The 72,089-nt window shown below is 46.6% G+C and overlaps 3 protein-coding genes across 4 annotated transcripts in view; 1 reads left to right on the forward strand and 2 right to left on the reverse strand.

Annotated features, from left to right (window-relative positions):
- The window catches only part of wdr97 (WD repeat domain 97), a 79,793-nt gene extending 73,514 nt beyond the window's left edge, over positions 1-6,279 (reverse strand). Inside the window, exon 1 of the mRNA XM_078423921.1 lies at positions 5,391-6,279. The gene's annotated coding sequence lies outside the window, so the exon portion shown is untranslated. The remainder of the gene's footprint in view (positions 1-5,390) is intronic.
- Positions 6,280-11,403: 5,124 nt separating this feature from the next.
- Positions 11,404-43,824, reverse strand: LOC144608181 (repressor of RNA polymerase III transcription MAF1 homolog). Of its 2 annotated transcripts, XR_013549179.1 has the most exons (9): positions 43,499-43,824; positions 37,486-37,627; positions 23,913-24,041; positions 23,223-23,391; positions 22,359-22,480; positions 20,364-20,483; positions 17,467-17,595; positions 16,175-16,287; positions 15,604-15,734 (listed from the first exon to the last, which is right to left on the reverse strand). XR_013549179.1 is itself a non-coding variant. In XM_078425699.1 (8 exons), exons 2-8 carry the CDS (start codon positions 37,566-37,568, stop codon positions 15,713-15,715), a joined length of 774 nt encoding a protein of 257 aa, XP_078281825.1. In that variant the 5' UTR covers positions 37,569-37,627; positions 43,499-43,824; the 3' UTR covers positions 11,404-15,712. The 2 variants fall into 2 exon arrangements, 1 of the variants encoding a protein (XP_078281825.1); XM_078425699.1 differs by lacking the exon at positions 16,175-16,287 and having other exon boundaries at positions 11,404-15,734.
- A 6,740-nt stretch (positions 43,825-50,564) lies between these two features.
- The window catches only part of shrprbck1r (sharpin and rbck1 related), a 44,493-nt gene continuing 22,968 nt past the window's right edge, over positions 50,565-72,089 (forward strand). The window contains exons 1-8 of the mRNA XM_078423934.1: positions 50,565-50,831; positions 51,809-51,983; positions 52,695-52,829; positions 55,532-55,673; positions 61,546-61,636; positions 63,087-63,372; positions 66,785-66,939; positions 68,797-68,970. Of these exons, the coding sequence (XP_078280060.1) occupies positions 50,622-50,831; positions 51,809-51,983; positions 52,695-52,829; positions 55,532-55,673; positions 61,546-61,636; positions 63,087-63,372; positions 66,785-66,939; positions 68,797-68,970 (1,368 nt within the window). The 5' untranslated portion in view covers positions 50,565-50,621. The remainder of the gene's footprint in view (positions 50,832-51,808; positions 51,984-52,694; positions 52,830-55,531; positions 55,674-61,545; positions 61,637-63,086; positions 63,373-66,784; positions 66,940-68,796; positions 68,971-72,089) is intronic.

The following is a 72,089-nucleotide window of genomic DNA, read 5'->3' on the forward strand; positions in this document are numbered from 1 at the left end:
TGGGACTGGGGAGGGGGACAGCAAGGGTGGGGGTTGGGGGGGAAGAGAGAGTGGGGAAATGGGAGTGCTGGGGAAAGGGGGGTGGCGGAGAGTAACAGTTGGTCTGGGGGAGAGAGAATGGGGGGGTCTGAGAATGGGCACTGGGGAGGGGGACAACAGGGGTCGTGAAATTGTGTTTAGGATTATTCTTCAGAGCCCCACTCACGCACTCCATTCCCCCCTTAACCCCCCTTAAAACTCCCCCAGACCTGTGCTGCATTAACTTAAATTGGTTTCAGGTTGTTTTTTTAGGAGCCCCACTCACCCACTCCATCCACACCCCCTCAACTCCACTTATCATCCCACCCCCCTCAACCCACCTCATCCCCCCTTATCCTCTTCTCACCCACTCCATCCCCCCAGCCCCCTTATCCCCCCCTCTCTTCCACCCTCCATTCACCCAATTCATCCTCCCTCAACCCCCTTTGAAATTCCCCCAAACCTCTACTGCATTGGTCTAACACTCAGCCACTCCATCCCCCTGCGTCCCGGGTGGGGGCAGGGGAGGGGCAAGTGGGGGTGGCTAGGGGGGGTGGAGTGGGTCTGTAGGGGGAGGGGGGGGATAAGGTGGGTTGGGGGTGCTACAATACACGAGAGGCTTTGGGTCCAGGCCTCACTCAATCATACCCTCTCCCCTTCCCTGTTCCCCCTCTACGAGGAATGGGCCCAACAGGTCCACTTGGTCTAGTACTAAACTATAAATATTTGCTGCAATGTTATTGTGTTACAAATGGACATTGTGATTTGTCTCTGATTTAGTATCCCCGGGTTAGTATCGCAGTCACCTCTGCCACCTCACTTGCATGTAGGCCTATGTGTATGGATCTCATGCTGTATAACGTCATTTAGCGTATATGTTACGTCACTTCAACTCAGTTGACATTACTCACATTAGACCTACTGTAGTACTATTAATAGCAATGACATGATTATTGGTTATATTTATACATTGTATATGAACACAGGTATAGGGCTATGCATAGATTATTAGTGATTAAATCTGAGGTTCATTCACAACATTGAACACTAGTACAATAAGCATGTAGTAGTTATTTAAGATTATGAATTTATGATGCAGTACTCTTTGGGTATTAATAGTTTGTGAATATATGAATGGATAAGCTTTTTATCTGTGCAAGTTGAGAAAATGTTGAATGTAGTCTTGTAGACCTATACACAGATGAGGCTAGATCAGTGCCAGACACCCTAGCTACGCCACTGGGCTATTCAAGGCCTTGCCCGGCAGTGTTGTGAATCAGCACACAGTAGAGAGTTTGTATTAAGAATAAATACTGTTCGTACAATTTAAGGAGGGACGTGTTCATTATGGAAGCAGAATGTTTAAATATTTAGGTCTTGTCGCAAACACACTTATATTATATAACCCTACATCCTGGCGTGGGACTAAATACTAAACATTTATAATATATATTTCCAGGTGAATAACCCTTAGCAGAAATGAAACGTAATGTTTTGAGTGGAGCACAGAAGAGGAAGAGAGCTGCAGAGGAGGAAAAAATTGGAAAAATTCCACAATTAACATCGTGGTTCAACACAGGTGCAACGTCAGCCACTCATACCATTCCTTCAGATATAGCATTCACATCTACATCCACTCCTGCAATGTCAGCCACTAGTACCATTCCTTCAGATATAGCATCCACATCTACATCCACTCCTGCAATGTCAGACACTAGTACTGTTCTTTCAGATATAGCATCCACATCCAAATCCATTCCTGCTACCAATTTCAGCAGACATACCAATAGTATCATTACCTGTTGCTGCTGCTGGTGACATTTCACAAGAGGAAATACCCAAATCTGTAACAGTAAAGGAGTTTCCAATCCAAGAGACAGATCCGGGGCTATGGAACATTAATGATACTAACACAGTAGATTACTGGATTCGTAGTGGGCCCTCATCATGTCAGAATCATGATAGCAACCTTTCAAACTCACGCAAAGTGTATAAAACAGCTGGAGTAGAGAGTATGAAGACAAGGTATTTATCAAATAATGTGTTCAAACGTGAACTGCGGAATGGCGAGTGTGTAATACGTGAATGGCTACTCTATTCACCATCCCAAGGTCGTTTGTACTGCTTAGTATGTCGCCTATTGTCCAAGAAAGAATCTCCCTTTGCTACATCGGGGTTCAATGACTGGAAGCACAGCAATGTTATTGTAGAACATGAAAATGGAGAAGAACATCGAAAGTGCATGACGGCATATTTGATTAGGCATAAAGAAACTGGAAGTGTAGATTCTTTATTACTTAAACAACATCGCTCAGAGCAGGAATATTGGCATAAAGTGTTGACACGTGTGGTTTCTGTAATTCGCTTTCTTGCCTCCAGAGGTTTGCCATTTCGTGGAGAAAATCAGATTATTGGGTCAGTAAAAAATGGCAACTTTTTAGGCATCCTAGAGCTGTTGAGTGAATTTGACCCTTTCTTGGAAGAACATCTCAAACTGTATGGAAATCCTGGAAAAGGGAACCCGTCATATTTATCTGCAAACATTTGTGAGGAATTTATTGAATTAATGGGACAACAGGTTCTTTGTACTATTCTTGAAGAAGTAAAAGAGTCAAAGTATTATTCAATAAGTGTAGATTCCACTCCAGACATCTCACACACAGATCAACTGACATTTACTGTCCGATACATTAAAGGCTGTGAGCCTGTGGAACGTTTCTTGATGTTCATCCCCATCTTTTCTCATGGAGACACTGTTCTCTAACAGACACTGTTGTGGATTTTCTTAATGAGAACAAAATTCCACTATCAAACTGCCGTGGTCAGTCATATGACAATGACTCAAATATGTCTGGACGATATACTGGATTGCAAGCACGGATTCATCAACTCAATGAGTTCGCCATCTATTTCCCCTGTGCTGGACACCACCTGAACTTGGTTGGAGTAAAAGCAGCAGAGTGTTGTCTACAAACTGTAAAATTCTTTGACTTTGTTCAACATCTGTATTCCTTTTTTGCTGCTTCTACTCATCGATGGAATGTATTGACATCATCTTTAGGAAAAGATTTTGTGGTCAAGCGTCTATCTGACACACGATGGTCAGCACATTTTGATGCTGTTCATGCTCTGTATGGGGGTTTCGAGAAAATAAAACATGCGCTGGATTCTGTATCAGCTGACAATGAACAGGAAGTGAATACAAGGCGAGAGGCAGAAGGATTGAGCAAGAAAATGGAAAACCTGGAAACAATCTTTCTCATAATTCTTTGGAATGACATGCTAGAAAGAATGAACAAAACAAGCAAGGTCCTGCAGTCAAAGGATGTGAACATCCTTGTTGCCACAAATCTTCTTGAGTCTATGAAAACCTATCTTCAGGAAACTAGAGATAAATTTAGTGAATATGAATTCAAAGCCAGGAGTATGTGCCCAGATACAGATTACAGTGATGAGAAAAAACGGGAACGAAAACGAAGTGTGCGTCTTACTAGATATGATAGATCATCATCAGCAGAGGTACTTCTCAGTAAAAGCGGAAAGTTCAAGGTAGAAACTTTCCTCCCTATTCTGGACACTCTAATCTTTGAACTGACAAAACGGGCAGAAGCTTATTCACAGATTGGAAATCTGTTTTCTTTCTTCAGTGAATTGAAAACTATTGCTTCTGATGCACTAAAGAAAAAGTGTGAACATCTGGCTAATATGTATCACAAAGACCTTAATTATGATGACCTTTTAAATGAATGTGAGCATCTCAAGCACTACATGGCTCTTGATGAAAATTGTGAGACTCTCCCTGCATTGTACAGAAAAATAATTTCCGACAATTTGAAATCTGTATTCCCGAATGTTGAAATTGCACTCAGAGTGTTCATGTGCATGATGGTGACCAACTGTACAGGAGAACGTTCTTTTTCAAGACTGAAACTTATAAAAAATCAGCTTCGTAACACAATGGGGCAGCATCGTTTGAACTGGCTTTCACTCATGTGCATGGAAAATGACATCCTAAAGACCATTGACTTCAAGCCAATAATAAAGCAATTCTCTGCAAAGAAATGCCGCAAATGCTTGTTATAATAAGAAATTCGTAGTAATTTCATACTGTGACATCTAATCTGTATGGCTTACTGAGTATTATTGTGTTTTTCAAGCCTCGTGTATTGTTCAAATGTTTATCATGTTGATTAGTTGTTGCTGTACAGCATGTTTTTAATGTTTCAACACCGATTTTGTTGGAAGTGCCAATAAAATAAATATATGTTTAATTTTATCGACCATTTACATTTTTATTCCTGTGAGTAGTTGCCCGGGGCCCATAATGCTGTAAAGACGGCCCTGGGCTGAAGGGCCTGTTTCCGGGCCGTCTAACTCCATGAATTATTGATCACAAACTTAATCTGCTTCACCAGGTTACCGCTGATTTAATTAGTTACAAATGACTTAATTACTAAAAGCTTGTAATCTCTGTTGTGATGAGGAACTTTGGAACTTGAGAATATTCAGCCCTTCCAAGCTGCTCTGCCTTGGCGCCATATAAAAAGTATAGAAGTGTGAACAGGGACAGTTTCTTCCCAGCTGTTATCAGGCAACTGAATCATCCTACCACAACCAGAGAGCAGTGCTCAGCTACTATCTACCTCTTTGGAGACCCTTGGACTATCCTTGATCGGACTTTGTTGGCTTTTCCTTGCACTGATTGTTATTCCCTTATCATGTATCTATCCATACACTGTAAATGGCTCAATTGTATTCATGTATTGTCTTTCTGCCGACCATACAACAAAAGCTTTTCACTGTGGCGCAGCGGTAGAGTTGCTGCCTTACAGCGAATGCAGCGCCGGAGACTCAGGTTCGATCATAACTACGGGCGCCGTCTGCACGGTGTTTGTACATTCTCCCCATGACCTGCGTGAGTTTTCTCCGAGATCTTCGGTTTCCTCCCACACTCCAAAGACGTACAGGTATGTAGGTTATATTGGCCGGGCAAATGTAAAAAATTGTCCCTAGTGTGTGTAGGATAGTGTTAATGTGCGGGGATCGCTGGGCGGCGTGGACCCGGTTGGCCGAAGGGCCTGTTTCCGCGCTGTATCTCTAAATCTAAAATCTACCTCGGTACACATGACAATAAACTAAACTGAACATATCACACGTCCTAGATTTAAAACTATTGACTAATTGTGTCTGGAATTGTGTTTAGCCAGATTCTGTACTGGCCTGCTGTTTGGAAACGTGGAAAATTGGAAAATTAACCAATCTCGCTGGAGAAACGTGACCGCCCGGATAGTCCCAGCCACTCCTCGCACTCAGCAGCAAGTTAACCCATCACCAGATTAGCTTCAATCATCATTAATCAATCTCAAACCTACCTTTCCAGTAGCTTCTCACAAACGTGTCGTGGCACGGCACTTAGTCTTTAATAGGTTATTAACGCATTAGATGATCCCGGCCTCTCAAAACTAGCCAATAATGTTAACTAATTTCCCAGTTAACATTAAACAGTATCAGATTCTCAATAATTTATCCCTAATCATCTATCTTACCCTCTAACCAACCACATCTCTCTTGACAAAGCGTCTTCAGCAAACTATTAATTTTTCCTTAAATCTCTCTATTTAATGTTATATTTCTAATTTCTCACAATGTAGTCTGTCATCTAAATTACCACAATTTTATATATCGATATATCAGTGTTAGTAACCAATGTCCCACTTGTTTTCTTAATAAATGTTTACTAACTTCTTAATATCTTGTTAATTTTCTTAATATCTTTCCTTTGATTGGTTTGTAATCTTTGAGTAGAAACTGTGATCTTTCAATAGATTTCATTTAATGAGTAGGCAACAAATCCCTGATATTTCCTGATTGTTAAATAAAGTTTACTCTGTTAGTCATTGTACCAACATTGTATTAACCTGCACCTAATATTGCAATAGCTACTGATTGATTAAATAATTGTGAATTTGAATGCTTAACCTGTTTGTTACTCCAATATAAATAATTAGCAGGATAACCAATCCTTAGCTCCTTTAAACTATGCTGAGCCTCAGTAGTTAACTGGCCAAATATTGCTTATGCTCCCCAGAGTTGGTGCCAGGCAGCTTACTAGGGGTGCCCGATCTTTAACTAGCTGGTTGCCAAAGTTATCGACAGCTAATCCTGAATCGTTGACTAAATCTCGTTAACCACTATCTGATCTTTAACTAGCTGGTTGCCAAAGCTATCAATAACTAGTCAGTCTCTAACACAATAAACACTATCTGATTTTAACTAGCTAGTTGCCAAAGCTATCAATAACTAGTCAGCCTCTAACACAATAAACACTATCTGATCTTTAACTAGCTGGTTGCCAAAGCTATCAATAGCTAGACCTCCGTTTCTGACTAACTCTCACTAATCAGTGCCTGATCATTAACTACCTGGTTACCAAAGTTCAAATTAGGTTGTGCCCAACCTCCAACTAACTAGTGCCTAACTAGTTCGAGACCCGACTAGCCAGTGCCCAGTCAGTGCCCAACACCAGCCACTGGCGGTCTCAGTAACTAGTGCCTAACTATTACTAACCAGCTGCCCCCCTCCCCCACCTCCCGTCCCGCCGCCGCCGCCGCCGCCGGCTCTGTGACCGGTAACCAGCGCCGAGCCCGCCGGCTGACCAGCGGCAACGGTTGCCAGGGAGACGCCAGGCCGCGCCTCCCCCGACACGTGACGCGCAGGGCCACACAACCCCCGTCACGTGACTGCGCCCTGGGACATCGACCACAACTCCCCCGCCCGCCCCCGTCACGTGACTGCGTCCTGGGACATCGACCACAACCACAACCCCCCCCCCCCCCCCCCCCCCAACCCCACCCATCCATCAACCAACTGCAGATGCTGCAGTCCTGAGCCAAAACACAAAATGCTGTAGGAACTCAGCAGGTCAGGAAGCATCTGTGGAGGGAATGGTATGGCATGGCACTTTGTTTGCCCATCCCGAATCCACACCAACCATCGATCACCCATTCACATTAGTGCTATTCACAAAATGCTGGAGTAACTCAGCAGGTCAGGCAGCATCTCAGGAGAGAAGGAATGGACGACGTTTCGGGTCGAGACCCTTCTTCAGACTGAAGGTCTCGACCCGAAACGTCACCCATTCCTTCTCTCCTGAGATGCTGCCTGACCTGCTGAGTTACTCCAGCATTTTGTGAATACCTTCGATTTGTACCAGCATCTGCAGTTATTTTCTTATATTATCTCACATTAGTTCTATGTTATTCCTAGGGTTGCCAACTTTCTCACTCCCAAATACGGGACAAGGTGACGTCACCGCCACGCGCCCCATGTGACCTCACCCAGCCAGCCTCCCTGAACATACTCCGTTAGCCTACACTGTCCGGGCCTACAGTGGTCCCCGGACCTACACTGTCCGGGCCTACAGCGGTCCCTGGGCCTACACTGTCCGGGCCTACAGCGGTCCCCGGGCCTACACTGTCTGGGCCTACAGTGCCTCCTGGGCCTATTACGGGGCAATGGCTCAATTGTAATCATGTATTGTCTTTCTGCCGACCATACAACAAAAGCTTTTCACTCTGGTGCAGCGGTAGAGTTGCTGCCTTACAGCGAATGCAGCGCCGGAGACTCAGGTTCGATCCTGACTACGGGTGCCGTCTGTATGGAGTTTGTACGTTCTCCCCATGACCTGCGTGCGTTTTCTCCGAGATCTTCGGTTTCCTCCCACAGTCCAAAGACGTACAGGTATGTGGGTTAATTGGCCGGGCAAATGTAAAAAATTGTCCCTCGTGTGTGTAGGATTAGTGTTAATGTGCGGGGATTGCTGGGCGGCATGGACCCGGTTGGCCGAAGGGCCTGTTTCCGCGCTGTATCTCTAAATCTAAAATCTACCTCGGTACACATGACAATAAACTAAACTGAACATATCACACGTCCTAGATTCAATACTATTGACTAATTGTGTCTGGAATTGTGTTTAGCCAGATTCTGTACCATGCCTGCTGTTTGGAAACGTGGAAAATTGGAAAACTAACCAATCTCGCTGGAGAAACGTGACCGCCCGGATAGTCCCAGCCACTCCTCGCACTCAGCAGCAAGTTAACCCATCACCAGATTAGCTTCAATCAAGGGGACAAAGCAATTTAGCCCAAAATACGGGATGTCCCGGCCAATATGGGACAGTTGCCTAGTTATTCCCACATTAGCTTTCACTCCCTACACACGAGGTGCAATTTACAGAGGGTTAATTGACCTACAATGAATCCCACATCTTTGGGGTGTGGGTGGAAACCGGAGCACCTGTAGGCAATCCACACGGTCACAGGGAGAACGTGCAAACTCCACGCAAACAGCACCCAAGGTCAGGGTCGATAGGGGGCCTCTGGTGCTGAGAGGCAGCAAAGGGCTCTACCAGCTGTGTGTGACACCCAGGCCTAGCTTAAATACAAATAATACGAATAATACTCCTAAACCTAGCTCTAACCTTAAACCTAACCTAGCCTGACCCAGAGTTCCTCCAGAATTTTGGTTCTTTGCTGCATTCAGTCCCGTCTTGTGGGAGAGCTGTTTTGTGGGAGGGGGCATCTTAACCACACTCTCAGATGGACACAAAATGCTGGAGTAACTCAGGCAGCATCTCTGGAGAAGGAATGATTGACGTTTCAGGTCTGAAGAAGGGTGTCGACCCGAGACGTCACTCATTCCTTCTCGCCAGAGATGCTGCCTGTCCCGCTGAGTTACTCCAGCATTTTGTGTCTATCTTTGGTTTAAACCAGCAGCTGCAGTTTCTTCCTACTTAACGACAGTTGTAACTGGAGTAGAGTTTCTGCACGGCTCCCAGCCAGTCTTTACCTCATGACTCGCACGAAAATCACGTCTGCTCATGTTTCAATTGTTATTTATAGGAGGCAGAAGGTACTGCGGATGCTGGAGTCTCATGTACTCCAAAGTGCTGGAGTAACTCAGCAGGTCAGGCTACATCAGTGTACGATATGGATAGGCCACACCCTGCCACCCCCTAGTACAATCAATGACGGGTCCCGACTCTAAATATCACCTATCCTTGTTCGCCTGAGATTCTACCTGACCGGTTGAGTTACCCTAGCACATTGTGTTCTATGCTATTTATAGGAGTTTGTTTTGCAACTCGTTCAACCAACATTAAAGACGAGTACATTTCAGAAACAGTTCATTGGTTGTAAAATGCTTCCGGCATTTCACATGAGCCCGCTTGGCAACTCTCCCACCGCTGGTTCAAGTTTCACTGCAGACACTTGATAGAGTTCCAAACCAACGGAGCATCGCATTGTGTGGTAAGTGCAGTCAATCCAAGTCCTGTGCTCTGAAACAGGGGGGAACATTGCACTGTCTGAAAGAGGAGGGGAACTATCACCAATTCCATCAGGCATTTTGATCATGGCAATTTGTAATGAGTTTCTGCATGGAATAAAGTTCAGCAGAGTATATTACCAGCTCTTAAAAATATCCTGGGACATTCCCAAAAAGGGATACGAAAAGCCCCAAGGGAATGCAAATGAAATCTGCTTCTCAGTCTGATGAATTTGTATCTGAAAGCAACACAACTAGAAAAGAGAGGTAAAAATGCATGGTATGCTTGCCTTCATTGTTTGGGTAATTGAGTCAAGATGTCACGATGCAACTCTATAGGTCAGGCAGCATTTAGAGTATTGAATGCATTTCTGGTCACCCCACTACAGGAAGGATGTGAAGGCATTGAAGAGGGTACAGAGGAGGTTTATCAGCATGATGGTTGGATTAGAAGACACTAGCTCTATGGAGGGGTTCACAGCTTGGTTTGAGAACAGAGCCATCCAAGACTGCAAGAAATTGAAACGAATTGTGGACGCAGCTCAGACCATTGCACAAGCCAATCTCCCTTCCATTGACTCCATTTTACCTTACGCAGCCTCGGCAAGGCCAGCAGCATAATCAAGGACCAGTCGCACCATGGCCATTCCCTCTTCTCCCATCAGGCAAAAGGGACAGAAGTATGAAAACACACACCTCCATACTCGGCGGCAGTTTCTTCCCAGCTGTTATCACACAACTGAATCATCCTACCACAACCAGAGAGCAGTGTTGAACTATCTACCTCATTGGTGACCCTTGGACTATCCTTGATTGGACTTTGCTGGTTTTACCTTGCACTAAACGTTATTCCCTTATGTATCGATATACTGTAAATAGCTCAATTATAATCATGCATTGCCTTTCCACTGACAATAGGTGCAGGAGGAGGCCATTCGAGCCAGCACCACCATTCAATGTGATCATGGCTGATCATTCTCAATCAGTACCCCGTTCTTGCCTTCTCCCCATTCCACCTGACTCAGCTATCCTCAAGAGCTCTATCTAGCTCTCTCTTGAATGCATTCAGAACTGGCCTCCACTGCCTTCTGGGGCAGAGAATTCCACAGATTTACAACTATCATGGAGAGCGGACTGACTGGTTAGCACACAACAAAAGCTTTTCACTGTACCATGTAACAATAAACTGAACTGAAGTTAGACAAACTTGGAATGTTTTCTCTAAGCCTCATAGGATGCAGGAGATCTGATAGTACATTAAAATTATGAGGGGAATAATTTCTCACAAATGAAAATGTCAATATGTGGGAAGCAGAGCTTTAAAGTGAGAAAGCTTAAAGGAGGTGTGCAGGGCAAGTTTTTTTTTTTTTAAACAGGGCAGTGGGTGCCTGGAACACACTGCCAGTGTGGTGGTGGAGGAAGACACAAAAGCAGCCTTTATTTTAGATAAACACGTGGAGATGCAGGGAGTGGATCACATGGAGGCAGTGATTTGTTTATCTTGACATCATGTTCAGCACAGACATTGTGGACTGAAGGGTCTGTCGCTGTGCTATTCTGTGTTAAATATGATTAATGTAGATAGGTAAAGTGTACAGTAGAGACGTGGTGAGCTGAAAGGCCTATTTCTGTGCTGTACCCCAGATCAGTGCTGCATCTGGCACCCAGCCTCTTACCACAGCTGCAATGCACCACAATGCTCTTTAGCTGTCCACGCCATATACCAATTAACTCCACGTCTAAAACTGAAAGCAACATAATCAAAGACGTCCCAACCCGGCCATTCCTTCTTCTCCTTACTCCCGTCAGGCAGAAGGTACTGAAGCTTGAAAGTGTGCACCACCAGACTCACGAACAGCTTCTCCCACTCCATTATCAGGCTTCTGAACGGTCCTTCAATAAGCTCTGGTACTATCTGATTCACCTCTACCCACTTTGCAGACATTGGACTTTGTCAGTGGAACTGATTTTCAATCTACCTTGCTCCACATGACAATAATAAACCTAAAATGAAGGCCATGGAGTCGTACAGTTTAAAAATACACAGGGGACATGCATTTTGAAATTTTAATCCAACGACAAAAAAAACAATCATCCTTCTTTAGGCAAGCAAACCAAGTTTTATTGGTATGGTGAGAGAGAGGTTGTTGCAAAGACCAGACACAGCCCTTAGTTAATCAGTCAGTCATGGTGGACAGACGAGGAGCTGCTGCATTGTTTACTGAGTGTCACAGGTCCCATGACATCTGGTCCACTCAGTTTACAGAACCAGTAGTCATCCCTTGGAGTGAAGCTGCAGCAACATGGTGGACACTCAAGCTGTTGCAGAATGGTGGCTGATAGTTTACTGGGACTTGTGGCCTAGTTTAGCTATCTCAGCTGCCTTATTCTACAAGATGTCAGATAGAAGTACTACAACAGGAAAAAAGACAAATCCTCCTGTCAAGGACATTGATGCAGTAAGAGTTGTGAGCCCATCATTGTTCAAAATGGTTAAAGAATGAATATAATATTTTAATAGTTTAGAGATACAGCATAGAACAGACCCTTTGGCCCACTGAGTCGACGCCGACCATCCATCCGGGTCACACTAGTTCTATGTTATCTCACATTCTTATCCATCCCCGACACACCAGGGGCAATTTACAGAGGCCAATTAACCTACAAATGGGAATAGCTCAGATGGGACATCTTAGTCAGCATGGACAGTTGTGCCAAATAGCTTGTTTCCATGCCATGTAGCTCAGACTAATCGTTCGGATTAGTTGACAACTCTTGTTACCACTGAATCGTGCGAATGTCAGCATAGTTCAATGGACACCAGCCCAGAATGGTACAGGAATTAGAACACCCCAAAATGCAGGAGAAATTTGGTGGGTCAGGAAGCATCCGTGGAGGGAAAGAACAGATGACGCTTAAGGTTGGGACCCTCCGTCACTACACTCTTTGACCATGCTTTGAGCTGAAATTCTGTCCCCCAAAGCAAATTAGACAAACTGTGGCTTCATTTCACCCAATAACTCTTGTTTACTCAATGCAATCCTGTGAATGACATCCCAATATACAAATAGAAAATCAAAACAAAAAAAGCACAGTAAGCAAATATAATTTTGGTTTACAACAGTTGGCTTGCATCAGTCAGAGAGGTCTGTGCAATACATAAAAGACAGCTCCCCCTTATCAATGGAGCAACAAGGAACTGCAGATGCTGGTTTACAAAGAGACTCTAGATGCTGGAGTAACTCAGCAGATCAGGCACCATCTCCGAAGAACGATGCAGTGGCACAGTGGTAGATGCTGCCTCGCTGCGCCAGAGACCCGGGTTCCACCCTAACTGCAGGTGTTGCCTGTGCAGAGTTTGTACTCCCCCCTTGTTACCATGCAAGTTCCCTCCAGGTGCTCTGGTTTCCTCCCACATTCCAAAGATGTACAAGTTTGTAGGTTCATTGGCTTCAGTAAAATTGTAAATTGTCCCTAGTGTACAGGATAGTGCTAGTGTATGGGGGGGGGGGGGGTTGAGGGTGGGAGAAGCTGGTCAGCGCAGATTCAAGTGGGCTGTTTCTGCACTGTGTCTCTAAAATCTAAAACATGGTTAGGTGACATTTCTAAAGGGTCTGAAGAAGGGTTTTGACCTGAAATGTCATCTAACCATGCTTTCCGGAGATGGTGCCTGACCCACCAAGTTACTTCAGCACTTTGTGTCCCTATTACTAATGTGGTTCTTCACCACAACACATACACTCACAAAAGCAAGCCTGAAACACCAAGATCACCAAACTCGAGGCATGAGCTTCTGGTCTTAATTCCAATTGAAAGGTGCAATTGTGGGGAAACATGATGCTGGTGATATATATATTTTTTAAACAAATGTTAAGACCAACTTTGCTCAAAGAAATCTGCCTCTGGTTTCAACTACTCAGTAAGAAAACACAAAATCCCCAAAAATATGAACTAGGCGTACAAAACAAAAAGTGCATTTTGTTTCTCCAAACAACTGCAAAAAGCTGGTGGGAACAGATTCAACTGATGTTTCAGTGCATCTTGCCACAGACTTCCCAAATTTCAGCAAAGCTTCTGCAAGTAAAGGTTTCATTGCTCCATTGTCAGTACATATGACAATTAAACACTGTGGACATTAGCAAGTTGTATAGACTGCACCAGAAGCAAGCAGTGGTTGAGATCAGCATGTTAAGATACTCAGTCGGATTCGGTCTGGGGATTAGATTCTCAGACAGAAGGAACACAATAAATGCAAGCATCAAATGAAGGTGGGGGGGATAAAATAAAAATAAAAAGGGATTATACCACACCAACCTGTGCGAGTGGTATGCAAGTATTAAGCCTGGTTGCCACCACTTGTTTTCTCTACTAGCCCGTCAGATGAATGATTTGATGACCGTTCAGATGTGTCATCTTATTTCAGTTGGGAGTGGGTGATGGAGATTCTTTTAAGAGGGGGAAGTTCCCGAATGTATTTCAAAGGTAATCTTTGCCAGACAGACGGGGCAGCACAGTGGCAGAGCAAGCAGAGCCACTGCCTCACAGCGCCGGAAGCTTGGGTAGATCCTGACTTGCGAGTGCTGTGTGTGGAGTTTGCACATTCTCCCTGTGACCGTGTGGGTTTCCTCCCACGTCTCAAAGATGTGTGGGTTTGCAGGCGAATTGGCCTCTGAACTTTCCCTGTAGGGCGTGGACGAGAAAGTGGGGTAACAGACCAGGTGTGAATGGGTGATTGATGGTCAATGTGGACTTGGTGGGCTGAAGGACCTGTTTCCATGCTGTATCTCAAAACTAAACCAAGATGGTGTTGTACTGTAATGGTCAAAGTGCAGGCACGTGATGTCACGTCTCTTCAGCTCATGGAGTCTGTATCCCGAGTGTCAGGCAACTTTGGTTTGGGCACGCTGACAAACCATTTTACACATGCACGTTGAGTCACACTTTGTCCTGCAATGGTACTCGGCTTGGCCTGCAGGCAGAATGGACTATGCCACATTGCATCCATGAGCACAGGCCACAGATACATGGAAAGAATGGTGGAGATCTGGAATAAAGGTATCCATGGGTGGAGGCAGCATGTAGAGAACTCAGGGAAACAATGCCAAGGTCAAGCCTGCAGCCCTTGCCAGCACCAGCGGGAGTCTCCCTGATGCTGGGGAACGGAGACCCAAAACAATGGTGGGATTAGGGCATCACACATTGTGTGAACGATCAGAAGCCGCTGCCAGAGGAGGTAGTTGAGCCAGGTGCAATAACAGCATTAAAAATACATTTGGACAGGTACATGGATAGGAAAGATTTAGAGGGATATGGACTGAATTGCAAGCAAATGGGACTAGCATGGATGGGGCACTCTGGTCAGCATAGATGTGTTGGGCCAAAGGGCCTGTTTCTGGGCTGCATGACCAACTGGGAAATTGTACAATTCACCATGGAAACGTTCCCCTAGCCCGTTACAAGCTAAAGTTCAATGCAGAATCCTCAACTTCAATTCTAATCAAACCCAAGACATGTTTCTTTAATAATTGGTGCAAAGAACAAAAATATATTTTAGTAGCATACTCGTTAAAAGGATTTATTGTACAACAATTTCTATGCTTTTGTAAACCAAAAAATTGTAAAAAGGACTGAACAGGACAAGACAGCAAGGCTCTGCTCACATTGGAGCTCTAGTCTAGAAGTGGAACCCAGGCAGAGTAAAGCCAGGTGGCCGTCTAGTCTGATGACCGGGAAGAACCATCTGAAAGGTGACAGCCCTGTTGGATGAAGAAGGGTGGGATGCAGAGAGAGATTTAGCAGGAAGCACAACCACTTCAGAATCAGAACGCCATAATGATAAATCTGTTGTTTGGAAGTGAGATCTGCTCCAGACTGTTAGCACCGGCTACTTTCCCCACCAGCAGTGCAAGTCGTCGCTCAGTGAGCTCTGCTGAAGCCCCAGGAAGTCAATAGCGTGCCGACTCAGTGAGCTGTCTTAATGGGATGGATCTTGGACAACGTCTGTGGCCTGTCAGGGACTAGTCTTACCCTGATCCATCAGGGCACGCACACTTGCTGCTTGCACGAGACAAATGCCGCTGACCTAGCTTGCTCAGTGTTTCACACATCCAGCTTGTTGACACCAGATGAAGGCCAGCAATGGAGACCACACTCAGAGATCCATCCGCCCCTGCAGTGCTGGGATAAGCCACTCCAGAACAAAACAAGACCCGCAAAGTTTCAGGTGCAATTCCTCTTGGAAGCCACAGGTCAGAAGTTTTAATGCCTGAGATTTAAGTGCTGGTCTTTTCACATTCAGCTCCATAGAAGCAGTCAGTCTGAAGGTTGATGGAAGCAGATGGTGTTGCAGGGAGGATGGTCGGTGTGGCGCTTAGACACACACTGTTTGGTACCTGAGGGGAGAGGGAATGTCATTGCATAGTCATCGGAACTCTGCCCACCCCGTACCTTCTCATACCCCAGCACTGGTAGACCATTCGTGCTCATCGCCCAACTAGTGTCTCCACCCTCTCCCCCTCACATGGCACCATTTCCATTATCTGATCAGATTGGATAGTGTACAAAACAAAGCTTTTCACTGTACCTTGGTACACATGACAATGATAAAGCTAAACCTTTAGTCGGCCTGCACTGATCACCCACCTGCCTCCATCTCCCAATTCCACCCCTTTCATCTCCCCAGGTTTTATCTGTCCATTATTACCCTTCACCTCTCCTGTCTACCAATCACCCACTGGCCCGTTTCACCATCCCACTCTCCTCCTTATACTTGCTATCTTTCCTCCAGTCTTAGTCCTGATGCAGGGTTTCAACCCGACAGATGCTGCTTGACCTGTTGAGTTCCTCCGGCAGATTGTTTGTCGCGCTCGAGTCCAACATCTAGCACATCACACAAACAAGCCTCCTCCACGACACCAAAGCACCACCCCATCACACTTCATGCTGCTGTGGGAAAGCAACCAACATAATCAAGGACCACTCTCACCCCGGTCATTCCCACTTGTCCGCTTGCCCATTGGGCAGAAGATAAAGAAACATTAAAGCACGCACCACCAGATTCAGGAACTGCTTCTTCCCCACTGTTATCAGGCCACTGTACATTCCTCTCAAGCTAGGACACAGTTCTGATCTCCCAGCCTACTTCATTGTGGGCCTTGCGCTTTTCATTAATCTGCGCTCTCTGTAACTATTGCTGTGACACTATATTCTGTTTATAGCTAATAAACGAATCCAGACAACATTCTGGTGAACCTCTTCTGCACCCTCTCCAAAGAATGGTAGCATTGGAGGCAGTTCAAGAGAGATTCCTCAGGCAAATTCTTGAGGAGAGAGGGTTGTCCTATTAAGGGGTTGGACAGTTTGGATCTGTATTCCTTGGTGTTTAGAAGAATGAGGGCAAGCTTATTCAAATACATATGATCCTAAGGGGGCCTGACAGATGTTGGGATGTTTTCACCACTGGAAGAGCCTCAAACAAGGGGACCTAGTTAGAAGACATGGGGCCAGTTATTTAAAACTGGATGTGGGTAGAAATGTCTTCTCACAAAGGCAGGTGAATCGTTGGAATTCTCTGCCCCAGCAGAAGCTGGATCAAGTATTTAAAGAGCTGGTTAAATATCCAAACGACCGAGGAACAGAGGGGTATAGAGGAGTGCCAAAGGAGTCGAGGTCAGCACAGATCAGCCACAACTGTATTAAACGGAGGGACAGGCTTGAAGAGACTAACCTAGTTGCACTTCTATTCTCTGATATTTGTGTGACAAGCAATGCAAAACAATGCACGGACTCTTGGCCCGGTTTAATCAGCAGAATTCCCACACTGTATCAGCGCTGGCAATACAATCAACTCAATGTCACTGGACCAGGTTGGAGGGGAGCTGCTTAGTCAATGCTCCCAGGTGGTGTTTAGCAGACAAGTAATCCTCCACATGAAACCTTCCACTGCAAGGATACAATTGACTATAAAAATCACTCACTGACTCAGAACACAGCTAATTTGATTACTGCATTCACACAATATGCAAACCACCTCTCCCCCCATGCTTCGAAGCTTGTGTGCCAGGATTCATCTCTGGTCCTGGAAGTACACGCATCCCGTTTTAATGGCCCATGGATGGGACAAACCTGGTCTCTTCCAAGGCCTCTGCTTCATCCTCATTCTCCTCGTCTGGATCCTGATCCAGGGACTCCTCATTGTCCAGGTCCATATCAAAGTTGTTGCTGATTTCAGTGCACCGACTGTATAAGTACCCACTGCAAGCCAAGGTGCAAAGTCAGCTGATGTTAGTGCTCAATTTTAGCAAGTACATCCTCCCCCAGAAGCACCGAGAACATAGTCTTTCTGCCCGATTTGTTCATGTCAACCAAGATGCCTTATCTGAACTACAACTACTGCCCTCATATGGCCTCTTTGAACTTTTCCCAACCATGTCCCATCCAAATGTGACTGTACTTGATTCAACTACCTGCCCTGGCGGCTGCTCCTCTTGCTTTCTACCACCCTCTGAAAAAGTTGCCCCTCTTCAGGGTGCTATTAAATTCCTCTCCACCCCCTCGACCACCCCCACATTAAGCCTACGTACTCTGGAAAATAAGATACCGCATTCACCCTATCTATTCCCCTCATGATCTTATACACTTTAAGATCACCCCTCGGCCTTCTGTGCTCCAAGGAACAAAGTCCTAGTCTGTCCAACCACTCCCTATACCTCAGGCCTTCGAGTCCTGGCAACATCCTCGTAAATTTACCATGCAACCTTTCCAGCTTAACATCCTTCCTACGAAAGGGAGATCAAAATTGAACACAATACTCCAAATGTGGCCTCACCGACTTCTACAACTGTAATGTAACACAGCTTCTATCCCCAATAAGTAATTGAAGGCAGCCTTTTTGACCACCCTATCCACCCGTGACAGCACTTAAGGAACTATACACCTGCATTCCTTGATCCCTCAGCTCCACGGCACTTCAAAACCTTGTGATTCACTGTGAAGCTCCTGCCCTGGTTTGACGTACAAAATGCAACACCTCACATTTATCTGCCTCAAACACCATGAGCCATTTCTCGGCTGATCAAGATGCCGCAGCAATTTTTGGCAACCATCTTCACTGTCTACGATACCACCCACTTAAAAATCATGCCTTGTACGTTCGCATCCAAATTGTTGATATAAACTAAACAGCAATGGGCCCAGCACTGGTCACAGGCCTCCTGTCTGTAAAACACCCTTCCACCATCACCCCGTTTCCTTCCATGGAAGCCAATTTTCTATCCAGTTGTCTAGCTCTCCCTGGAATTTACACGATCGAACCCAAGGATATGTCCACATAGTTTAGATAGGCTTTGACAATCCAGTGTTAACTAGTAACTCCTCCAACCCAGCTTTAGATTCCTCAGCCACATTAGTAAAATTCAAACTAGAGTTCTCCCACATCCCTGAAATCCAATGCTGGTTAGTACTTTAACCAACATACTGGTGATTGTACAGCAATACACTAGTATGCGGTTCAAAGTTTTTTAGTCTTAGGGCAAGTTTTTTTGTTTCAGAGGGTGATGGGTGCCTGGAACACTGCCAGGGCTAGTGGTGGCAGATATAATAGTGGTGTTTAAGCAGACTTTAGATAGGTAAATGGAGGGATATGGAGCAGATACAGGTATATATACATGTACATACAGTATGTAAGTTGTAACTTGACATACAGGTAGATGCCAAGTTAGTTTAACTTGGCATCACGTTCGGAACAGAAGGGCCTGCACCTGTGCTGCACTGTTCTATATCATATCATATATATACAGCCGGAAACAGGCCTTTTCGGCCCACCAAGTCCGTGCCGCACAGCGATCCCCGTACATTAACACTATCCTACACCCACTAGGGACAATTTTTTACATTTACCCAGCCAATTAACCTACATACCTGTACGTCTTTGGAGTACGTCTGTTCTACGTCTGCTAATGCCTCTATTTTCCCTAATCACAAGGTGGTGGGAACACATCTCTAGCCCAGAGGGCTGATGACTGGATCAAAGTCCAGCCTTTTCCAGTCATAAAGCATGGAACCATGCCTTTCGGCCCACCATATGCATGCCGACCATCTACACTAATGCCAATTATCAGCACTAGGTCTGCAGCCTTCCCTGCCGATTCAAGTGTTAATTGTGTACTCAGCCCCTTTCAGAGGCAGTGTAATCAGACTCTGGGTGGGACGAATCCCTGCAGACAGTGTACACAGACCAGACTCCCCACTATCCACTCCATCTACACTTCCTGCTGCCAGGGGAAAGCAGCCAACATAGTCAAGGACCACTCGCACCATTCTCTCTTCTCCCCATTCCCAAAGGGCAGAAGATACAAAATCGTGAAAGCACGTACCATCAGGTTCAGGAACAGCAGCCTCCCTGCTGTTACCAGACTACTGGATGGTCCTGTCAGAAACTAGCGTGTAGTCATGATCTCTGAACCTACCTCATTGCAGACTTTGGACTTTTTCTGTCACTGTTGCACAACGATGCCAAGAAACTACATTCTGCACTCTGGTACTTTTCTCTTGGTACGACCTTGATTGAACCCATGTTGAGCATGACTTGACTGGATAGCAGCAAACAAAAGCTTTATACTGCATCTCAGTACACATGACAATACTAAAGCTAAACCTACAGTTCCCATGCGTGGATGGAGTGGTAGGCTGATCTGGTGCATCACGTTCATCACAGGAACAGGCCCTTCGGCCTACATTGTCGGTGCTGAACGTGATGTCAGTGGAAGCCATCAGAGATATGATCTGGTGCAGCCGATCAGTGCTAGCATCATGTGTGTAGGAAAGAACTGTAGATGCTGGTTTAAAATCACACCCATTCCTTCTCTCCAGAGATGCTGCCTGTCCCGCTGAGTTACTCCAGCATTTTGTGTCTACCTTCAGGCTAGCATCACATCTCTGATGGCTTCCACTGGCATCACTGCCTTCCCACAGCCTGCTGCGGATACAAACAGCACACTGACGACTGATTACGGGAACCTCACCTGACGGAACGACACGTGAAGAATACAATCCTCTTCAGCCTCTTGTTGTAGAAGAAATAGTTGAACGACCAGAGGCTGCCCTCTTCACCATAAGGGTCACAGTCCAGATCAGGGTTGTAGCTGGAATAAAGATCACAGAACATATAATAACAAGCTGTTGTTAGAGAACTATACAGCACAGAATGGGCCCTTCCTGCCTACCTACACTAACTTTACATGCCTGCATTAATTCCATGTCCCTTTATGCCTTGCTCATTCCAGTACCTGGCCAAATTCCTCAATTGTTCCTGCCTCCACCACCTCCTCAGGAAGCTCATTTCAGATATCAATTACAAAAACTAGTGGTGAAGTAACTCAACGCGTCAGGCAGCATCTCTGAAGGAGGATCCCAATCCGAAAAAAATCATCTATCCACATTGTCCAGAGATGCTGCCTGACCTGCTGAGTTACTCCAGCACCAATTTTTTTTTCCTTGCTAATCCTGGCCTCTTCAATCCTCTTGTTCCCCTCTTCAAAAACTCAAATTCGTGAGACATTATTTCACATACAGACAAAGCCACAGAGAATATCCCTAATCTGTCCTTTCCAAACTGCAAATAAATCCCATCACTAAATAAAGGCTCACTGGCCTGTTGTTCCCTGGCTTAACCCCACTGCATGTCTTAAAGGAACATTTGCTATCCTCCAGTTTTCCAGTACCTTACCTGCAGCTTAACAAAGGTAGAAGTTTGGAGGATCCAAACCCAAAATGTCACCCCTCCATGTTCTCCAAAGATGTTGCCTGACCTGCTAGGGTTACTCTAGCAATGAGTATTTATTTAGTATAAACCAGCATCTGCAGTTCCTTGTTATTACGCACACATATAAAAAATACACATCCAGCAATCTCCTCCCAGGCTTCACAAAATATCCAAAGATTCACCTGGTCAGGTTCCACCTCCTTCTTAAGGTCATAAATGATAGGAGCAGAGTTAGGCCATTCAGTCCATCAAGTCTACTGTCATTCAATCATGGCTGATCTATCTCTCCTTCGTAACCCCTTCTCCTGCCATGTCCCTATAACCCCTGACGCCTGTACTAATCAGGAAACTATCTATCTCTGCCTTAAAAATATCCATTGACTTGGCCTCTACAGCCTTCTGTGGCAAAGAATTCCACAGATTCACCACCCTCTGACTAAAGAAATTCCTCCTCATCTCCTTCCTAAAGGAACAACCTTTAATTCTGAGGCTATAGTCCTGGACTCTCCCACAAGTGGAAACATCCTCTCTACATCCACTCTATCCAAGCCTTTCACTATTCTGTATGTTTCAATGAGGTACTGCCTTCTCCCAGTCTAGAAGCTGGCAAACTGCGCTACCATCTCCCAGTCCAGAAGCTGGCACGTTGCGCTGCCTTCTCCCAGTCCAGAAGCTGGCACGTTGCATTGCTTTCTCCCAGTCTAGAAGCTAGCACGCTGTGCTGCCATCTCCCAGTCCAGAAGCTGGCACGCCATGCTGCCTTTTCCCAGTCTAGAAGCAGGCCCCAGTGCACTGCCTTCTCCCAGTCTAGAAGCAGGCACACCGTGCTGCCATCTCCCAGTCTATAAGCTGGCAAATTGCGCTGTCTTCCCAAAGACAGGTGTGCAAATTGGCAGCCTCAATTCTGAAAGGCAAGAATGGCACCAACTGAGCCAAGAGGATGAAAGGAGACAAGTGCCCTGAAATTTGGTGCAAAGATTTACACCTTCAAAATGGAGGCGGTGGAAGGCGAATGGGAAATTCAATGGCTGTGAACAGTTCACAAACTCATCTTCTGGGCCCTCTGAAAGTTTTGTGATTAGTTTAGGAAGTGGGACACGACGACCTCCGCGCACAGAAGCAGAGCAGCTGCTGGAGGCCCTATAGCAGTCAGGCAAGCGAGCGGATCGAGTTTAGCCCGAGGCAGTTGAACGCAACGAGCCGACGGCAACTCTGTATGTGACAATCTTAAACTAAACAGTTAATTCCAGATTACCTGTAGATGTCACACTCTGAGAGGGAGATCTCTTCATCAACAGCATCCCACAGCTGAGGCTTCAAAGTGTTGAACTCTTCCCCCAGAGCAGAAAACAGGCTGGTGTTCACAGCATTCACCACCTGAATGTATAAAGCACATGGGTAAGAAAAACCATTGGAAGCAGAGCCAACCGATATTGAAACAGGTCCTTCAGCCCAAGTCGTCCATGCCCACCAAGATGCCCCATCTAACCTAGTCCCATTTGCACATGATTGGCCCATATCCCTCTCAACCTTTCCTACTCAAGTACCTGCCCAAATGTCTTAAGTGCTGTGATAATAGTTATCTGCACTTTCTCTGCAACAGTAACTCTATATTCTGCACTTTGGTGTTTTCTCTTTGCACTATCCATTGTACTTGTGTGGCTTAGATGCTGCATGACACACTGAGTTACTCCAGCATTTTGTGTCTACCTTCGATTTAATCCATAATCTGCAGTTTTTTTCCTATAACATGATTTGACTGGATAGCATGTAAACTTTCTCCACTGTACCTCGGTACGCGTAACATTTTAACTAATACCTCAATCATTAACAGAATTGAGAGCTGGAGTCAGGTTACTGCTGTGATAGCAAGGACCAGCGAGATCCATCTGGTCCAATATCTTGGACCAGTTTGCTCACAATGACCCACCATGCTGCCCAGCCTTTGACAATAATGCTGATCCCCAGCTTCAGGCAGCAGAGGTCAACGAGAACAGCCCGAGATGGAGACAGGCCCCGGCAACATGAAGCTACTTCACTAACCGCTGTAACATTACACCGCCACAGCCTGAACTGCTGTATCCGAACATCTTTTCCACAATTGGTTACATCTACTTACCCAGTTCAAACTGGGCTCTTTGCTAAACTCGTGGCTTTTTGCAGTGCTGAAGTCATAATCGGGGCGGAACGATGCATTGAGTGTAGCAATCAGGTAGAAGAGCGTCTTGCGGCTACACTTGTCACAGAGTGGTCCCTCTCCTTCGTCCCCACTTTGGCTCTTGCTCAACCTGGGGTAGAAAAGACTGTTGAGTTGGTCGCATCAACTTGCCGCAAAGCCATGACATTTAAATGAGTCAGTAAGCCCTGAGTGGCAACAAAATGATCTTTATATGGCCTCACATTTCAGGAGGACATCTGAAATAGTGATGCACCTGTCATAGTGCTGTACAGCATTGAACAAGGCCATTCAACCCACCTTGACCATGCTGACCAAATTGGCATATTGGGCTAACGTCATTTGCTTGCATTTGGCCCATAGCCCTCCAAACCTTTTTTATTTGTATATCTGTCCAAATGGCCTCTTCCTCTGGCAGCTCATTCCAGATATGGGCACTGATTAGATTGGTCTCGGTGATTTTTTTATTACAACTGGGAACAGTTTTTCTGACTGAAGAGAAAATGACGACTTAATTCACTACAGATTGAACACCGAGCACTGTGGGGAATAAAAGCAGGTCATTTTGTACTGAAGACAGAAATCAGACATTTGGGAAGGGTCAGGTCTTCGAGGAAGAGTTAGTTTACTTACCGGTTCGGGCTGATTCCAGTGGTCTGAGGTGGAGAAAGAGCTTCTAGGACATGGGGCTGTCCGTCCTGGCAGAACTGTTTAAACATCTGCTTGTCATCTCCTGCCATTTTACAGGAATAACTCTCTATCCTTTAGGGAAGAAAAAAACAATCAAAAACACATTGACAAGTGTGATGGCCATTCCATTTTCTTAGATCTCCATCCCTTTCCTCTCCTGATGGGCTCAGAGGAAGAATGATGCTAGTTTTAATATGCTCACAGGAGCAGGCAGAACCTGCCTCACTGAAGATTAGACTGGGCTTAAATGCACACCTCAGTCACTGACGGAAAACATGTTCAGTGGAAAAAATCAAATCCGTCCAAATGCAGATCTTGAATCTGAGAACATGGACAAAATAGCATAGCACTTACAGCTTGAACTAAAAATAATATAACCAAAAAAGCCCAACTTAGAATAAAGTTCTCAACAAACGAGCAGGCAAAACAAAGAGTTGTTTTCCACAGCATGAATGTGGATCGGACCCAGGGAGAGAGCTCGGTGGAAGGAGTCAGAGGAAGGGAGCTGGTTTGTTCAGACTGGAGGCAGGAATCAGTGCTGGCCCACTGCTGTTTGTCATCCATCAATAATCTGCATATGCTCTATGACAGCGGTATTCAAAGGACTCATACTTTCCCCTTTTCCTGATAGAATATTGGGGGATTTTGGTTGGAAATAATTATTTTGGAATCTTACATGTCAAGGGCATTTCATGGGCTCTTTTTGGCCTCTTACTTTCCCAATATGCTTCCTTTTTCCCCCTGATCAAACCTTCAATACCCATTGTAATTTGTTGCCCCTATCTTGCTGTCTTTGCATTTTTCCTTTAGAGGAACATGCTGACCTTGAACACTAACTCTTTCATTCACAAGCATCTGCTCCCAATCCACTTTGCCAGGTCTTTTCAAAGCTATGAATGCAACCATCCCCCATTCAACCTTGATCATTTCCACTACCACCTTTTGTACGATTGCAAATACTCCATTCAACTTCTCCAGGTGTAACCGGCTGCATCACGGCCTGGTTCAGCAACCCAAACACCCAGGAACGAAGGAGGCTGCAGACTGGTGGACACTGTTCGGCCCACCACAGACCCACCATCCACGAGAGATCCACATGAGACCTTGGACTGTTTTTCCAAGACAGATCTTTTCCTGCTTGTCAATTTCAAAATTTTAAACGGGTCTGCTGTTCCCCATCAAAATTGCACTGTCACCATTTCTGTCCATGTAATAGCATAGCGTTCCTTAATTCATCCATCTTATTATATCCAATTCATGTTATAGAATGCACTGAGGGAGAGAGTGGTGAAAGAAAGACTGACAGCATGTATGAAGCAGAGATGAGCGCACAAATGACAGCAGAAGGTGACAGACAAAGCACCAGGAAGTGGGATTAATACAGATGCTGGTCAGCATGGCCTCTGGGCTGAGAGGCCCAATTGCGTGCTGGATGACTATGAGCAAAGACTGTATTGCTGCACTGAAGTCAAATTCCATGAAAATGTCTGCCTTTGTTGAGGTAGTCTGTGTTGTCCTCAGTCAAATCATGAGTCTTTAGAGCCAATGGGTAGAGTTACACAGCAGGGGTACATTGGTAGGAAACTTTTGGCATTTACATTTGAACTATCAGCTAGCTGTCAGGTGCCGAGACAGAGCAACTTGCATAACTAAAGACTGTGTGGATACAAACACACACAGCTTAGTGAACACAACTCAAAGATAAACATTGTGAAATGTCATGGAAAAAAAATTGAGAAATTAGGGAAAAATTGGGTTGGGGGAGAAAACAAGGCTTGAGAACTGATGCAAGTGTTTACTCAAACTAAATTCAAACTCAAAATGGACCACAGTTTTTATCACCATATTCAAATAATGAGCAAAAGAACTCTGCCTTAAAATAATTAATTACAGAATGATAGTCTTCTCTAAGGTTTCAAAGTAATCCGCAAATGCTTGTTTACAAACAAAGGCGAGTGCTGGAGTAACTCAGCGGGTCAGGCAGCATCTCTGAAGAACAAGGATAGCGACATTTCCAGTCAGGTCCCTTTCTAGAGATTGATGGCTCCAACCTGAAATGTCAAGTATCCGCGATCTCCAGAAATGCAGCCTGACCTGCCAAGTCACTGCCTTTTTTCAAAATTTTCTACAAAGTTTGAAGAGTTCAGACACATCCGGTGTATATTTAACATTGACGTGGGCATCAGAGTTCATCTCTACTGCCAGCTTAAGTTGTATCCGAGTGTTACTTTAAATGTTATTCTTTGAGGACACTATTGCACCTTCCACACTGTTAATGACGTTCATTCTAAGCCAGAGGAAGACACTTTTTGATCAAGATTGCAGCATCTGTAAAATGCTGAAGAAACTTTGCATAAAGGCACATTTTGGCATCTTGCCAAGTTTACTTCTTAGCATCTGCCAAGCTTGAAATTGTTTTACAGTTTGCAAATGAACAAATCATTTGTTCAGGCAGAGTGAAGGGCCCCAACCCAAAATATCTGTCCATTCCCTCCACAGATGCTGCCTGACCCACCAAGATGCTCCAGCATTTCTTCCCCAAGCCACTTTCTTCAACCGCTGCAGTCTGTAAAGAGATTCCAATGTTACCTGCATAGGCGAAACATTCAGGACATGCAATGGGTAATCCCACATCTCTGCACACCAACCTTCAGCATTATAGACAATACAAGGTTTAGAGGGATTTGACCAAAGTAGTGTAGATGGGGCATGTTGGTTGGCATGGGCAAGCTGAGCCAATTTGTTCATTTGCACACTGTACAACAATTTCAAGCTTGGCAGATGCCAAAATATACCTTTATGCAAAGTGCCAGCTCTATGCACTGAGGGAGAGAGTGTTTTGTACAAGGGATAGATTGGGAATCAAGCAGGCTGCCTCCGTAGTGACCAGTGAACAGTGTGTCATCACATGCTGTGTCTTGGTTGATGACAGTGCCACATTAGGTGGCGAGTCATTTGCTGCAAAATACTATCAGAAGACAAAATATCAAACATTTAGATAGACTTCCACTTCTAACTTATCTACAATTCAGAAGCACTTCTACAGGAAAGGAAAGTTCTTGGTCCGCCAAAATATTCTAAATGGAATTTAAACTGGAGGTGGCGGAGTATGGACTTAAGCAAGAAGGGCTTCTTGGAGAAGAACTGCCTTAAATTTAGTTGTGTCTGATTGAATAACTATAGTAGTGTGAAGGCTTTAATTGTGCGAGGGAAGAATGAATTGCTATACACATTTCTCTTGATAGCTGGTATCTCAAATTGAATCGAATGCCCTCGTCTACTCCTGATAGGTTTGGGTTTGGTGTAGATTGTGTAATCTATGTCGAGCTGACCATTTAACATTTTGTAAAAACAGGTCAAACGGTGGGCTTTACGTCTGTCTTGGAGAGTGTTCCACCCCATTGAATTTAAAAGTTCGGTAACACTCGCTTCTCTCTCATAGGTATTTGTAACAAAACGAGCTGCCTGTCTTTGGACACGTTCAATGGAAGAAATGTTTTTAATTGTGTATGGGTCCCACGCTGCAACTGCGTAGTGCAAAGCTCAGGACAAAGATAAACCTAGGTTTATATTTAGGCTAATTACCCATTCTAACTGCACGCTCTGATAAACCTCACAGCAAGTGGATGAGCCAGAAACAGCATTGTACTCACTTATGTAGAGATATACAATTATACAAACTGAGTGATCAGCCGATTACATGCTCCCGAAACGTCACCCATTCCTTCTCTCCCGAGATGCTGCCTGACCTGCTGAGTTACTCCAGCATTTTGTGAATAAATCGAGTTGTACCAGCATCTGCAGTTATTTTCTTATACTCATAATATGCCTCCTTTCCTCATGTTCCTGCCAAGAATATTTCCTTACTCAAACATTTATTCATTCAAGCGAGATTTGGAAAGATGAAAAGATGCTACTGGCCCCATTAGTAGCTCAAAAAATAGAAAATTAAAATGTATGGAATTATTTTTTCATTACATGAACATATATAGCACATAAGCAAGCCCTTTGGCCCAACTAGTCCATGCTGACCAAGTAGGCATTCTGGGCCAGTCCCATTTGACTGCATTTGGTTCATAGCTCTTTAAATCTTTCCTATCCAACTGTCTTTTGATAATTTTGTTTTATCTGCTTCTATAGCTTTCTCTGGCAGTTCATTCCAGATACGGACTACCCTCCGAGTGAATAAGCAAACCACTGGATTTCGGGAGTCAGTGTTTAATTGTGACCGGAATAATGGAAGTCTTACTTGCTGCAGCTTTACAGACAATGCAACACAAATATATAATAAACTTGTAACACTAGGTTACAGGACCATATTGGTGCAAACCAAAGTACATAGTGAAACCTAAATAGTCTATAGCTGCACGGTGGTGCAGCAGTAGAGTTGCTGCCTTACAGCAAATGCAGCACCGGAGACCCGGGTTTGATCCCGACTGCAGGTGCTGTCTGTACGGAGTTTGTATGTTCTCCCCATGACCTGCATGGGTTCTCTGAGATTTTTGGTTTCCTCCCACACTCCAAAGACATACAGGTTTGTAGGTTAATTGACTTGGTGCAAATGTAAATTGTCCCTAGTGGGTGTAGGATGGTGTTGATCCACGATAGTGGGGATCGCTGGTTGGCGCGGACCGGTTGGGCCCAAGGGCCTGTTTCCGCACTGTATCTCTAAACTAAAGCAGATTGTTACTGTGGTTTGGGTGGTGCAGGGTGATACAAAGCCTGGTGGCTACTGGGAAGTAGCCATTCTTGGGCCTGGTGGTCACAGTTCTCAGCCTCCACTTCCTTCCTGGTGGTAGCAGCTAGATGTGCAGCCAGGGTGGCGTGGATCTTTGATATTAGCTTCCTTTCAGACATCACCGCCTTTAAATCCCTTCGATGGTGGAGAGGTCAGTATCTGTAATGGACTGGGCAATGTCAACTCGGTAGCTTCCTTCACTCCTGGGTGATCAAGTTACCAAATCAGCCTGTCATGCAACTGTTCACTATCCTTTATACCACACACAAGTTCCATAGACTGACAACAACCCATATCTCTTCAATCGTTGAGGAAGTAGATTTGGGTTCTACACATCCACTGTCACACAATGGCAACAATGCACAGCAATTACTCAGAGGCTACTCTAGCAGAATCTCTGAAACCAAGAACTAACGTTGCAGGTTCTTGGGAAAACCTACACCTCTGGATTTGTCCATACTGCCCAATTCAACATCATCGCCCTTGAAATTTATGTTGTTTTATGACAATTTTGGTGCAGAGTTCTTTAATGGTTAAAAGGTTTAGCAATCCTGACATACAAAACTGAAAAAGAGAGGCATCAAGCAGAATTAAGTTTTAAAACCAAATAATTAATCCAGATACAAAAACCTGGAGTAACTCAGCATTACTCCATCTTTGTGTCTTTCTTCGGTTTAATCCAGCATCTGCAATTCCTTCCTGCACAATCAATCCAGATACTGTAATTTAATCTCTTTCAAAACTACAATCACTTAATTGCAATGATCTGGATTTTAAAAAGTGATTCAAAACAGCAGAGTCAGGGAAGTCTCCAGCCTCTGCTAATAATACTATTTGGCAAAGCCATCCAAACAACTCCACATGGTGCTAATCACTGGACAAGGACAGAATGTTCCCCTCTCCTAATTATTTCAATGCAACAACTTAATGACCTTTTCAAATGAGCCCTGATTATTTTCAAACCCATGTCTTAATATTAATACACATTGACCAAACATTGCTGAAGAAACTCAGCAGATCAGGCAGCATCTGCAGAGGGAAACCTCCAGTCAGGAAACGTCTTCAGCCAGAGCTGGCAGACCTATGGTTTCTGCCTGCTCCAATCCCAGTGAACTTATTTTCAAATATATATATTTTTTATCCACCCCTCCTCCCCCTCCCCCCTCCCCCTTGAGACCTTCACACATTCTCCAATACTTCAATAACTTTCAATTCCTAGGCCCCCCCTGGCCTCACCTTATCCATAGATGTCCAGACCCCAACAGGAATACTTCAGAATCCTCTGGCTCTTCCTTGAGCCGAGATCTGATCAGTTCCCCTCAACTAACTCTCCTCCACATGGCAGAACTTGTCCTCGCCCTTAATTTCTGTCAACTTGAAGGTGTAGCCATGGGCATTCACACGAGCCCCAGCTATGCTGGTCTTCATTGATTGCATTGAATACTCATTGATCCAAATGTATGCAGGCAATATTCCCCAACTCTGTTTAGTTTATTGTCACATGTACAGAGGTACAGTGAAATGCTTTTGTTGCATGCTATCTAGTCAGCAGAAAGACAATACATGATTACAATCAAGCCATTTACATAGATACATAAGGGAATAACATTTAGTGCAAGGTAAAGCCAACAAAGTCCGATCCAGAATAGTCCGAGGATAACCAAAGAGGTAGACCCTCAGCATTGCCCTCTGGTTGTGGTAGGATGATTCAGTTGCCTGTTAACAGCTGGAAGAAACTGTCCATGAATCCGGAGGTGTGAGTTTCTCCACTAGTGACAATTGCATTGGAGTTGCCTCCTGCACCCAATCAGAACACATTGATTTCAACTTGAAATCACTGAAGGTGTGCCTACCAGGGACATCGTCTGTCCGTTCCCTCTACAAATGCTACCTGACCCACCAAGTTCCTCCAGCACTGTTTTGCTCAAGAAGCCAGCATCTACAGTTTGCATTATTAGCAGCACAGCTTAACCAAAAGCCAGAAATCTACATCTAGCTCAGTCTGAAGGAGGCTCTTGACCCAAAACATCACCTATTCATTTTTCCAGAGATACTGACTGACCTACTCCAGATTTTTGTGTATATCTTCATAGATCTACATACATTTGTGACAAACTTAATTTAATATTGGGGGAATGTTTAGAATTGAGGCAATTTTGTTGTAATGACACAGTGATGGTCATGCGTGGAATGCTGCATGGGAAAGTGTGGAAGCAGTTACAATAGCAATATTTAAGAGGTATTTGGACAAGCACATGAACAGGAAGGGGATAAAGGACAAGGATCACATGCAGGCAGATGTTATTAGCTTATATTTGCATCATGTCAGCACACGTTTTGTGGGCTAAAGGGCCTGTTCCGATGCTGTACTGTTCTGTATACTCTCAAACACTACCAGGAGGCATCCCACTTTTGACAAGTCAATAGACAATAGGTGCAGGAAGCGGCCATTCGGCTCCTCGAGCCAGCACCACCATTCAATGTGATCATGGCTGATCATTCCCAGTCAGTACCCCATTCCTGCCTTCTCCCCATACCCCCCGACTCCGCTATCCTTAAGAGCTCTATCTAGCTCTCTCTTGAATGCATTCAGAGAATTGGCCTCCACTGCCTTCCGAGGCAGTGAATTCCACACATTTACAACTCTCTGACTGAAAAAGTTTTTCCTCATCCCCATTCTAAATGGCCTACCCCTTATTTATTAAACTATGGCCCCTGGTTCTGGACTCCCCCAACATTGGGAACATGTTTCTTGCCTCTAACGTGTCCAACCCCGTAATAATCTTATATGTTTCGATAAGATCCCCTCTCATCTTTCTAAATTCCTGTCTGCATAGTCACAGCTTAAGGTCACAAACTGCTACGAGCAACCAGCAGGAACAGCTGGAATGCAGCTGCAGGTAGGTTGAGGAACGAGGCAATTTAAAAAAAGTCTGCTGCAAGTGTTTATAGAGAAACAGGTCAATCACACCGATTGCTCAATGCAGAGTCCATGCAAACAGGGTTTAATGGGAAGGAAATCAATTGATAGTTGGCAGACTTCCAAGTGTAACCCAAATCTACCTGTCAAATCAAAAACCAAATGCATACAAACACCAATTCTTCAGAAAGCCAATGCTTGGCCCTCTGCCTGAGGCATTATTACCATTTACAATTCACATTATGAAACCTGACCTTGACTGCTTACAGAAACTATTTCTATTAATGGAGCTCTTCATGCACCGAGCAACAAGCAGGAGTGACGTCAATGCTAATAAGGTCCAAAGCCAATGAGCAGCGAGGGAAAACACAGCTGCTGGCACCATGCAATACCATTTCTTGTAATCAACAGCAGCAGACAGCTGATCAGCCCAACCACACACTACAGCCAACATGCTCCACCAACACAAAACACTGTTGCTGCAAGCTCTCCTTGCACGACACACCCATTTAAAAGTATGCCATGGTCTAGTTATGTTGTGCCTTTCCAGATATGCACATTGCTTTCTGCCTACTGCCATTCAAGGTTGCTTCTACAGTGTAGACGTTTCTACTGTTCAGCACCACAAGAAACTGTTGCTTCAGCCTACTGCACCAAACCATGCCACAACGCAACCAGCACTTCAGGCTAGACCCCAAGATAACTTACAACAACTCCACCTCACCTGTTCCTCTTTACAGTCAAACAGCACAGCAACACTCTTTGGACTAACTTGCCCACACCAACAGAGTTGCCCCATCTACGATAGTCCCACCTGCCACATCCCTCCATCGATGTAGCGGTCTTTTAAATATTATTGTGTCTGCCTCCACCTCCTGTGGAGGCTTGTTCCCTATACCCACCACCCTGTGTGTGGAAAATGTCCCTCGAGTTACTATTAAATGTTTCCCCTCACCTTAAACCCATGTCTTTTGGTTCATGATATTCTGCCACCAAAATTTTTCCATAAGCAGAGGACATTCTGTCAAAACTCATACGAACCAACATTCCAGTCGGAAGAAAAACCAACTGCTAGAAATATTCAGCTGGTCTGATGAGAGGTTTGAAATATTTATACATGCTGGCCGATCGATTGAGTATTTCTAGCATCTACAACAGTGTCACTCCCAACAGGACAGTGTGCAGCTACTATGCCATGTAATCCATTCCAAGTTCTGGACTTCCAACCCTCAAGCCCTAGTACTTGTTCACACCAGACTTGCAAAACGATCATCATAAAATTGCAGATAGACAAAATGCTGGATTAACTCAGCGGGACAGGCAGCATTTCTGGAGAGAAGGGATGGGCAACGTTTCGGGTCGAGACCCTTCTTCAGCCTGAATGGCAACTTCACTGGTGTGGTATGAAAGAGTTTCCAGTAGCTTTTCCCCACTCTACTTCCTTAGTCCTGCTTCATTCAACCCAAGTAATCTCCAAATTTAATACAACAGTTAATGGAAGCACAGACTTTGAATATTTAAGACAAGGACAGACAGTTTGTCAGGGCAAGGCATGAAATGTTTATCACTGGTAAGCAAGAATGCCGAGACAGCTTAAAATTAACCACAGATCTTGCAGAAGTGACAGAGCAGGTTTGAGGAGCTGGTTTCAAATTATTGTTTACACCGTTTTGCAGCCAAACTTCATCCCAGTTTTCAATTATCCTACTCCCAATCCCAGGTTGGTGTCCAGCTCCTATGCATTTGCAGCTTACATACAACCAGTTGCATCACCGAATACAAATAATGGGAATGCTCTGGGAATGTAACCACTCAGCACAAGCCAGCTGAAGCACAGTCCAGATGACCGAGAAACTCCATTAAAATCTACTATAATCTACTATAATCATTATTCCACCTACAGCGCTGGAAAATATCCAAGAGTACTTGATGCAAAGGCTTTAATGGTCAGGACATTGAGTGCATGAGACTATACTTGAACATTGTGTGCAGTTCTTGTCACCCAGCGACAGGATGCAAGTCATTAAGCTGGGAAGGGTGCAGAAAAGATTCACAAGGGTATTACTGGTTGAGGGTTGAGATACAAGATGGGCTTTAGCTTTCTGTCCCTGGAGCAAAGGGGTGACTTTAAGAGCCGTACAAAATCATGGTAAATAGTCTATCTTTTCCCCCCCCAAGGGTAGCGGAGTCCAAAACTAGAGCGTATGGGTGAGAGAGAGTAGAAGATTTAAAGGGTGAATAATGCATATATGGAACAAGCTGACAGGAACCAAGAGAAGCAGGAACAATTGCATTTAAGACACTTGGACAAGTTCATTGATAGACAGTTTAGTGATATGGCCAAACGTAGACAAATGGGCCCAGCTCAGGAAAGCACCTTGGTCAGCACAGATAAAGGGATGATTTTTGTGCTGTACAAGTCTTATGATTAAGTGGGGTGGCAAGAATTGTTAAAGTTAACATTTTGCAGCATGGGCCAGCTTGAGGTTTCTGCGGATATGCACAAACTGAGTGAGCAAGATAGAATACCACGAGAGAAAAATGTGAAGTCATCCACTTTGGTGTACAACAGAAAAGCAGTGCTGCCATTCAGACGGAACTGGGTGCACAAGTCACAAATAATAAAATGCTATTAGGAAGGAAAATACTGCATCAGCCTTTATTACAAAATGGGATGAGCACAAAAGGAAGTTGCACCAGATAGCGCACTCCTACTTGTATGTAGTAATTTCCCTCCAGTTTCACTATGACCAAGTGTGAACCACTTTCTGGAAGTAGCTTGCATTAAATCTTTCTTGGTACTGGTCAGAATAGTAATTCACAACAATTATTCCCCATTTGAAAGGACAAAGTAGGCTATTCAGTCCATCATGACTGCTTTTGCAAAGATTTACCACAAGTTTCTCCCCCGTTATCCTTTGTTAGAACCAGCTTTGACCCACCCTTCTTGTCAATGCAACCTAGTTCATAAACAGACATCTTAAATGCAAAGATGTTGTTGCCAAGATTGGAGAAGTTAAACCAAGCTGTTCAAGAATGGAAGACTACATCCGGCCTTGACTTAATGTTCAGTGATGAAGAGATTACACGGTCGGAAAGACAATTGCTCTTAAAATGTTTGTCCTAAAGTTGAAGACAATCAGGAAGAACCTCAGAAAGATCAAAGGAACCCTTTCACCTAAAGATAGACACAAAGGTAACTCAGCGGGACAGGAAGCATCTCTGGAGAGAAGGAATGGGTGACATTTTGAGTCGAGACCCTTCTTCAGATGGACCGTATGCTAAAAAATGGACTATTTCAGGGTTAGATTTCTCTGGAATAAGATTTAGAGAAAGGCAGGCGAGTCACAGCTACAATGCAAATCAACAACACAGGCAAGGGCTGAATAATTTCAGCTTGTTTCTGTATCCAGCTGTCACTGGAATTGTTTTAAACAATCACACCCAGTAAAACAGTGAAACGGTGCAATTGGAAGGCAGCAAGATCACATACAAATGAGTACATTATTCAATAATGCAGCTTCACATAGCACAGTTTAGAGAACAGTAGCAAGAAAGCACATTTCCTTTCTAGTCACAAAATGCTGGAGTAACTCAGCAGGACTCCAGCATTTTGTGAATAAATACCTTCGATTTGTACCAGCATCGGCAGTTATTTTCTTGCATTTCCTTTCTAGAACTGAAATAGAAACCACACCAAATACCCACATGTATTTATAGCTCTTTAACAGGTCTGATCATTTTTGCTACCACACAGCTGCACGAACTGCATGAACAGTATAAAATGACCAAGAAACTTCCTTTCAATTCAAATTTCAAGGACACAAAAAAATAACAGTCACATCAGCAGAATATCATTTGTATTTGGATAAAAGAGGAAAGAGTGCAGAGAAAACCTATGAGGAAGCTGCCAGGACTTGAGGGCCTGAGCTATAGAGAGAGGTTGGGCAGGCTAGGACTTTATTCCTTGGTGTGTAGGACTGAGGTGCATGAAATCATGAGGGGAAATGGATAGGGTCAATGCACCTTTTACCCAGGGTGCTGGAATCAAGAACTAGACAACATAGGGATGAGAGGGAGATTTAATAGGAACCAAAGGGGCAAGTTTTTCCAGAGAGGATATATGGGACGAGCAACCAGGAGGTAGCGAGTCAGGTACAAAATCATTTAAACTGGTCCATGGATAGGAAGGTTTAGAGGATATGGGCTAAACATGATTACATGGGACTATCTTAGATGGGGCATCTCAGTCAGCATGGACAAGTTGGCACAAATTACCCATTTCTTTGTTGTCTGACTAAGATTAATTAATGCAAATAAAATAGTTTACGTCTTGTCGGACTTTAGCAAGGCAATTTCAGTTTCACAGCAAATGACTGCCTGTATTTACAGCTTGTTTTTATTTTCCCTTTCAGTTTCATTTCCTGAAAGATTAACACTAAAGAACCATACCACATGCCTGCTTCTGTAATAAGTTTTGCTCAGTACTACTCCACTCAAGGTCACACGTCATACTCAAACCACAATAGTCAGTGGAGATGCTGTACAAGTGGGAAGAAAGCAAAATACTGCCCTACTCCTAACATTTGTTCACTGATGTCCCACAGCCCTGAATGTCATCACCCACACCAGGAAATGACTTGTGTTAAGGTCTCCGGCGAGGCAAATTCAAGACAGGGTGTTAATTCACTCCCAGAATCATTTTAAAATTTCTAACTTTGTTCTTTAGATGGAGCAAGTTGTCCGAGTGAAGCACTAATATGGTCACTGGAAATTCAACCAGAATACCACATGTAAACAAAACCCATTTGACAGAGGGGATGGAAACTAAACTCAACTGTTGGCCAGAGAGCCCAATATCAGCAGGGAAGTTGTCAGAATCTACTTAGCAAGTGTACCAAGATACTTAGAGATATATAATGGTCTGGATGGAGTCAACATGGAATTATGAAAAGGAATCCATGTTTTTAAGTTCAACATTGTAACTAGGAGAGTAGATAAGAGAGCAAGTAATGGTGGATGTGGTTACATTGACCAACGTCTCCCTCGTAGTTCCAGAAATTATCTCAATTTCAAGACAACTAAGTGAAGTGATTAATGACATTAAATAAGTTAACTCAAATCTCATCATTGCTCAGTGAATCTTTTAACAAACCAAGGAACAGTGCTAAACGTCAACGTTAGTACAAATTACTGCAGTTACTTCTGCCATTTTTAGCTTTTTGAGTAGATACAACAGGGAAACAGGCCGTTTAGCCCACCAATTCCACACCGACCATTGATCACCTGTTCATACTAGTTCTATGTCATCCCACTTTCACATCCACTCCCTATACATTTGGAGATATTTAAAAAAATAACTAATTAACCAACAAACCCACACAACTTTGGAATATGGAAGGAGACCAGAGCCCCCAGAGGAAACCCACACGGTCAATGGTACAATGGTCCTTTTTTTGTCATACATACTAAGGTACAGTAACATTCATTTGTATACAGTTCAGTACAAGTATCACTGTACAGTGAGACTGTATAGAGTCGCCAGCTTTGGCACCGTTTTGAGTCCCAGTTTGTAAGTGCAGAGTTCTTGGCTTGACCATGTCACAGGGAGAATGTGCAAACTCCACAGACAGCACCCAAGGTCAGGATAAAACCCAGGTCCGATGCAGTGAGACAGTATCTCTACCAGCCACAAAACAGCATCACACGTTTCTTGTGGGTTTTAACACTGTAAATAATGCTCTGCCATTAATTACAACCCTTCCACCTTCCCCAATTCAAACCAAAGCACTTAAGTGACTTTAACATATCTCAATTGATTGCAAGCAGACAATCAGAAAGCGATTGGTATTACTCACCGGCCTATTATGCGAGAGTCGCCGGTTTCTATGGTGAGCTGAGAGTTGATAGCCTCAAAACTAGTATTTTCCAACAGCTTCATCGTGGAAGACTCGACTTACTGCAGCTATGGGTCACTGAAGCAGGACTCTAGATTGGATGCTATGAAATGGAGGAGATATAGTAAATTTATCATCAAAATTAACATCAACCTTATCTGTAGCACTAAAATATAGCTACAGCCAGATTACATGCATGTTGTCACACTTTATTTGACAAAGTTGGCTGGCATAGCTTAGATCACATGGGGCAAGCAGCAAATTAGCTTGAACATAGGAGACTGTGGGTGGTGGCAGGTAGTTTTACAGACTGTAGGCTTATAAACAAGTGGTGTCACAGGGATCAGTGCCTGGTTCACTGATGTTATTAACATTAATTTTTCCTAGCATTTAGGTGTCATGGTCAGTAAATTTTTTAAGAACACTAAAATCGGTGGTATAGCAGGCAGTGAAATTTTGATAAGACAAACCAGGGCAGAACGTATTGCGAATGGGAGGGTGCCACGCAGTGTTGCAGAACAGAGATTAATTTGATGAAAGTGGCAATACAGGTAGATAGAGCGAGGAAGTCGTGAAGCACACCTTCTCTCAGTCCGCACAATGGGGACAGAACCTGGGAAACCATTATGCAGTAAATAAGATGTTGTCAAGGGCACATTTAGAGGATTGTACACAGTTCTGGTCACTCTGCTACAGGAAGAATGTCATTGAACTGGAAAGGATGTAAAGAAAACTGAGGTTGATACTGGGTCTGGAAGGTTTGAGTTAAACAGAGGGGTTAGATGGACAGGACTTTTCTATCCTCCACTGTAGTGTGCGAGGCTGAGGGGCAACTTTGTAAAATGAGCGGCAAAGACAAGGTAAGTAGCAAGTCTTTGCCCCAAGGTAGGGGAATCTGACTCTAAAGGCATAGATTTAAGGTGAGGGATGTAAAAATTTAAAAAGGTCCCCAAGAGGAAACTTTACCCCCTCCAAACGGTGAAGTGCATACCTGGAATGATCCTGCAGAGAATGGGGTACAGGCAGGTACGATTATGACATTAAAAAACCTTTGGACAGATACATAGATAGGAAAGGTTAAAAGTTGTGGGCCAGGCACAAGTGGGATTGGCCGAGTTAGGCAAATTAGAGTCAATCCATTGAGAAAAATTATCTCACGTTGTTCTACCCATATTATTAGCGATCTTATTATTTTGTCCTTGACCACAAGGACTTTAAAGCCCCAGTATATGGCCCATAAATTGTGTAACTGCTATTAACCATGCCTCTGACCCGAATATTTTCCACAATTCCTTGTCACATTTTACCTTTCAGTTTACAGGACAAGGACTGTAGGAAGGGAAGCCCAACACTGTACTCTTGCTGCAGAATGTATTGTGTACAAAATGCCGTGCAGTTATTACCTTGAGTCTACCTTGAACCTGCAACCTCTTATCAAGGTATTTATACTGTTCACAATTAATTCAGCCAAGAATTTTACTACTAAACTTAAAAGCAAGTACAAATAACAGATTACATATTCACATTAAGCATGTCTTCAACGAGATCACTTGACAAGGCCCCCATGGTAGGTGGATCCAGAAGATTAAGATGCATGGAAACCACAGTAACTTTGGTCGTTTGATTGAGAACTGGCTTATTCATAGAAGACAGGGCAGGCTAGTGGTGGAACGGTTCTGATCGGAGGTCTGTGATCAGTGGAGTTCTGCCAAGATCCATGTGGGAAGGTACTACAGATGCTGGTTTAAACCGAAGATAGACAAAAAGCTGGAGTAACTCAGCGGGACAGGCCGCATCTCTGGAGAGAAGGAGTGGGTGACGTTCGGGCCGGGACCCGTCTTCAGTCTGAAGAAGCGTCTCGACCTGAAACGTCACCCATTTCTTCTCTCTAGAGATGCTGCCTGTCCCGCTGAGTTACTCCAGCTTTTTGTGCCTATCTTCCACATAATTGCCTCCTTCACCCTTGAGCAGTCGTACCTTCTCCCAGGTTACCCCCTTGTTTCTCATGTACAAGAAGCCTTGTGATTCTTTAATCCAACAAGCCAATGACATTTCATGACCCCTTTGGCCCCAAGTGCCTACTAGAGTTCTTTCCCGCTTGATTTATATCCATTCAACCCACTAAAAAGTTACATTGGAAATTGACATGCATTAAAAGGAGTCTTGAAAAACAGCCTTTGGTTAAAAAAAAAATCAACATCCTATGTGTCAGAGATCATTGTTTGTCAAGAACTCAGCTGCTAATTAAACCGTGGGTGGCCACCGAAACGCCCAGCGATCTCTTCTACTGACACTTGTGAAATGATACTTAAACAATGTAACATACAGCCGCAATTATTCTTGCACTAACAAAAACACAGCTATTAAAAACCTTCAAAAACTGTGCTAACCTTCAAACATAACATGCTAACTTGAAACTCTAACCACTAACCCCCTTTACACTATTGACAATTATTTTTAATAACAGGTTTCTCAGCTATCCATTCCAGGTAGACCAGAAGAACCTGTAGAAGAATCAGGAAGTCATGTTGCAGCTTTATAAATCTTTGGCTAGGCTACATTTGGAGTATTGTGTGCAGTTCTGCTTGCCCCGTTACAGGAAGGCTGTGGAGGCATTGGAGAGGATGCAGATGAGGTTTACCAGAAAGCTATCTGGACTAGAATATATTAGCTACAAGGAGAGATTGGACAGACTGGGACTGTTGTCCCTGGAGACCTGATAGAAATTTATAAAATAAGAGGCTTTGATGGCTTAGATGGTCAGAACATTTTTCCCAGGGTGGAAACGTCAAAAACTAGAGAGCATAGCTTTAAGGTGAAGGGACAAAGTGTGAAGGTGATTTGTGAAACGTATTTTTATAAGAACTGAGTGGCAGATGTCAGGAACACAGCCGAGGTGGTGATGGCAGCAAATACGATAGTGGCCTTTCAGAGACCTTTAGACAGGTATGCAGGGAATGGAGGGGTGTGGATCATGTGCAGACACAAGGGATTAGTTAAATTTGGCATCATGTGCAGCACACAGACATCATAGGCTAAAGAGCCTGTTCCGTACTAAAAGCAATAGCACCAACAACCTTCAATCTGACATCTAGTTTCTGCCTCGGAGGAAGCAGGGAGATGGAGGAAAGGGACAAGTCTTTGATTATAAACACAAATGCTGGAGTAACTCAGCAGGTTAGGAAGCATCTCTGGAGAAAAGGAATAGGTGGATGCTTTGGATCGAGACCTTTCCTCAGACTGTACCTTTTCAAACCTCTACCTTCCCTCTTCCCTGACTCAAAGAACAAATCAATGAAATGTATGAAAGAGCAAATCAAAGCTAGCAGCGGTGACTATGGAAAGGTGGAGCCCACAAGGATCCATTGTTGGCTGTGGAAAGGTGATAACGAGCAGATACAAACAATGACACTACACACGACGACAGTGAAACTAGTAGGACAGAGAGCGAGGGAATACAAGAATTACTTGAAATTAAAGAAATCAATATTCATACCACATTGATGCAAGCAAATACAATAGTCTTTGATTATGTTGGTTGTTCTCCTGAGGCCGCATGAAGTGTAGACGGGGTCGATGGTGAGGAGTTTGATCTGTGTAATGGACTAGGCTGCATCCACAATTTCTGTGGTCTTGGGATGGGCTGTTTCCAGATCAAGCTGTGATGTAATCTGAAAGCATGTCTTCTATGGTGCATCGTGTGCTTTCTATGATTTTATATTACTATTATATTAATTTCAAGTATTATTACTCCAACTCCAATTTACCCTACCCTATACTCTAGACACAGGTGCTTTATCCTTACTGTAGCTCCTGCCAGCAATACTGCTAATAAATCCCAGTGAAGACAAGAGACGGCAGATGCTAGAACCTTGAGCAAAAAATAATAAAACAGCGTTGGAGGTACTCAGTAGGTCAGGCAACATCTGTGGATAGATGGCATTTCAAGTCAGGACCCATCTTCAGATACATAAAATAATGGGGAAAAGAAAGGTGGGTGAGACAAAGCCTGGGAACTAATCGGTGTAGGCACAGGAACAGCAGAAGCTGGAATCTCGTCCAAACAAAAAGATTTGATGTTGGAGGAACTCATCAGCATACATGGAGGGTAGTGATAGGTGGATACAGGCAAGGGATGTAATTGGCAGATAGGTGGAGTGACAAAGGCGTGTCAGATAAGGAAAGAAGGGGATGGAGATGCAAAAGGCAGAATGAGGAATATAGACAATGGGACAAGGGGAAAGATGGGGATGAAGGAGAAATTGAGGGGCTCTTGGATGGGAAGTGAATGAGGAAAAAAAGAACCTCAGTTATTCTCCAACTGCAATTATATTCTACACTCTCCCCTTTGATCTATCTACTAGAGTTTGAAGTGACTGTTTATACAGTAAATCTGATCAATAGTACACAAAACAAAGCTTTTCACTGTACCCAAGTGCACGCAACAAAAATAAATCTAAGCCATTCCTGCCAACAGTATTAAAGACTCCATTACAGCCAGTGTTTAATTATCATATGCACCAGGACTCAAACCATGAAATTCATATTTGATGCAGTTTTTCAGGCACAGCATCAACCTTTGATGGGGCAACTTTTTTTTCCACAGAAGGTGGTGGGTGCATGATACAACCTGCCAGAGGAGGTAGTTGAATAGGTACTATAACATTTAAAAGGGTATTTGGACAGGTACAAGGACAGGAAAGGTTTAAAGGGACATGGGTCAAATATGGGCAGGGGACGACGACGAATGTAGATGGTCAGCATGGACAAATGAAAAAGTGCTGGAGCACCTCAGCAGATCAGGCAGCATCTTTAGACCAGGCTGAAGAAGAGTCTCGACCCAAAACATCACCCATTCCTTCTCTCCAGAGATGCTGCTTGTCCCGCTGAGTTACACCAGATTTTTGTGTTTTTGCGTGTACATTCTGCTGAATGTAGACACAAAGGCTTCCCTTTCTATTGGGGGGGGGGGGGGGTAGTCGTTTGCAGGTCTGTCTAGGTGCTTATCCGTTGCAACCTTGAGATTACAACTGCTCTTTGTCACTATGTTTAACAGGCAAGTCCTATATTATGGCAGAAAGGCCCTTTTCCATGCCATATGACTCCACGACTGAAATAAATATGCAATATCACACTAAATAATCCTCCACCTCCCGCTCTCCCCCCCCCACCTCCTCCACCTCCCTCCTCCACCTCCCTCTCTCCCCCTCCTCCTCCCTCTCTCCCCTCCTCCACCTCCCTCACCCCCTCCTCCACCCCCTCCCCTACCCCCTCCCCTACCCCCTCCCTCTCCCCCTCTCCTCCACCTCCCTCTCTCCTCCACCTCCCTCCTTCCTCCACCTCCCCTCCTCCTCCACCTCCCCTCCTCCTCCACCTCCCTCTCCTCTCCCCTCCTCCTCCCTCACCTCCCTCTCCCCTCCACCACCTCCCTCTCCCCTCCTCCACCTCCCTCTCCCCTCCTCCACCTCCCTCTCCCCTCCACCTCCCTCTCCCCCTCCTCCACCTCCCTCTCTCCCCCTCCTCCACCCTCTACCCCCTCCTCCGTCACCTCCCTCGCCGTCACCTCCCTCCCCCCTCCTCCACCTCCCTCTCTCCCCCCCCTCTCCTCCACCCTCTCCCCCTCCTCCCCCCCTCCTCCCCCCCTCCCCTCCACCCCCCCCTCCTCTCCAACCCCCCCCTCCTCCACCTCCCCCTCCTCCCTCTCCCCCTCCCTCACCCCCCTCCATCTCCCTCACCCCCCTCCATCTCCCTCTCCTCCACCCTCTACCCCCCTCCTCCACCCTCTACCCCCCTCCTCCACCCTCTACCCCCCTCCTCCACCCTCTACCCCCCTCCTCCACCCCCCTCCTCCCTCTCCCCCCTCCTCCCTTTCCCCCCTCCTCCTTCTCCCCGCCCCCACTCAACCCAGGACCAGGCGAGGCCCTCCCCCCTCTCCCTCTCCCCTCCCCGCGGATCGGCCGGGCTCCCCGCTCACCTCAGGCCCAAGCCAAGCGGGTGTCGGCGAGGCCCCGGCGCCGGGTAGCGCGGCGGCGGCCGCCGTTGCTCTGGGACTGCTAGTAGTCGGCGGGTTCGGGCGGAGTCGCGGGGCGGCCGGGGTCACCATCACCGCCCGCCGTCCCTCACACATCGGCCCGTCGTCGTCTGCTGTCGTCTGCTGCCGGTGCTGCTGCCCTCGCTCGCTCGCTCGCCTGCCTCCCTCCGCTCGCCCCTTTAACCGATAATCCTGCCCGCCGACAACGAAAGGTCGTGAAACTGAAGCTGCTCGCGCCGCTGCCGCTCCCGTCCCTCCCGCGCGCCCAACCGCCGCCGCCTCTCAAACACAAAGCGCCCGCCCACCGCACCCATTGGCCGCTCCCGCAAGGACCCGCCCCCACGCCCTCCTCTCACTGGACAGCACCGCCGCCCATCACTCGCGAAGCTCCCTTATGCCCGATACTGATTGGTTGCCGCAACCGCCAATCATGACGTACGGGCAGATTGACACGGCAACCACCAATCGAGGCCTAGTCCCGCCCCCGCATGCACATCCCAGAGCGGCGATTGGCTGCTCAACCTTGTTGTCAACACTAAAACCTTATACCTTGACCTCATTCTCTCCAGAGTAATTTCTCCAGAGAGTTTTCTTGTTCGCATGAAGCTGATCATTAGTATTAGAAACCAGGGACAGCAGATGACAGAGTGCACTGTATACATGGCAAGTTCAAGGGTTTCAAGGTCAGTTTATTGTCACATATCTTATATCTCAGACAATAGGTGTTGCAGGAGGAGGCCATTCAGCCCTTCGAGCCAGCACCGCCATTCAATGTGATCATGGCTGATCATCCACAATCAGTACCCCGTTCCTGCAATCTCCCCATACCCCCTAACTCCACTATCATTAAAAGCTCTATCTAACTCTCTCTTGAAAGCATCCAGGGAATTGGCCTCCACTGCCTTTCTAAATGGCCTACCACTTATTCTTAAACTGTGGCCCCTGGTTCCGGACTCCCCCAACATTGGGAACATGTTTCCCGCCTCAAACGTGTCCAACCCCTTAATAATCTTATATGTTTTGATTAGATCCCCTCTCATCCTTCTAAATTCCAGTGTATACAAGCTTAGCCGCTCCAGCCTTTCAACATATGACAGTCCCGCCATTCCGGGAATTAACCTAGCAAACCTATGCTGCACGCCCTCAATAACAAGAATATCCTTCCTCAAATTTGGAGACCAAAACTGCACACAGTAATCCAGGTGCGGTCTCACTAGGGCCCTGTACAACTGCAGAAGGACCTCTTTGCTCCAACGTGTCCAATCCCTTAATAATCTTATATGTTTCAATAAGATCCCCTCTCATCCTTCTAAATTCCAGTTATTTTCTTACACTTCTAAATTCCAGTGTATACAAGCCCAGTAACTCCAGTCTTTCAACATACAACAATCCTCTCAGCCAATCCGGGAATTAACCTAATGAACCTAAGCTGTACTCCCTCAATAGTAAGAATTTCCTTCCTCAAATTTGGAGAACAAAACTGCACACAATACTCCAGGTGTGGTCTCACTAGGATATCTTGTGGTCATCACTTCCGAAGAGTCCACCAGGCACTGTACAGGAAGTATCCTATACCCACATGTACCAATTAAGGTACAATGATATTCGTATTACCATCCAGCCATATGGAAAAAAAAGCAATAAGACACACAGCTTCATAAAAGTTAACATAAAACATCAGCCACAGCGGATTCCCCACATTCCTCACTGTGATGGAAGGCAAGAAGGTCCAATCAGCTTCCTTTTTATTCTCCTGCGGTCAGGGCAGTCGAACCATCCGCAGCCAGCGTGATCGAAGTCCCTGCGTCAGGGCGATTGAAACTACAGCAGCCGGCAGTCAAAGTGCCCGCGTCGGGGCGATCAAAATCCCCACGTCGGGGAGATCAAAATTCCTGCGTCAAGGCGGTCGAAACTCCCACTTCAGGACAGTCGAAACCCCTACAGCTTGGAGTCCCCGATGTCGGTCTCCAACCAGAGACCGCGGGCTCCACGATGTTAAAATCCCGCAGGATCCCACTGTTGGAGCCCCAAAGACGACCCCCCGACAGGGGTCATGAGCTCTGTGATGGTAAGTCCGCAGGCTCCTGCGATGGAGCTCACGGTTGATCTCCAGCAAATGCTGCCAACTCCACAATGTTAGCCGCAGTGCGGACGGAGGTAAGATACGGAAAAAATTGCATTTCCGTCGAGGTAAGGGATTAGAAAAAGTTTCCCCCAACTCCCCACCCTCCACCCCCCAAATAAATCAAGCTAAAGAGCACTAAAAAACATACATTTAACACATACAAAATAGACACAAAGAAGGAAATGGCATACAGACTGTTGGCGAGGCAGCCATCAATTATAGATGCAACAATAAATACAAAGACAAATACACAACAACAGAATGGCCCAAAGATAGACACAAAGTGCTGGAGTAGCTCAGCGGGACAGGCAACATCTCTGGAGAGAAGGAATGCTGTCCTACCTAGTTACTCCAGCATTTTGTGTCTACCTTTGATTAAACCAGCATCTGTAGTTTTTTTCCTACACATAATGGTGCAAAGAGTGTAGCATAAATAACACTAAAGTCAGAATACCAAAGTCTGAAGAAGGGTCTCAACCCGAAACATCATCCATTCCTTCTCTCCTTCCTGTCCCACTGAGTTACTCCAGCAATTGTGTCTATCTTCAACACTAAAGTCAAGTTGAGGTTAAAACATGTTTTTCTACCTGTAATCCAGGTTGGGCGTAGCTATGAGCATCCGCATGGACCCCAGCTATGCCTGCCTATTTGTAGGGTACGTTGCACAATGCCTGTTCCAGGCATACACTGGCCCTATCCATTATATTGACGACTGCATCGGTGCTACCTCCTGCATCCATACAGAACCCATGGACTTTATTAACTTCACCAACAATTTCCATCCTGCCCTCAGATTCACTTGGACCATCTCCGACACCTCCCTCCCCTTTCTTGATCTCACAGTCTCCATCACAGGAGATAGATTATCGACTGTTGTCTATTATAAACCCACTGACTCCCACAACTATCTCGACTACACTTCTTCCCACCCTACTTTCTACAAAGACTCTATCCCCTACTCCCAATTCCTCCATCCATGTCACATCCACGCCCAAGATGAGGTGTACCAGACCAGGACATCTGAGATGTCCTCGTTCTTTAGGGAACGGAGTATCCCTTCTTTCACCATAGATGAGGACCTCACTAGAGTCTCCTTGGTAACCCGCAGTTCAGCTCTCGCTCCCCCTCCCCCTCCCCCTAGGCGCAACAGGGACAGTCTTCCTAGTCGTCACCTTGCACCCCATCAGTCGTCGCATACAACACGATCCTCTGAAATTTTTGCCACCTCCAAAAGGATCCAACCACTAGTCACATCTTCCCATCTCCACCCCTTTCTGCTTTCTGCAGAGACTGTTCCCTCTGCAAATCCCTGGTTAACTCATCCCTTTCCACCCAAATGACACTCTCCCCAGGTATCTTTCCCTGCAACTGCAGGAGATGCAACATCTGTCCCTGTACCTCCTCCCTTGACTCTGTCCAGGGTCCCTGACAGTCCTTTCTACTGTATCCGCTGTTCAAGATATGGGCTCTTATACATCGGCAAGACCAAATGTAGACTGGGTGATCATTTCACTGAACACCTTTGCTCAGTCCACCTGGACCTACCTGCTCTCCCATAACTGCCAAACAGTTTATTTCCCCTTCCCACACAGACCTTTCTGTCCTAGGCCTCCTCCATTGTCAGAGTGAGGTCAAAAGCAAATTGGAGCACCTCATATTTCGCTTGGCCAGCTTACCAGTGGTATGAGAATTGATTTCTCTAACTTCAAGTAAGCCTTGCATCCCCCCTCTCTCCATTCCTCCCCCACCCTCCCCCAACTGGCTTCAAAGTCGCATTGTTGAATTTCATTGTCTGGAACTCATTTTCACCTAGCTCACAGCTAACAATGGCCTGATTCCTTTATCATCGTTACTTGTTTGCATATTTTTTATTAATTTCTTCTATCTCTCTCTATATCACCGTCTATATCTCTCGTTTCCCTTTCCCCTGACTCTCAGTCTGAAGAAGGGTCTCGACCCAAAACGTCGCCCATTCCTTCGCTCCAGAGATGCTGCCTGTCCCGCTGAGTTACTCCAGTTTGTGCCTCTCTGAAGTCAAATTGAGTTTATTATGTGTACATCCACGGAGAGGTACATTGAAAATCTTGCCTCCAGTAGGATCACATGCATATAGACTTGAAAACAGAATTACACAAATTTCAAAAAGAATTTCAAAAAATGCAAGACATTATTGCAAAAAGAAAATTTGAACAAAAAATAAAATAATAGCATGGATAGGTACATGGATAGGAATGGTTTAGAGGGATATGGACCAAACACGGACAAATGGGACTAGCTTAGATGGGGCATCATGGTAGGCATGGACGAGTTGGATTGAAGGGCCTGATTCCTTACCTTGCATAAGGGGTAGGGAAATTATTGGGGAGAATTTTAAGGTATAAGATTTATTTGCATTTGGAAAGCAGACACTGAAGTGATGTGTAATAAGAATGAACTGCAGATGCTGGTTTACACTGAAGATAGACACAAAAAGCTGAAGTAACTCAGCGGGACAGGCAGCATCTCTGGAGAAAAGGAATAGGTGACATTTTGGTTCGAGACCCTTCATTAGTCTGGTGTACGGTACACTTGCCTTTATCCACGAGCATAAGAGTCAGGTGGTCATGATGCAACATTATAGGACTTTGGTTAGACCACATTTGGTGGATTTTGTGCAGTATTGGTCACTACACTATAGGAATTATGTAATTTAGCCATCGAGGACAAGGAAAAGATGCTCAAGGATATTACCAAGACTGGAGGGCTTGAGTTATAAGGAGACAGGATAGGCTGGGTGTGTAGGAAGGAACTGCAGATGCTAGTTTAAACTGAAGATAGACACAAAATGCTGGAGTAACTCAGCAGATCAGATAGCATCTTTGGATGCTGCCTCAGAGATGCAGTCTGACCCACTGAGTTACTCCAGCTTTTTGTATCTATCTTCAGGATAGGCTGGGTTTGTTTTCCCTGGAGCATAGGAGGTTGAGGTGTGAGCTTGCAGAGCTGACAGAGGAAGAGGTAAAGTCAGGTATCACTATAATGATTAAAAGATAATTAGACAGGTGCGTGAAAGATAATTAGACAGGTGCATGAATAGGAAGGGTTTAGAGAGAAATGGGCCAAATAGGACAAGCTCAGAATGCCAACTTGTTCGGTGTGGATGAGTTGGGTCAAAGGGTCTATTTCCCTGCTGTAGAGCTCTATGACTTTTAAGTGCTATAATCACTCAGCAGGTAAGCACAAGGAAAGAGAAACCAAGTTAACATGAACAAAACAAGTCAGAATATGCCATGTCGTGCTCAAGAGCCTGATGGTTGTTGTTGGGAAGAAGCTATTCTTCAACCTGGTAATCACGGTCTTCAGGCTCTTGTACATTCTTCTCGATGGGAGTAGTGACATGAGAGCGTGGCCAGGATGCTGTGGGTCTTTGATGAAGCTGATTGCCTTTTTGAGGCAGCATCTCCAGCTATTTCTGCTTCCACTTGGGGGCTTTAAAAAAAATCATCAGTTTATGCATAAAGCTGCTACTGGTGAGAATTAAAAGCTTCTGAAGAATTTGTTCTTTGAGAGTGTGAGAAGAATACAAGGCTGAAGGAATGGGGGAGGGGGCCTCGGAGCTGGGGATTGGGAGACTGGTACCAGGTTGTGTTGGTGAGTAGGTGACTGTACAGAGACAACATCATAAGGCGGAGAATGACACATACTTGATTGGCTAAGGGCCTGTCCCACTTAGGCGATGATTTTAGGCAACTAGAGGCGACTAGGCAGATACCACAAGGCCACTGGGATGTCGCCTGTATGGTTGTGAGTAGTCTCCAAAGAGTCGTAGTGTTTTTCTGGTCGCTGCTGGATTTTGAGATGTTTAAAAAATTTCGGCAACTGTTGATTTGACGCCAATGATCGTAGCTCGAAGACTCCTGACGTAGGTGCTGTTGTAGGTTGTCGCCAGGTGACGTAGGTTGTCGCCGGTGTGGACTTCGGTGAATTCCATTGGCGACTACCTACACCAACCGGCGACAGGTACCGCCATCAAAACCGGAGGCCAAAATGACTCAAATTGTCTTCAGTTGTCACCGACAGGGTCGTAGCTTGTTGCAGGTGGAGGTAGGTTGACTTCAGTTGTCGTAGGTTGTCACCTGTGTGGTCATAGGTTGTGGTAGGTGCAGTCGTAGGTGGACGTCCTAAGTCGTGACGATTGGGTCGCCGGTTGTCAGTAGCTTGCTGTAGCCTGATGTCGACTGGGTAGTAGGATGTTGTAGCTTATCGTAGACATTGTCTTAGGGGGGATCCAGTCACCTGCTATGACGATGACAGTCGCCGGCAGTCGCATAAAAAATCGCCTACGTAGGGCAGGCCCTTGAGGGTGTCAAGGGTTATGGGGAGAAGGCAGGAGAATGGAGTTGAGAGGGAAAAATGGATCAGCCATGATTGAATGGCGGAATAAACTTGATCGGCCGAATGGACTAGGACTTTTGAACATGTACAAATATATTGGCTCGTTGTGTAGTAAAATAACTGCAGATGCTGGTACAAATCGAAGGTATCACAAAAAGCTTTAGTAACGCACCGGGTCAGGCAGCATCTCAGGAGAGAAGGAATGGGTGATGTTTCGGGTCGAGACCCTCTCATTCAACGTCACCCATTCCTTCTCCTGAGATGCTGCTTGACGCGCTGAGTTATTCCAGCATTTTGTGAATAAATACCTTCGATTTGTATCAGCATCTGCAGTTATTTTCTTATATCACCTATTCCTTCTCTCCTGAGATGCTGCTTGACCCGCTGAGTTACTCCAACTTTTTGAAATGCATTGGCTGAGTGTTTCGGACGGAGATGCGCGTTTCTCTACGCTGGGGAAGTTGGGGTGGGGAGGACGTGCTGCCCGGACCTCGTGTTGCCGCCCGGGCAGCTGAAGGCGGCGCACAGACGGCAGCGGAGCGGAGTCACGGCGGGAAGAGTCCGGCGATGGCGTCGGGCGAGGCGCGGGGGCTGCGGGCCGGGCCGGCCGCCGAGCGCCCGGGGCAGGGGCCGGGGACGGGGCAGGCCCAGGCCACCGTGCTGATGTCGTGCCGGGTGTGGGAGGAAGGCGGCCGCCGCTCGGCCCTGCGGCTGCAGCTCAGCATGGAGCGGCCCGGGGACTTCCGACTGGGCGTGAGGCATGGCGGCGGCAGCCCGGTGAGGAAGGGAGCGGTGGGGGTGAGGGAGCGCCCGGGGTGGGGTGGGAGTGAGGGAGCGCCCGGGAGGGGGGTGAGGGAGCGCCGGGGGGGGGGGGGGGGGTGAGGGAGTGCCCTGGGGGAGGGGGGGTGAGGGAGCGCCCTGGGGATCGATTGAGGGAGCGCCCGTCGGGAGGTGGGGGGAGGGAGGGAGCGGTACCTCGGTACACGTGACAATAACAAGCCTAAACGTAACAGCATGGGGAAGCAGTGGCAGGTGGGGGTGGGAGTAGTTTGTGACTTGTCGATAGAGGAAATGACGCCAGCAAGTTTGAAGGGAACTGAAATTCCCGAGGGAGATTTTAATCTACATATTGACTGGATGAACCTGGGGAATGCGTCAGGGAACAGTCTGCTACTGAACCCAACTCATTTTTCGTCATGAGGAGCGATTAATATGTCACCTTTTGTTTAACGATTCCTTCAGGGAATATGTTAGAAGTTCAGATGCAGTTTGAGGGTAAACACCATGGGAACAAAACTGCTGTCTCTAACTTAAATAAGGGTCACTGTAAGGTCAGAGGTGGAGTCGTCTCGGGTAGACTGGGTAAATAAGGTGAGAGACAGGTCAGTTTAGTTCAGAGATACAGCGTGGAAACAGGGCCTTTGGCCCACCGAGTCCGTGCCGACCAGTGATCCCCGCACACTAGTTTTATCCTACAAACTATGGACAATTTACAGAAGCCAATTTCCTAAGACTTGCACGTCTTTTGAGATGTGGGAGAAAACGGGAAAACGGGAGCACCCGTGGAAAACCCCCATAGTCACAGGGAGAATGTGCAAACTATTTCTGTGCATTCACCCAATGTATTCCTCTCATGAGGGGAGTTACTTTGTGTCTGGCTTTGTTAAGACAAAGGGCCTTTGCCTTTGGAGTGTGGGTTTCTCGACCCTGCGGTTTTTAACCGGCCCTGCCTCATCTTTCTTGTCTGTCGGCAGAGCCTGTATGAATTTAACTTGAAGGACATCGTGTATGAATTCAAGAGCACGACGTGCCATGGGATCAGCACGCAAAACCAGCCGGCCGACCAGCTGGTCTATCACTTTGAGGACGAGGAGGAGGCCCAGAGATGGTCGACCATCGTCACCAGCTCGCTGAGAGAGGTGGAGAAGGGTGGGTGGCTCACCTGGGCAAGCGCACTGCTCCACGGAGAGAGGGGAGGGGAGAGGAGGGAATGACTAGCGTGTGAATGGTCAATGTTGGCTGCATGAAGCGTAGTTTAATATAGAGACACGGCGCGGAAACAGGCCCTTTGGCCCACCGAGTCCGCGCCGATCAGTGATCCCCACACACTAACACTACCCTACACACACTAGGGACAATTTACAATTTAACAGAAGCCAATTAACTTACAAACCTGCACGTCTTTGGAGTGTGGGAGTAAACAAGATCACAGAGAAAATCCACACGGTCACGGGGAGAACCTGCAAACTCTGCACAGACAGCACCCGTGGTCTGAAGAAGGGTCTCTATCCGAAACGTCACCCATTCCTTCCCTCCAGAGATGCTGCTTGTCCCATTGAGTTACTCCGGTATTTTGTGTCTACCCGAAGTCAGGATCAAACCAGGGTCATTGGCGCTGTGAGGCAGCAACTCTACCGCTGCGCCACCGTGCTGTCGCTGTGTAGGTGGGATGGAGGGTGGGGAGCCGTGCCTGTGTGACAGAGTGTGAGTTGTAGAGAGAGGGGAAGGGAGCAGCTGAATGAAGATGAAGAGGGGATTGTGGGAGGTTTGTTTTGGGGTGGGGAGTGACAGTGTGGTGCTCCCCCGCTGTGGGCCCTGCCACTGGCCTGCTCAGTGTCGATTGATTCTGTCTCCCTGCAGCGAGTATCACGGTCGGTGCACAGAGCCAGAGCCCGCTGCTGCCGGCAGTGGGCAAGGGGAGTAGTGAGAGCGGAATGGACACTCACAGAGCCAGTCCGGACATCCCAAAGCCGGGCACCGATCTGGCACGCACAGGTGAGATATCCTATCGGGGGACATTGGTTGTCACCGGACACACGTGCAGTTCTCCTCTCCCGCCATGGGATCGAGGCAGTGTAGGAGGGAATGTTATACTTTACCCGTACCCTATATCTGACTGTGATATTCCACATCTGTGAAATTCTCTGCCTCAGAAGGCAGTGGAGGCCAATTCTCTGAATGCATTCAAGAGAGAGCTAGATAGAGCTCTTAAGGATAGTGGAGTCAGGGGGTATGGGGAGAAGGCAGGAACGGGGTACTGATTGAGAATGATCAGCCATGATCACATTGAATGGCGGTGCTGGCTCGAAGGGCCGAATGGCCTACTCCTGCACCTATTGTCTATTGTCTATTGACTTTACTCAGACTGGCACGGGCACAAAGTAAAACAGCTTACAAATCAGTGGTGAGTCCATCTAACAGGTCACACGTTCACAAGTTATAGGAGTAGAATTAGGCCATTCAGCCATCGAGTCCACTCTACCATTCAATCATGGCTGATCTATGTACCTAATCCCATTTTCCTGCCTTCTCCCCATAACCCTTGACACCGTTCTAATCAAGAATTTGTCTATCTCTTCCTTAAAGATATATCCACTGACTTGGCCTCCACAGCCCTCTGTGGCAATGAGTTCCACAGATTAACTACCCTCTGACTAAAGAGGTTCCTCCTCACCTCCTTTCTAAAAGAGCGCCCTTTAATTCTGAGGCTGTGACCTCTGGTGGGAGAGTCCTAGACTCTCCCACCAATGGAAACAGCTTTTCCACATCCACTCTATGCTTTTCATTATTCTGTAAGTTTTAATGAGGTCCCCCCCCCCTCAACCATCTAAACTCCAGTGTGAGCAAGCCCAAACTGCTTCAACAAGCCATAGTAACTGTACAATGTTTACATCCTCATGACACAATGGTTACTTGTGGAGTTGAAATAAACCATTAATCAATGTCTCTGTAACCTTCCATCTTTCTCTTTCCCCAGAGTTAACTTTAATCTTACGTTTCCTGTTGTTTTGAAACTCTCCCATATAATGAACAAGTAGATACCATAAATGTCAATGTTCCTGTAGGGAGGATTGATGGGGTCTACAAAAGGCCATTTGTTAACTCTGGAGGACTTGCCTGTTAAACACAGTGACAAAGAGCAGCTGTAATCTCAAAGTTGCAGTGGATAAGCACCTAGACAGACCTGCAAATGACTATCCTCCCCCCCCCTCCCCTCAATAGATAAAGAAGCCTGCTTTTCAGCAGAATGTAGACACAAAAAGCTGGAGTAACTCAGTGGGACAGGCAATATCTATGGAGAGAAGGAATGGGTGACATTTCAGGTCGAGACCCCTCTTCAGATTTCAGCAGAATGTATCAGCTTTGCTATTCTGACTACATTCTTGGCCATTTTTTCCAATCGTGCTTGCCCAGTGTGTAAGCCCTAAGGTTAACCATATTATAACCTACTCATCTTCCTTAGAATTCTCAAAATTCCCGACAACAGGGTAGCTATCGCAAACGGTCCAGATTCACCAGCGTGGTAGGAAAAAAACCCTGCAGATGCTGGTTTAAATCGAAGGTAGACACAAAATGCTGGTGTAACTCAGCAGGTCAGGCAGCATCTCAGGAGAGAAGGAATGGGTGACGTTTCGGGTTGAGACACTTCATCAGAGTGTGAAGAAGGGTCTCGACCCGAAACGTCATCCATTCCTTCTCTCCTGAGATGCTGCCTGACCCGATGAGTTACTCCAACATTTTGTGTCTTCCTTCACCAGCGAGGTACAAGGCTGCCCAGCTGGACAGGGTGGGCATTTGCTTCACCCCACAGAGTTAACCTCAGATTTAGATGTTGGGTTAGACAGTGTAAATGGGAGTTGTTTCTTCTCAAGACCTACACCAGATCTAGGGGGGTAGGATAGGGTAGGGGGAACTCCTCTCCGTGTCTGACCCCGGGAGTGTGTGATGGGATGGTCTAGAGGGAGCTTCACTCTGTGTCTGACACTTTTTTTTAAAATACAAATACTTTTCTTCAGAAAACAAAAACAAACATACGAAAGGGTAACATGATCAAAACTGCCTTTGTAGCATTTTACAAAACAACAGTCATCAATTTTAAAATAACGTCGGTAATACACTTGGCCCCCCGCGGCGACCAAAGTCCCCGTAGACACTGCGTGCTCCCTCTCCAGGCACGGACGTGAGCTCGGATGAGGGGCAGGCAGCCGACCCTGGTGGGGCCGTTGACTACCCGCTGCCTGGACCTGGGAATGGCCATCTTGGCCAGGCCCAGGTGCAGACCAAGAGGGAGACCCCCCCCTGACCCTCCCCCTCCTGACCCAACCCCCCTCCCTCCTGACCCAACCCCCCTCCCTCCTGACCCAACCCCCCTCCCTCCCTCCCTCCTGACCCTCTCCCCTCCCTCCTGACCCTCCCCCCTCTGTACCGGGTGCCCAAATATCAGGAACGTGGGGCTAAAATGTAGCCAAAACTTGAGCAGCCTCTTCAGATCTGTGCCTGACCCTAGGAGTGTGTGATAGGGCGGTGCAGAGGGAGCTTCACTGTGTCTGACCCTGGGAGTGTGGGTGGGACAGTGTAGAGGGAGCTTCACCCTTTGCCTGAACCGTGCTGTGCCTGCCCTGTGAGATTTCTATCTTCAGCTGGGAGCTGTGATGCTGATGTTGCTGATTTTGTGCGATGCTTGTTTCCAATGCTAGAGGACCTGATTCTGCAGCTGACACAGGCAATAGAAGCAGGTGATTGCATCTTGTCGTCGGAGTGTGCAGTGACTCTTGCACAGCAGAGACCCTGCCTGGCCATCTCCCTGAAAGAGCTTTCCTACCCCAGCCAGCCTATCAGGTAACTCTTGGTTCACAGTGCTACAACCAGGTTCAAGGGAGTTAAATCAAGTCTCACATGCAGCAGCATAACAGGTCTGTAAACACGGTACTTATAGATAACAAGAGTGGCACAGTGATGCAGCGGTAGAGTTGCAGCCGTACAGCGCCAGATCCTGACCTCGGGTGCTGCCTATGTGGAACTTGAACGTTCTCCTCGTGACCCTGTGGGTTTTCTCCGTTTTCCTCCCACATCCTAAGATAGACAATAGACAATAGGTGCAGGAAGAAGTCAATCGGTCAATAGACAATAGACAATAGGTGCAGGAGTAGGCCATTCAGCCCTTCGAGCCAGCACCGCCATTCAATGCGATCATGGCTGATCACTATCAATCAGTACCCCGTTCCTGCCTTCTCCCCATACCCCCTCACTCCGCTATCCTTAAGAGCTCTATCCAGCTCTTAAGAGCTTCGAGCCAGCACCACCATTCAATGTGATCATGGCTGATCATTCTCAATCAGTACCCCGTTCCTGCCTTCTCCCCATATCACATAACTCTGCTATCCTTAAGAGCTCTATCTAGCTCTCTCTTGAATGCATTCAGAGAATTGGCCTCCACTGCCTTCTGATGCAGAGAATTCCACAGATTTACAACTCTCTGACTGAAAAGGTTTTCCCCATCTCTGTTCTAAATGGCCTACCCCTTATTCTTAAACTGTGACCCCTGGTTCTGGACTCCCCCAACATTGGGAACATGTTTCCTGCCTCTAACGTGTCCAACCCCTTAATAATCTTATGTTTCGATAAGATCCCCTCTCATCCTTCTAAATTCCAGTGTATACAAGCCTAGTCGCTCCAGACTTTCAACATATGACAGTCCCGCCATTCCGGGAATTAACCTAGTAAACCTACGCTGCACGCCCTCAATAGCAAGAATATCCTTCCTCAAATTTGGAGTCCAAAACTGCACACAGTACTCCAGGTGCGATCTCACTAGGGCCCTGTACAACTGTAGAAGGACCTCTTTGCTCCTATACTCAACTCCTCTTGTTATGAAGGCCAATATTCCATTGGCTTTCTTCACTGCCTGCTGTACCTGCATGCTTCCTTTCAGTGACTGATGCACGAGGACACCCAGATCTCGTTGTACGTCCCCTTTTCCTAACTTGACACCATTCAGATAATATTCTGCCTTCCTATTCTTACCACCAAAGTGGATAACCTCACACTTATCCACATTAAACTGCATTTGCCATGCATCCACCCACTCACACAACCTATCCAAGTCACCCTGCAACCTCATAGCATCTTCCTCACAGTTCACACTGCCACCCAGCTTTGTATCATCTGCAAATTTGCTAATGGAACATTGAATCCCTTCATCCAAGTCATTAATGTATATTGTAAATAGCTGCGGTCCCAGCACCGAGCCTTGCGTTACCCCACTAGTCTCTGCCTGCCATTCTGAAAGGGATCTATTTATCCCCACTCTTTGCTTTTTGTCTGCCAACCAATTTTCTATCCATGTTCAGTACCCTACCCCCAATACCATGTGCTCTAATTTTGCCCACTATCCTCCTATGTGGGACCTTGTCGAAGGCTTTCTGAAAGTCGAGGTACACCACATCCACCGGCTCTCCCCTGTCAATTTTCCTAGTTACATCCGCAAAACATTCCAGAAGATTAGTCAAGCATGATTTCCCCTTCGTAAATCCATGCTGACTCGGAACGATCCTGTTACTGCTATCCAAATGCTCCGGAATTTCGTCTTTTATAATTGACTCCAGCATCTTCCCCACCACTGATGTCAGACTAACTGGTCTATAATTACCCGTTTTCTCTCTCCCTCCTTTCTTAAAAAGTGGGATAACATTAGCTACCCTCCAATCCACAGGAACTGATCCTGAATCTATAGAACATTGGAAAATGATCACCAATGCGTCCACAATTTCTAGAGCCACCTCTTTAAGTACCCTGGGATGCAGACCATCAGGCCCTGGGGATTTATCAGCCTTCAGTCCCATCAGTCTACCCAACACCATTTCCTGCCTAATGTGAATTTCCTTCAATTCCTCCGTCTCCCTAGGATCTCTGGCCACTAGAACATCTGGGAGATTGTTTGTATCTTCCTTAGTGAAGACAGATCCAAAGTACTGGTTCAACCCGTCTGCCATTTCCTTGTTCCCCATAATAAATTCCCCTGCTATCTTCAAGGGTCCCACATTTGCCTTGACTATATTTTTCCTCTTCACATACCTAAAAAAGCTTTTACTATCCTCCTTTATATTATTGGCTAGCTTATCTTTTCTCCCTTTAGTTACCTCATCTTTTCTCCCCTTAGTTATCTTCTGTTGCTCTTTAAAAGAGTCCCAATCCTCTGGCTTCCCACTCTTCTTTGCTATGTTATACTTCTTCTCTTTTATTTTTATGCTGTCCTTGACTTCCCTTGTCAGCCACGGGTGCCTCTTACTCCCCTTAGAATCTTTCCTCCTCTTAGGGATAAATTGATCCTGCAACTTCTGCATTATTCCCAGGAATACCTGCTATTGCTGTTCCACCGTCTTCCCTGCTAGGGCCTGCTTCCAGTCAAATCTGGCCAGCTCCTGCCTCATGCCTCTGTAATCCCCTTTGCTATACTGTAATACTGACACTTCCGATTTTCCCTTCTCCCTCTCAATTTGTAGAGTAAAAACCTATCATATTATGATCACTGCCTCCTAATGGCACTTTTACCTTGAGTTCCCTTATCAGATCAGGTTCATTACACAACACTAAATCCAGAATTGCCTTCTCCCTGGTAGGCTCCAGTACAAGCTGTTCTAAGAATCCATCTCGGAGGCATTCCACAAACTCTTTCCTGGGGTCCATTACCAACCTGATTTTCCCAGTCTACCTGCATGTTGAAATCTCCCATGTAGCATTACATTTGCAACATGCCAATTTTAGCTCTTGATTCAACTTGTCGAGGCTACTGTTTGGGGGCCTGTAGATAACTCCCATTACAATTACAATTCCTCATCTCTATCCATACTGATTCCACATTTCCTGATTCTATGTCACCCCTTGCAAGGGAGTGAATATCGTTCCTTACCAACAGAGCGACCCCACCCCCTCTCCCCACCTGTCTATCTTTTCTATACGTTGTGTATTCAAATAGTCTGATGTTTATTGGGAAGAAGCTGTTCCTGAGCCTGGAAGTGACGAATTGTTCAGACACCTATATCTTCCCAATGGCAGGAGTGAAATGAGGATGTTCAGCACAGACTAATCCAGTAGATTTCTATAGCAAAACATAAAAATGCTGGGAACTCAGCAGGTCAGGCAGCATCTGGGGAGAGAATGGACAGACGACAATTCGGGTCGGGACCCTTCTTCAGAACAGAGTCGTCCATTTCCTTCCACAGATGCTGCCTGACCTACTGAGTTACCACAGCACTTCCTTTTCTGCCCGCGATTCCAGCAACTACTATTCCATGTTTCTACAACAACTCAGCAATTTTCCCAAGCAGGGCAAATTTAATGTTTTTTAATAATCATATTTTGGAGAAATTCAGGAGTTAAGAGCGATGTGCCTCGGCAATGGAACAATGGCGTTCTAACTTTCTGCAGCCTCACAGACCCCATTAACACCACAACACAAGCTAAATATACAGTAACCAATAATACAATAAATTACTATCTTTAATGCCAGATAACAATAATGGTGCAAAACTGAAATCTGTAGTGCAGCCAAAGACATAGACCATAGAGGATCACGTTTGCTGAGGTTAGTGTTGTGCTGTGTTCAAGAGCCTGATAGTTGCTGGGAAGAACAACTTCAAACTGGTAATCACAGCTTTTACCAACAGATTTAAACTGGGGGATAAGAATATATTTCTACATCAATTTTTTTAAGATAACAGCACAGGCAGTGTCTCTGGATAGTTACAAAAAGCTGGAGTAACTCGGCGGGACAGACAGCATCTCTGGAGAGAAGGAATGGGTGACATTTTGGGTCAAAACACCCCCTCCCCAGGTACTTTCCCCTGCATCTGCAGGAGATGCAACGCCTGTCCCTATACCTCCTCCCTCGACTCCGTCCAAGGATCCCGACGGTCTTTTCAGGCGAGGCAGAGGTTCACTTGCAGCTCCTCCAACCTCATCTACTGTATCCTCTATTCCAGGTGTGGACTCCTATATATCGGTGAGACAAAGCGCAGACTCGGCGATCATTTTGCTGAAATCTTCCTAAACATGCCTGATCTCCCAGTTGCTAAACACTTTAACTTCCCCTCCCATTCCTACACTGACCTTTCTGTCCTGGCCTCCTCCATTGTCAGAGTGAGGCCCAGTGCAAATTGGAGGAACAGCACCTCATATTTCGCTTGGGCAGCTTACACCCCAGCGGTATGAATATTGACTTCTCTAACTTCAAGTAACCCTTGCTTTCCCTCTCTCTCCATCCCTCCCCCTTCCCAGTTCTCCGTCTGACTGTCCCCTGATTACATTTTATCTGTTTGCTTCGTTGTCACCTTCTCCCTAGCTAACAATGATCTATTCTACATTTTCCTTGATAGTCATCTCTTTTGATTTTTTTTTTACACCTTACCCTTCCTTATCTCTGTGCCTTCCTCTCCCCTGACTCTCAGTCTGAAGAAGGGTCTGGACCCGAAACATCACCCATTCCTTCTATCCAGAGATTCTGCCTGTTCCACTGAGTTACTCCAGCATTTTGTGATTAAGGTGTAAACCAGCATCTGCAGTTCCTTCCTGCAAGTTTTTTTAAGATGTTGGTTCTCATAGTTATACAGTTGCAGTACTGAAACAGGCCCTTCGGCCCACCCTGTCCATGCTGACCATCAAGAATGTATCTACACTAATCCCGTTTACCAGCACTTGGCCTGCAGCCTTCCATCCCTTCAATGGAGTTTGGATATATATTTAAATAAGATGACATTTTACACCAATGGAGAATTCCCTCTCAAAGAACCAGCATGGTACGATGGGATGAATGGTTCCTGCACCATATCATCATGTGAACTTTGCTCAATAAACTATCAGGAAGCTCGTGAGCAAAGCACAAAGTGCTGGTGGAACTCAGCGGGCCAGGCAGCATCTGTGGAGGGAATGGACAGGCGATAGAGTCATAGAGTGATACAGTGTGGAGACAGGCCTTTCGGCCCAACTTGCCCACACCAGCCAATATGTCCCAGCTACACTAGTCCCACCTGCCTGCGTTTGGTCCATATCCCTCCAAACTTGTCCTATCCATGTACCTGTCTAACTGTTTCTTAAACAGCTGGGATAGTCCCAGCCTCAACTACCTCCTCGGGCAGCTTGTTCCATACACTCACCACCCTCTGTGTGAAAAAGGTGCCCCTCAGATTCCTATTAAATCTTTTCCCCTTCACCTTGAACCTTTGGTCCTCAATTCCCCAACTCTGGGCAATAGATTCGGTGCATCTACCCGATTTATTCCTCTCATGATTTTATACACCTCTATAAGATCTCCCCGCATCCTCCTGTGCTCCAAGGAAGAGTCCCAGCCTGCTCAACCTCTCCCTATAGCTCACACCCTCTAGTCCTGGCAACATCCTCGTAAATCTTTTCTGAACTCTTTCAAGCTTGACAACATCTTCCCTATAACATGGTGCCCAGAACTGAACAGACGATGTTTTGGGTCAGACCCCTTCCTCAGACCTGAAGCATTGTCTTGTCAATTCACTCCCCAGATGCTGCCTGAACCCGCTTAGTTCCTCTAGCGCTTAGTGTTTTGCTCCGGATTCGAGCGTCTACAGTTCTCTATTTTTCCAGGAAGTCCGTGCGGCTCTGTGGAGTGTGGGAAGTAGATTGCACTTGGGTCAGGAGGGTGTGCGAAGATCTCGAGCCCTGTGTCTTCTTTCTGTCCCCTCAGCCTGAAAGTCGGAGTGGAGGACGCCTCCTCTTCTGCCACCATCGTCCTGAAGGTCTTCCCCTACGCCACAATCTTCACACTAAAGCAACAGGTAAGGCAATGCTGGAGACGTGGTTAGAAACATAGAAACATAGAAAATAGGTGCAGGAGGAGGCCATTTGGCCCTTCACGCCAGCACCGCCATTCATTGTGATCATGGCTCACAATCAGCAACCTGTGCCTGCCTTCTCCCCATATCCCGTGATTCCACTAGCCCCTAGAGCTCTATCTATCTCTCTTTTAAATTCATCCAGTGAATTGGTCGCCACTGCCTTCTGTGGCAGAGAATTCCACAAATTCACAACTCTCTGGGTGATAAAGAGTCTTCTCACCTCAGTTTTACTCTTAGACTGTGGCCCCTGGTTCTGGACTCCCCCAACATTGGGAACGTTTTTCCTGCATCTAGCTTGTCCAGGCCTTTTATAATTTTATATGTCTCTATAAGATATCCCCTCTCAACCATTCTAAACTCCAGTGAATACAAGCCCAGTCTTTGCGATCATTTCTCATATGACAGTCCCGCCATCCCGGGGATTAAACTCGTGAACTTATGCCGCACTGCATCAATAGCAAGGATGTCATTCCTCAAATTAAGAGACCAAAACTGCACACAATACTCCAGATGTTTTTAGTCACAGTGGTCGAGCGCTGGGAGCTCAGCCTATCCCAATAGGAATGCAGCTTTTAGACTTTAGAGATACAGCTTGGAAACAGGCCCTTCGGCCCACCGAGTCCATGGCCGCCATCAATCATCTGTACACTAGTTCTATCCTGCACACGAGGGACAATTCCAAAAGCCAGTTTACCTGCAAGCTTGCACGTCTTTGGTTTGGGAGGAAATGGGGGCACCCGGTGAAAACCCACGCAGGTCACGGGGAGAACGTACAAACTCCGTACAGACAGCACCCGTAGTTGGGATCAAACCCGGGTCCATGGCCACCGTGCCGCCCCAAGCTGGAGGTGTGGACCCTCATGGGTACAGTATTGGTATCTCCTTCCTCCCACCCTCAATAGCACAGTAAACAGGCCCTTCGGCCCACTTTGTCCATGCCGACCAGGTTCATCCCATATAAGCCCATATCCCTCTGAATCTTTCCTAAGCACATAGCGAAACAAATAACTTTTAAAAGCTGTAATTGTATCCGCCTGTTTTCATGCTGTGAACTAAAACTAAAATGCCGACCATCGATCACCCGTTCACACTAATTCCGTTGTCCCACTTTCTCACCCACTCCCTACGCACTCAAGGCAATTTACACAGACCAAATAACCTACAAACCCGCACGTCTTTGGGATGTGGGAGGAAACTGGGGCACCCGGAGGAAACCCACGCGGTCACAGGGAGAACGTGCAAACTCCACACAGACAGCACCCGAGGTCAGGATGGAACCCGGGACTCGGGAGCTGTGAGGCAGCGGCTCTACCCGCTGTACTGCCAAGGCCCTGCGCCGCCATTGTTCCAGGCGCTATGTAAATGAAGGGTGGGTGTTATTGTGCGGCAGGTGTTCCGTGAGTTTGGATTCCACCCCGGTGTCCAGCGCTGGATCATCGGCCAGTGCTTGGCAGCCGACCACAGGACGCTCAGCTCCTACGGGGTGAGGAGGGATCGCGACTCTGCCTTCCTCTACCTGCTCGCCGCCAAGCTGGCCGGGCTGTCCCGGCAACAGTACGAGGAGGACCAGGCCCAAGCCATCATGGCCAACGGGGAGCCCCTCACACAGTTCCTCCGCAGAGAGAGCCTCCTGCACAACGAGAAGAGGAACTGCAGCACCTTACCTGCCGGCAAAGGTGAGTTGCCCCGGCGAGCTGGGGCAGGAGGGAGGATCAGTTTGGTTTAGGAAAGAACTGCAGATGCTGGTTTAAATCGAAGGTAAACACAAAATGCTGGAGTAACTCAGCGGGACAGGCAGCATCTCTGGAGGGAAGGAATGGGTGACTTTTCGAGCCGAGATCCTTCTTCAGACTGATGTCAGGGGAGGGGGGGCGGGACAGAGATATGATGTAGTCGGAGACAGGAAGACTAGTGGGAGACCTGGGAAGGGGGAGGGGATGGAGAGAGGGAAAGCAAGGGCAATCTGAAGTTAGAGAAGTCAATATTCATACCGCTGGGGTGTAAGTTGCCCAAGCAAAATATGAGGTGCCGTTTCTCCAATTTGCGCTGGGCCTCACTCTGACAATGGAGGAGGCCCAGGACAGAAAGGTCAGTGTGGGAATGGGAGGGGAAGTTAAAGTGTTTAGCAATCGGGAGAACAGGTAGGTTTAGGTAGACTGAGCGGAGGTGTTCAGCAAAACGATCGCCGAGTCTGCGCTCTGTCTCACCGATATATAGGAGTCCACACCTGGAATAGAGAATACAGTAGATGAGGTTGGAGGAGGTGCAGGTGAACCTCTGCCTCGCCTGAAAAGACCGTCGGGGTCCTTGGACGGAGTCGAGGGAGGAGGTCTCGGGACAGGTGTTGCATCTCCTGCGGTTGCAGGGGAAAGTACCTGGGGATGGGGTGGCTTGGGTGGGAAGGGACGAGTTGACCAGGGAATTTCGGAGGGAACGGTCTCTGCGGAAAGCAGAAAAGGATGGAGATGGGAATTTAGTTTAGTTTATTGTCATGTGTTCCGAGGTACAGTGAAAAGGGATGGTTTCACAGAGATGTACAACATCATGAGGGGAGTGGATAGGGTAGATGCACAAGGTCTTTTACCCATAGTAGGGGAATCAAGAACCAGAGGACATAGGTTAAAGGTGAGGGGAGAAAGATTTAGTAGGAACCTGAGGGACAACGTTTTCCACACAGAGCACGGTAGGTGTATGGAACAGGCTGCCGGACGAGGTAGTTGAGGCAGATACTATCACAGCGTTTAAGAGACATTTGGACTTGGATGGGATGGGTTTAGAGGGGTATCGGCCAAACACTGGCAGGTGAAACTAGTGTAGATGGAGCATCTTGGTCGGTGTGGGCAGGTTGGGCCGATGGGCCTGTTTCTACGTTGTGAGCCTCTATGATTAGGTGTCAGTTCAGACGTGGAGCCCCACTCAACCTTTCAACCCTGGCCGGTTGCACAACCACACCCCTGAAGGTGGCAGGTCCGGTGGACAGGCTGCTGAGGAAGGTGTTCGGCACACGACCCTTCACTGGGAAGGGTAGACATGTCATTGAAGCACAGTCATAAGATCATGTGGTAAGAGCAGAATTAGGCCATTCGGCCCATCAAGTCTGCTCCGCCATTCAATCATGGCTGATCTATCTCTCCCTCCTAACCCCTTTCTCCTGCCTTCTCCCCAAAACCCCTGACGCCGTACTAATCAAGAATCTATTTCTGTCTTGTAGGTCATAAAGAGTTGAAACGGCCCTTTCTCCCAATTCACCTGTGCTAAACAAGATCTCTGTCCTAGCTAGTCTCATTTGCCTGCGTTGGGCCGTATCCCTGTAAACCTTTCCTGTCCATCTTACCTGTCCAAGTGTTTTTTAAATGTTATTGTACCTGCCTCAACTACCTCCTCTAGCAACATGTTTGGCACAGACATTGTGGGCCAGAGGGCCTGTTCCAGTGCTGCACTGTTCTGTGTTCTTACTTCCTCTGGCAACTTGTTGCAGAGGAAGTAAGAACACAGGAGTCAAGGGATGTGGGGGAAGGCAGGCACAGGTTACTGATTGTGGATGATCAGCCATGATCACAATGAATGGCGGTGTTGGTTCGAAGGGCCAAATGGCCTCCTCCTGCACCTATTTTCTATGTTTCTATGTTCCATTTAACCATTTCCATCTGATTGGAAAAATTGCCCCTCAGTTCTGCATTAAATCTTGCCCATCTCACCTCAACCGCATGTCCCCTTATTTTCGATTCCTCTACTCTGGGTACTGAGTACAAAAGTCGGGTCATTTTTCCTTGACTTTTAACTTGGCATCATGTTCGACACAGGCATTGTGGGCCGAAGGGCCTGTTCCTGTGCTGTACTGTGTTCAGTTTTGGTCACCCAGCAATAGCAAAGATATTATTCTTTTGGAAGTTGGAAAGGGTGCAGAAGAGATTCACCAGGAATGTTACCTGGGCTTGTGGGCTTGAATTCTGGGGAGAGGTTGGATAAGCTGGGGCTTTTTTCTTTGGAGTGTAGGAGGCTGAGGGGTGACCTTATTGAGATGTGCAAGATCATGCGGGGCATGGATAAAGTGAATGCTCACAGTCATTTTACCCAGGGTAGAGGATTCTAAAACTAGAGGGCACGGGCTTAAGGTGAGAGGGGAGAGATTTAAGAGGGACCTCGGGGCAATTTTTTCACTCAGCGGGTAGTCTGTATCTGGATCGAGCTGCCAGAAAAGGCTGTGGAGACCAAGTCAGTGGATATTTTTAAAGCTTGATTAGTACGGGAGTTAGAGGTTGTGGGGAGAAGGCAGGAGAATGGAGTTGGGAGGGAGAGATAGGTCAGCCATGATTGAATGGCGGAGTAGACATAATGGGCCGAATGGCCTAATTCTGCTCCTCTCACTTATGAACATGAAGGAAGCTATGGAAGCTTATACAATTATGACTTTCAATAGACATTTGAACAGATGTATAGATAGGAAGGGTTTAGGTGGATAAATGCCAGCAAATGTGATTAACATAGAATGACAACTTGGTCGGCGGAGACAAGGGCCTGTTTTGTTGCTGTACAGCTCTATGACTAATGTGTAATGCAGATGCTGGTTTAAACCGAAGATAGACACAAAATGCTGGAGCAACCTAGTGGGACAGGCAGCATCTCTGGAGAGAAGGAATGGGCGATGTTACGGGCCGAGACCCTTCTTCAGACTGAGAGTCGGGTGAGAGGGAAACGAGATATGGAAGGGTACAAAGAATATGTAAGGCATGAAAATGACAGATCAAAGCAGACGATGGTCGAGGAAATGTACAATGGTTGATTGCTGGCTGAGCAGGGGAAGGTGACAACGAGGCATGCAATCAGTACAATTAATCAGCAGACCAGTGAAACTAGGCGGAGAACTAGGGTGGGGGAGGGACGGGGAGAGAGGGGAGGCAAGGGTTACTTGAAGTTGGAAAATCAATATTCATACCGCTGAGTTATAAACCAAGGCAGTGTGAGAAACGAGTCTAGATGGTGCAGGCCCCCCTTTGCGCTGGCTGACAGGAGCCATGTTTAGTGGGCAGTGCGACTGCAGGTGGTTGGTGACGGGTCCACGTGAAGTGATGGTATGTGTGTCTGCAGGTGGGGCGCTGGCCACGAGCAGGGAGGGAAGGCCGGACCTGGGCAACGCCGCCCAGTGCCTCCACCTGGAGCCCACGTCGCATCAGCCGGCGGCGTCGCAGGACACGACGAGTCAGCTTCAGCAGCAACCCTCTCCCACGCACCAGGCCGCACAGGTACCCGCAAAACCCGGCAGCAGTCGCGCCTCAATCTGCCTCACCCACAGCGGCCCGCCGTAAGCAGCCGCTTCATTCATTCTTTATTTGGTTCCGTTTAGTTAAGAGATGGAGGCCCTTCGGCCTACCGAGGCCGCGCCGACCAGCAATCACCCATTCGCACTAGTTCTACGTTATCCCGCTTTCTCATCCACTCCCTGCACACGATGGGCAATTTACAGAGGGCCGATTAACCTACAAACCCGCACATCTTTGGGATGTGAGAGGAAACCGGAGCACCCGGAGGAAAGCCACGCCGTCACGAAAGAACATGCAAACTCCACACGCACACACACACACACACACACACACACAACAGTTGAGGCCGTGCTCAAACCAAGGTCTCTGGCACTGTGAGGCAGCAGCTCTACCTGCTGTGCCACTGTACTATCCCAGTGTGACCTCCTTTGTTAAGAGCAGATTGTGCCTCTTGGGAATTCCCTCTCTCTAATTGGGATTAATCCCTGCAGAATGTCGTGAAGCAGCTGTTTGAACATCTGTCACGGTTCACCGTCTGAACTGCCTCTCACTGTAGTCACTGTAAGACAACTCCACCTCTGACCATTACAATGCCCCACGCCTCTCTGGTGTATTATTATTATTATCATTGTCATGGGTACCGAGATTTTCGTGAAAATCCTTGTTTGCATGATATCCAGTCAAAACTTCATCTATATACTGAAACTCTCGTTTGTTTGTTTGTTTGTCAGTTTGTTCCTGAACTACAGCCAAAACGGTTCACGATAGCGCGACAATTTTAGGCCCACCTTACTCACCGTCGTCCCTTTGGTGATGTTTCATTGATATCGGTGTTATATTTTAAAAGTTATTCACATTTTAAAGTTTAAATCTATCTCCTAGGGAGGGGGGAGGGGGCAGGCGGAAGGATAAGGGGGGTTGAGGGGGATGGAGTGGGGGGGGAGGGGAGGGAGGAGGGGGGGGAGGAGAGGGTGCTGCACTAATTCAGGAGAGGTTTGGGCCCAATGGGTCAGCTTGGTCCAGTAAGTGTATAAAATTATGAGAGGTGTTGATAGTCAGAACCTTTACCCCAGGGTGGAAATATCAATCACTAGAATGCATAGCTTTAAGGTAAGTGGGGCAAAGTATAAAAGAGATGTACCAGAGAGTGCTGAGTGCCTCTGAGTGAAAATGTTGCCCCACAGGTTCCTATTAAATCTTTCCCTTCTCACCTTAAACCTATGAGCTTTAGCTCTTGATTCCCCAGCCCGGGTGAAAGACTCTGTACAATCACCCTATCTATTCCCTTCATGATTTTATACACCCTCTGTAATCTCACCCTTCTGCTGCCAGTGCTGCATGGAATAAAGTCCCAGCCTGCCCACCCTCTCCCTGCAGCTCAGGCCCTTGAGGTAGTGAATCTTTGATATTCTCACCTCCGAGAGGCCCATGAAGGCTCCATCACTGAGTATTGGCAGCAGTGAGATTGGCATCTTTGAATGTTGGGGGAATCGAAGGATCACTGCAGCAAAATGGTGCTGAGGGAGATTGTGAGCTGTGATTGGGATAGCAGGCACGAGGGGACGAATGGGCTGCTCCTGCTTCTGGTCGCATTCGAACACAGCAGGTTGCTGCAGTTTCTGTATACCTACCTCCCTTTGAACAGGTACATGGATAGGTTTAGAGGGATACAGGTCAAGGCGGGACTAGTGTAGATGGGACATGAGGGTCGGCGTGGGCAATTTGGGCCGATGGGCTTGTTTCCACGCTGTATGACTCTGATACTGATCTCTCCACGGGGTTTGGTTGCAGAATAAAGCAATGTGTATTCTCTCCTGTGTGTGTGTGTCTGTGAGACAGAAAGGCTGGGCCTGTGCACAGTGCACCTACATAAACAAACCCAACCGGCCCGGCTGTGAGATGTGCAGCAGCCCTCGCCCGCAGGACTACCCCGTGCCCGAGGAATATGCGCTCAATGACGAGGAGCTGTGTCGCATGCTGCAGGAGAAAGAGGAGCTGCTGAGAACGCAACAGGTACAATTTAACCCTACTTTACTGGGCCCCTGTTTCCAAAATGGCTGCTCTGCAATGGGATTTATCCAGACTCCATTGTGGCACAGAGAGCCCTCTATCTCTGCAATTGAGCTGAGGCGTCATTGGTGTTGGTGGTGGTTTATTATTGTCACATGTACTGGGATACAATGGAAAAAGTGCAAGTACAGCAATGAGGTGGGTTAGAGGATTGGGACTACACCCCATCTTATGGCAGGACCGTTCAGTTGCCTGGCGACAGCGGGGAAGAAGCTATTCCAGAATCTGGTGGTACGTGCTTTCACGTATCCCTATCTTCTGCCTGATGGGAGAGTGGAGAAGAGGGAATGACCGGGGTGTGGGTGGTGCTTGATTATGTTGGCTGCTTTCCTGAGGCGGCGTGAAGTGTGGATGGTGTAGAGGGAGTCTGGTCAGTGTGACAGACTCGGCTACATCTACAACTCTCTGTAATTTCTTACGGTCTTTGGGCAGAGCAGATCCCAAACCGACCGGTGATGTGACCGGCTCACATGTTAACAAGAGGCTTTTGATGGGAATGTGGGAAGAATGGAAGGGGTTAGTGTAGAAGTAGGAATTCAGGGCTTGTTTCTTGTGTCGTATGACTGGGCTGTGGCTAAAGAGAAAGGATAAGGTTGCAGCGGTTCGGATTTACTGTGCAAAACAATAAGTCACCACTTTGGCAAAGGGAGAGTCAGAGGAACTGGGATGGCACTTGAGTGGTTGGGACATCTCGGTTAGCATGGGCAGGCTGGGCTGAAGGGTCTGTTCCCGTGTGCACAACTCTGCCTAACTTGGCATTCTGGTCGGCACGAACATTGTCATTAAGGTCAGCAAGGACATTGTGAGCCTAAGGGTCTGATCCTGTACTGTTCTATGTGTCTGCGAAGTTGTTGTAAGTAAGATTTTCATTGCCCCTGAGTGTCCCTCAGTGTATGCATGCATCTGACAATAAACGTGAACTTAAGCAAGCTCGGTGAATCTTTAAACCGCAGTGTCTCCCCACCCCACCCCGCCCCGCCCCATCCTCCCCTCCCCTACCCTACCCTTGTACACGTTGGGGTGAGCAGATTCATTCTTCCTCTCTTGCTTTTGTTTTGTTTGACTCAACAGGAGATGGCAAGGAGGGAAGAATGGCTGCCCCCTTTAGCCCAGCTCAGACTGACCGCGGCAGAGACCGACATGTCCCACGACTGACCGGCTGCGGGGGGGGGCGGCGGGGGTGAGCTTGCTGTCCGAGATGCCTCCAGCCCTCAAGGCTCTCTCTCTCCCTCCCTCCTCCCTCCCTCCCCCTCCCTCCCCAGCAGCGGCTGGCTCTCCGTGGGGGCCCCCACCCCCCAGGGCCAGGGTCTGTGTGTGAGCCAGCACCCACCCCTCTCATGTCCCGACACCGTTGAGAGCTGATACACAGCCTGTACATTTTAAACATGGGTGCAGAATGTAAAGTTGTAGGATTTGAAAGCTTAATCTCAAATGTCTATATTTTGTTGTTTCTTTTTACAAAACAAATTAAAGTCAAAACACTCTATGGCTCATAACTGTTGGTCATTTAATTGCAAATGAAAATGGTTGTGGTCATGGTTCGGCCCGATCCTGTCCCGCTCAGAGTTGTACAGTACGGAAACGGGCCCTTCGGCCCACCTCATCCATGCCAACCAAGCTGTAATACTGGGCTAGTTCTTTTTGGCCCATAATCCTGCCTATCCGAGCCGAGCATCCGTCCAAATGTCTTATCAGGATGAAAAAACGAGGAACTGCAGATGCTGGTTTGTACTAAAGGACACAAAGTGCTGGAGTAACTCAGCGGGTCAGGCAGCATCTCTAGAGAACATGAATAGGTGACGTTTCAGGTCAGGACTGTTCTTCAGACTGATTGTATCCACTTACCACAAAGGACGGAATTGTACCCTCTTCCGCAGCCTCCACTGGCAGCTCATTCCAGGTACAGACTACCCCTCTGAGTGGAAGAAGTTGCCCCTGACGTCCCTCTTCAATCTCTCCACTCCCTCAGAGGACTGTGCCCCTCATGATCTTGTACATCTCAGTAAGGTCACTCCTCAGCCTCCCATACTCCAAAGAAAAAAAGTCCCAGCCTATCCAATCTCTCCCTATTACGCAAGCCCTGAAATGGGGGGACTATGTGTAAACTCTGCTGTAATTTCTACATGGTGAAACCAAAATGTATAAAAATGGCCTTTAATAAAATCTGACAATGTGCACTTTAACCACATGTGATTTTTTTTCTATTACCAATCTCAAATTGTGGAGTACAGAGGCAAATAAATAAATGATGGGTCTTTTTCCCAAACATTATGGAGGGCACTGAAACATCCTGGTGAATCTCTTCTGCACCCTTTCTAATTTTGATATCATTCCTGAAGCCAGGTGAACCGAACTGCACACAGAGCGCTCCAAGTGTGGTTTCTCCAATGACTTGTACAGCTGCATCACTTCTTAAATTTGTCCCTCTTGATGTTTAGTTGATCCATGCCAATCTCAAGAGTCAAGAGTGTTTAGTTGTTATATGCACTGGGATTAGAGCAATGAAATTCTTATTTGCTGCTTTACAGGCACATTCACACAACAGCACAACAAATAAAGATACAATAACTAATAATCAGTTATCCATGTACCATACCAATATCAATTATCAGTCATCATCATCATTGGCGGTCACTCGAAGCGAGTATGACTGGCCTTGGGACGCCTGTGCGTGACTTTGTTTAACGTGGGGAGACTGATGCACAGACAGCCACCACACTGTCCTTGACAGATCTGGGTCAGGATCCAGTGGCATGGAGTCCAAGACGACCGGGGACCCTTTTCTGCTGCAGCCTTCATCCACCTTCCCAGCTGTTGTGACGCTCCACTAAAGTCAGCCATCATCATCCTCCACCTGTTCCACTGTTGAGGTCTTGGTTGGATTGCTCTTTGCCAGGGACCTCCCCCTTGACCGTACCGCCATAGGTGACCCTACTTGGTAACCAGCCATAACGGCATGAGGACGGCACAGTGGCGCAGCGGTAGAGTTGCTGCTGTACAATGTTTACAACAGGTTCAATCCCAACTACGGGCGCTGTCTGTACGGAGTTTGTACGTTCCCC

The sequence above is a fragment of the Rhinoraja longicauda genome, chromosome 2 (assembly GCF_053455715.1).
Source record: "Rhinoraja longicauda isolate Sanriku21f chromosome 2, sRhiLon1.1, whole genome shotgun sequence".
In the NCBI taxonomy this organism is placed as follows: Eukaryota; Metazoa; Chordata; class Chondrichthyes; order Rajiformes; family Arhynchobatidae; genus Rhinoraja; species Rhinoraja longicauda.

Bases quoted from the DNA above. Each gene is read 5' to 3' on its own strand.
- LOC144608181 (XM_078425699.1), bottom strand. From the start codon at position 37,568: ATGAAGCTGTTGGAAAATACTAGTTTTGAGGCTATCAACTCTCAGCTC. The intron at 24,042-37,485 runs GTGAGTAATACC...TCTTCCCTAAAG, and splicing joins GACTCTCGCATAATAGGCCG to GATAGAGAGTTATTCCTGTA. The intron at 20,484-22,358 runs GTAATCTGGAAT...TCTTTATTCCAG, and splicing joins TCAGAGTGTGACATCTACAG to CTACAACCCTGATCTGGACT.